Genomic DNA, 72,089 nt, shown 5'->3' on the forward strand with positions numbered 1-72,089 from the left:
TATATAGTACCAATCACTGCATGTAGACTATGAACAGAGCTGGGGGGGAAAAAACCACATGAACCCAAGTGTTAAATTTTTCTTGTAATCCATCATCTGGCTTTCTTTCTAAAACAAAGGGATGTATGTATGCATGGAGGAGGTTAAACCTGTATTAAATTCACACTGATCAGAGAGATTTCACATGATAGTGTGATATAAAATTTTATGGGCATGTGTTTAGAATGGCTGCATTTCACACAAGTGATGAAACCATGAGTCCCTTGTACAAGTCTTCCCAAATAGTACAAACAAAACCCAGAGACCCATCCATGTCATTGTTTTCTGTATAGTCCACATAAAGTTCAGAAGTATTTCAGAAATGTTTCACATCATTTTTCGAAATACTATTGGGACCATTTTTCAAATCTTTCTGCCTTAATGCCATGAGTCCATCTGTACTGGCCTCATACAGAGATGAGAATTTTAACTATTGAATTTTAAGCAACAAAGAATCCTGTGGCACCTTATAGACTAACAGACGTTTTGCAGCATGAGCTTTCGTGGGTGAATACCCACTTCTTCAATTGAATTTTAGAATCCACTATCAACAACCCAGATCTGAGTATTTCTCAGCTTCAGCCACAGCTCTCTGCGGAGAGAGAGGGAATATTCCATATTTAGGATCAGGGAAGGTGATAAAAAATAAACAGGTGTTTGAAGCTATCCAGGGTTTCAGAGCTGCAGTGAGGAAGGTCCTTCTTGGCTCATAGATGCTGAGTTGAGATTATTGGCATCATAGACGCCAATTCCATGGGTGCTCTGGAGCTGGAACATCCATGATAAAAATTAGTGGGTGCTTAACACCAACTGGTCGCCAACTCCCCCCTCTCCTCCCAGTGCCTCCCGCCTGCTGGCAGCCCCACTAATCAACTCCTCCCCCTCCCTCCCAGCGCCTCCTTCCTACCACGACCAGCTGTTCGGCAGCATGCAGGAGGCGCTGGGGGAGAGGGGGGGAGCAGGGATGGGGTGCACTTGGGGGAAGGGACAGCACTGGGCAGGAAGAGGCAGGGCAGGGAGGGAGCGGGGTGGGAAGAGGCAGGGTGGGAGTGGGGGTTTGGAGGAAGGAGTGGAATGGCGGAGGGTTGAGCACCCCAGGGGCAAGGAGAAAGTCGGCCCCTGTGATTGGCATCTCCTCCATTTCTGAGCCAGGGCAAGTCTTGCACACCTCCTCCTATCCATTGCTTGACTCAACATGTACTACCTTAGAATAGCTGACTATTGTGCTGTAGCCAATAGCTGGTGCAGCTCCCTCCCAGAAATCTGACTAATCTAATGCACCTACTCCTCCATCCTGAGCCTAACCCTAGCTCAAAACCCCCTTGAAAACTGCTTCCTGTGATGGGTTGGATCACAGAAACCCTCTTGGGAGCTGCCACCCGATGTGCCAAGACTACTTCTATCTCTGCCTTCCCTGCCAGCTCAGGACTCCAGCACCCTGTCTTGCTGAGCCAGACACTCCCGTCTGCTCCAACAAAGACCCAGGGTCTGAATTACTTGCCCCAAAGCTGCAGGTTTACCTGAACGCAGCTCACAGAAGTGTGCTTGTCTTTAACACTCAAATGCCCAACTCCCAATGGGATCTAAACCCAAATAAATCAATTTTACACTGTATAAAGCAGGGGTCCCCAACCTTTTCAGGACCAGGGACCGGCAGAGGGAGCACTCGTCCCGCGGCTCAGCTGGACCGCCCGCAGGCGTGCCTGCGGGAGGTCCACCGGCTCCGGTTGAGCTGCCGCAGGCATGACTGCGGACGGTTCGCTGGTCGCGCGGCTCAGCTGGACCGCCCGCAGGCACGCCTGCGGCAGCTCAACCGGAGCCGGTGGACCTCCCGCAGGCGTGCCTGCGGGCAGTCCAGCTGAGCCGCGCGACCAGCGAACCGTCCGCCGTCATGCCTGCGGGAGGTCCACCGGAGCCCCGGGAGCAGCGGACCTCCCGCAGGCATGACTGCGGAGGGAGCGCTCGTCCCGCGGCTCGGGTAGACCTCCCACAGGCACGCCTGCGGGAGGTCCACTGGGTCGGTTCGCAGCCCGGTTTGTAAGAGGCCGCGGCCCGGTACCGGGCCGCGGACCGGGGGTTGGGGACCCCTGGTATAAAGCATATGCAGAGTAAACTCATAAATTGTTCACCCTCTATAACACTGGTAGAGAGATATGCATGTCTGTTTACTTCCCCAGGTATTAATACATACTCTGGGTCAATTAATAAGTAAAAAGTGATTTTATTAACTACGGAAAGTAGGATTTAAGTGGTTCCAAGTAGTAACAGACAGAACAAAGTCACCAAGCAAAATAAAATAAAATCTGCAAATCTATGTCTAATCAAACCGAATACAGATAATCTCACCCTTAGAGATGCTTCAGTAAGTTTTTTCCTCAGACTGGACACCTTCTAGGCCTAGGCACAGTTCTTTCCCCTGGTACAGCTCTTGTTCCAGCTCAGGTGGTAGCTAGGGGATTCTTCATGATGGCTCCTCTCTCCTCTTTGTTCTCTTCCACCCCTTTATATATCTTTTGCATAAGGCGGGAATCCTTTGTCCCTCTCTGGGTTCCCACCCCCTCCTTCTCAATGGAAAGGCACCAGGTTAAAGATGGATTCCAGTTCAGGTGACATGATCACATGTCACTGCAAGACTTCATTGCCCACATGCTAGCACACACACATACAGGAAGACTTACAGGTAAAACAGAGCCATCTGCAGACAATTGTCCTGGTTAATGGGAATCATCAAGATTCCAAACCACCATTAATGGCCCACACTTTGCATAATTACAATAGGCCCTCAGAGTTATATTTGGTATTTTTAGTTTCAGATACAAGAGTGGTACATTTATACAAATAGGATGATCACACTCAGTAGATTATAAGCTTTGTAATGATACCTTACAAGAGACCTTTTGCATGAAGCATATTCCAGTTACATTATAGTCACTCATTGGCATATTTTTATAAAATTATATAAACTGCAACTTCTTTTCTCTATGAATGTCAAAATCTTGCTTTCACCTAAACACTCATAAATATTAGGAGGAATCAGTGTGAAGTGGGCTTCCAAGAGGAGTGGTTGTGAAGATCAAATGGCCTAGTCACACCCCTGCCAGGACTTGGCCAGCAGCATCACTGGCCAAGAGTGAGGAGGCTTCAGCTTGCATTTGCAAAATCCCAGTTGAGCGCCCAGACCTTAACCTGGTCCTGGACACATTGCCTTGAAGTGCTCAGCTTCAGACTTTGTTCTCAGGCTAAACTGAGAATGACTAAAAAACTGCTCTGACCTTCCTAAAATACACAGGGCCCCATTTGGAGCACGCAATAGACCACTTGCATCTGTGCAAGTTTCTGTAAATTCCTTCATTAACCTCTCTGTGCCTTATAGTGCAAATCTGTAAAATGGATGCAACAACAATTATCTGTAATAATGATTATCTGGTGATGTACAGCTGTTTGAGATCATCAGATGAATGGCACCAAATAAATAGAAAATTACTATGGAAGGCCAACATTAAGCAAAAGTACTTTTTTAAAAAAATGGATCAAATTAATATCCTAGTTTTACAGGCTGCAGAAATGCATTTTAATTTTAGGAAAACTGATACATGCATTTGGTAGTACCCTACAACATGTTTACTTTTTGCTACAAAAGTGACATTACAAAATGTTATGTATAGTACCACAAGTAAGTTAAACTGTTTTCTAATTGTCTAATTATTAAGTACATGAAAATTAAACCAAAAATGAAACAAAATACAATAAAAGTTATTTTAAGTACAGTGGCATTATTTATAATCTTTTCCACCAGTAGAAGAAGGATTAATTACATTTCATGTGCTCTGGTTTACAAGCCCTTTAGTGGCTTCTGCTTGCTGAAGAAAATCAATGGCTATTCTGGCATTTGTGAACATCTCACAGCAACCAGATGCATTAGTATACTAGCAGCATGCACACAGACCCACACAGTTTGATGGGCTTCAAGATTTGCCAGCAGTGGCTCAGGAATTGAGTGAACAAAGTGGATGATATTACTGAAGTAGAGAGGAGCAAGGGCAGAGCTGAGGGAGAAGTAATCTGGCATATTGCATGAGAAAATTACATTATTATCTGAAAGTAGATTGGTTTACTTGCCCTGTACTCACAAACCTTGTCCCTTGATAATCATCTTCACACTCAGCTGCACTTCATAGCTTGTTTACTATGTTGCAGTGATGTTTACCTCCCCCTAAGTTTATTTGATGTTGGCCATTTGAAAACATTATCATTTAAATTAGTTCCTGTAACTAATGAGCATATGTTTCATGTGTGTTTTACAAGAACAAATGAAAATGTTTCAGGTTGGCCTTTTTAAAAAAAGACACAATCTAAGCATCTTGAACAACAGAAAATTCACTTCTCGGATTTGTTCTGACACAAGGTAACAAGCCGAGAATCTTAAAGATGAGAACACCACTTTATAGGAATTTAAAAACCCATTTGGAAGTCATAGGCTCAAGATTTTCCCAGTAGAACTAAAACTTTAGAGATCTGAGTGCTCTTAGAAAAGCTAATCCCTTAAGACTGGCTGGAAGGAAAACATTTAAATGTTAGTTCACTCATAGCTCACATTGCAATGGGTAAACTACGTTACAGCATTGAAATAAAAGAGTAAAGAAAAAAAAACCTTTTACAATAATGGTCGTAAAAGAATGACAACGATAGAACAGCAATGGATTTACAGGCAGTGGTAGTGTTGGTCTAGAGGTAGTCCAGGTATAGTTCTGAGGTTAATGGATCGGGGTTTGGAGAAGAGAGCAGCTCATAGCACATTTTAAAGAGGATAGAAAGAGTAACTTGGAGGTTCATATCAGGATACAGAAGAAGGTTAGGTATGAGAAAGAAGTCTTATAGCAGAGAGAGGAGGTACTAAAAGTAGCTTTGCACTGAGTATAGGAGAGGAAACATCATAAGCTAGGAAACAAACGCAGAGCCTACAATGAGTGGACAAAATTGCAGCAGTCTTGACCTCCCTTGACTCTCACTGTTGTTCATGCTGCAGCATCTTGGAAGCATTTACATGGACTCTGGGCTTTTGAAAGTCTTGTTCATTAGAATAAATTGTCATTTAAAGAGCCATTAGCATGTACCCACAGTTACTACTATCTGAGCTACCACAGTTTCCCTGTAGTTAGAGAAGGAGACAGAGAAGTGCGTACTAACACTTAAGAAATGTCTAATGGTTTCTACTATTAGGAGTACTTTGTGAGGCTGACCATACACAGAGCATGTTAAAATGCATACAGACCCTGGCATTTTACACTTCAGAATACTGAGGAGCATGAAAACCCTGAAGCCATATAGTGGCTTTGAGGTCTAACCCCAAAAGTTCAGAAGACACCCATTAATGAATACCGTTTGCCACTAATAGCCTATATCTGGAAGCTTAGGCTCATTATATTGTTTCTAATTAAATGTATCAAGAATGTATAAACAATGTAATAATGTCAAACTTACTAAAGGTTTACTGAGACATGACATTTTAATTGATTTGTGACTAAAGGCCAAGTTCTGCCTTTGGATGCTGCTACACAGTACCCATCACAGTCAATGAGAGCTATACATCTGAGGATTTTAAAGGATCTTTGCCATTGTCATTGTTCAGCTGCCATTCAGTGCTTACTGTACCTGGGTATTACTACTAAAAAGAAAAATCTAATGGTCATTCTTTCCAGACTTTAGTATAGGATTAACTTCAAAACAGTCTCCCTATTTACTCAAGTGAGTATTCACAACGTATTTTTAAGAACAAATTTATTCTGTTTCGTTGCTTGCTTGAGAATCCTTGATTACCATTTCAAATTCTCTCATCTACCACACTTCCTGGCCAGCTCTACATCTAACCTAACCATGCACAGTTATCTCTGTCACTCTTTCATCATAAGACAGTCTCTTTCAGCCCCCTGCTCTTCTCTGAATGCCATCTAGTTTTTCCAATGTATTTCTGGTAATGTGGTATCCCAGACCTGAATGCAATATTCCAGGTGTGGTCACACCGTGGCTCTTTCGATTGGAAATATTACCATTCCATAACATGATGTTTCTGCTGATGCAGCCCTGAATCATACATGTCTAATTTGCTGTTCACCATCAACTCTAGATTGGTGTTCCTTCTTTCCAGGTTCATACCTCTCAATAGATATAGATCTGTGTTTTGCATTTCCCCTTTCAAGATAATAGATTGCATTTTTAAGATGAATTTCACCTTTAACATTTTCTGGCCTCTCTAAGAATTTCTTTACTCTTTTCCCCTGCCTTTATGATTTGGCTCATTAATGCTGATCATACATTCTAAATAAGAATATCCCACTAAATTATTTTTTCTGTCCCCAAAACAATTTTTTTTCTACCCCCAAAACAATTATTGGGTTTTCATTGGACTGAACAGAAATAAGTGTTTCACTGAAAAAAGTTACAGTTGACATTTCAGTTTTAAGTGACTCACTTTATTGTAGCTGATTATGAAATTAAAGCAGAAAACTGGGGAAAAATCAGAGAAATGAGTTCTCAGCACAAGATGAACAAAAGCTATTAAAATCTCCTCTCAATAATTTGCAAATTCTCATTCTCCCTCCTTTTGTTTGCCTTCACCTGATCACTATGGCACTTTAAAAAGCTTTTAGATATGAGTAGACAAGTTTCCCACCCTATGGTTGTCAATATTCTGTGCTTTCATACCAAAGCTTCAGTTCACCCCCAGTGTTTGCATATAGGTCAGAGCAGCACAGAGACTTAAGTAGCAATTAAAAACTCCACTGTTCAAAACGGGTTGCAGGTTCAGAAAAGAACTGGACAATTTAAAGCAAAAGAAGGAACCAAGAGCTGAGTTTAACTCTTCATGTTCTACAAATAGAGCCAGTCATAACAGATTCTTAAGAGGCATAATGGCCACCTCTGTGTTGTGCTTGCTTACCATCCCCGTTCTGTGGAGGACTGGGAAGCTGTGCCAGGTTTCCTGATGCAATTCAGTCACTTGGCAGATCATCATGCTGTCACACTACTAGAGACCAGTCATTTGCCCAGCTGAAAGATTAGAGTGGGACAATGACATTGTATCCTTCTAAGTAAATGAGAGCCAATGCACCTTGCTCTACAGTGTGTGCGGGGGTCGGGGGAACATCACTGCAAATAAAACTTGTTATAGAAAACATTTAATTTGGCTGAGTGTCTCTTAATCCGTTTCTAATTCTAGAAACAACATTCTCATAGTTGATTATAAGGACAAACAGTTCTTTAATCAATTTAATAAACATAATCTTATTAAACCAATTCTTGTATCGATTACAGTCCCTGTCCTCAATTAACCTGAGTGATAATACACTCTGCTGAATGAACAGAAATCAAAAAAGACTTGTGAATTCAAAGGTGCACTTCCATGTTCATGGGGAAAAGTATGCTTATGAGCAAAGGCGGTTTATTGATTTTGCTTTGAATACAAAAGGACAGCAACATTTCACAGAGAAAGCCATGGATGGAACATATGGCTTTGGAAACATTGAGATGCTATATTGTTTGGAGTTTCTGCTGAATTGTCTGTGTGCGCACCCATGTGTATTCTCTCTCTCATGGAACTGGCAAGAGGGTTGGTCCTTCAAACCCACAGATGACCTGAAATACAGGTCGTTCTCAAGACACATGCGGAGCTCAGGACCAGTGTCTCTGAACAGAATTCTAGGCCTCATCCCATGCAGTCCCCATTGGCAGATACCCTTGAACCTCCCTCAGGGGATAGTTTTACAGAGAAAAGGTGGGGAGAGGATAGCCATAAGATTGACCCTATCCACATTATTGACCATATACCATACATATATGAATGCCAGCTGGTTTGCAGGCACATCCTTGCCTCCCTCCAGCCAGTGGAGCCTTAACACCATAGTGTACCTAGGCAGGAGCTTCTGTAGGAATGTGAGAAAGGGAGTGCTGCAGAGCCTTTATACCCACCCCCATCTGACCTGGTTCCCTGACATGGTACCACCCATGGTAGCAGAAGGGACAGAGTGAGCCAGAATTCCTCCAAGGAAGCATTGCAGCTTTTCCACATGTTCTTAATCCCAAAGAAATTCTGTGGCCTCACACCACCATCTGGCCCTTAATTTGTATATTTCTAGAAGAACAATTCTTCAAAAACTTTTCCTTTTATCTACATACTCTTTCCTTATACAACATAAACACAATGATCTTTATTTCTATACAAAATGAAACACAGCTACCCATTTTTCAATGTGACCATTCCAGCCCATAAAGTTTGATGATAAACATATTATTTTGTGTATAAACTCTTGTCAGTTAGGCCTCTATCCTGCAAATTTATGGACATGCTTAAGCATATGAGTAGTCCCTTGATCTCAGGGGAACTGTTTCCATGTTTAAAGTTAAGCATATGTGCAAGTGTTCATAGGACTGGGGTCTTAGAGTTAATAATTATCATTTCTGCTTAACTGCCACATGATCACTTTAGCCTCACTTTCCTCTCTTCTTTGCCCAATGAAGTTTTATTTTTTTAAATTGATACTCCATGCAATTTAAGTCTTATAAACAAAGCTGCTTTGAAAGAGAACCACTACAGAAAGGTATTTAATATGACTAGCGGCACTGATATCATTATTCATTGTGGAGATGCTGAAAGAATTGTCCCTATCAAGGCAGTTGGAGGTACAGGTATAAATTATGCCTCTTACATCATAATTTCCTCCGCTATGCGCACAACAAACAACAGCCTTGGAGGTAGATTTACGTTTAACACACTAAGATTTGTTCATTTTTAATTCAAATTGGGTTTGCTAGATGCTTGGGGTGGGGGAGATAAACTGTTATAATTACAGTATCACGAAGGGAAACAAACACATTAAACTATGAAAGGATGATCATTATCAAGGCTGAAAGAGAAGATCAGGGTCTAAGTCAGGCATTTCTAACAAGAATATCGGTAAGGTTCATTAAGTGCCCTTACAGCTTCCAGAATATTTTAAATGTAGTAATTTACATAAAAATAGATTTAGCAACACCATCTTCTCATTACTGTCAGTTTGTGTTTAGGTTCATAAACTATCATTGTAAAGAAAACATACTCTGAATACATTTTCACAGGAATATTCTAGAGAATCACAGGGACAGTAATGATCTAAACCAGTGGGTTTTCAACTTTTTTTCCATTTGCGGACCCCTAAAAAATTTCAAATGGAGGTGCAGACCCCATTGGAAATCTTAGACAGTCTGCAGACCCCCAAGGGTCCACAGACTACAGGTTGAAAACCACTGATCTAAACTCTAACTGAATAATCTCTCTCTCTCTCACACACACACACCCCTACCTCCAGAAAGGCACACTTTGAATCTTAGGTCATTTCCTCTTTAGCTTCTTCTGTCTTTTTCCATATCAGCATTGTTAGTTTAGGTTTTTTCATTTTTTCCTGTGTATTTATTTTGACTCCCTTCGTTTATTTTCCTCCTGTTCCTTCTTTTTAGGGAGTTGCCTCAGTTTAATGTAAGGTGTTATTTAGAACCTATTTAGTTAAACCAGTGGAAAAGGTGGTGTGGACTGTCTGATTTCATTTTAAACTAGACCTGGGTCAGCTTATTTTACATTGATAAACAACAGGTTGACCTAAGCCAAAGTAAGCCACTTGGACTGAAATAAGAGTGCGTACACAAGGGTGTACACCAGTTTTAACTAAACTAATAGCCAACATACTGATTTCTCTAGCCTCCCACTCAAAAGAAAAAAAATGTAAAGATCTCCTCTCTCCTTCCCATTTCTACATCTGGTCTTCCTGTGCACACTTCCTTTCCCCAATCTCTATTTTTATCTACCTCAAACATTCAGTCACCCATACCTATTCTTCCCCTTCATCCAAGATCCCATCTCTCTCAGTGCTACATCCACATTGATGTTTTCCCTCTCCAGCCACTTCAGCCATTCTCATTTCCATCTCTTTTGTCCTTACAGTATCCCACAAGTCAGTAGTGGACAGGAATACAAGCTAAAATTTTTGACTCCTCATCCTTTTCTTTAACCACTGAACCATGGAAAATAAGAGCAGGTCTTTTCTTGTCCTTTCTACAGGATAATTCAGCCAAGAAAGTGTAGCTGTGGATACAGAATCAAACTATACCAAGAGCAGTATAATATATAAAATAAAATCATTTGTACAGATTTGTGAGTGGGTCTGTTTGTTGAGCAAGCCATAAAAGTGGGTGTAAATGAAACAACTTGGTCATGCACAAACCAGGAGGTGAACTCCAGTGTGAAAAATGTGTCTCCCAGACTAAAGCCCTTAATGTCCACTCTGTTACAGATTAATCATCAAATAGCAGAAAAGTGTAAACTTAGGCATCTTAAATAAGGAGGCAGATGAAGATTGTCGATAAAATTTTGAACCACGTAATCTCTAGCCTTTTATTAAAAGCATGCATAATTTAGATGTTACTTTGTACTTGTTAGAATGAAGCATCTTAAATGTTATTGCAACAAAGACTGAGGACTCAGTTGTGGCTGACCTCTGCTCAAACATGCAAACAGCAGAGAGGTCACAAGGTGCTTCCCCTCCAACCTGGAACTGTGTGCAGAGAAGCAAGGCCTCAGCTCTCTACTGGGACTCCCACAGACACTAGTTACCCAGCAAGGGCGAGAGAAGAGTAGATTGTTGGCTCCCCACCACTTCTCTGAGCTGCCCAGCAATGAAAGAGTGGTGCAGCTGCCATTGCCACATGGGTTTCTCTAAGAGCTCCCAGGAAGAATTTGGGCTGACTCCATGGGCATAGTTTGGGGGGGGGGGGGACAGGTGGGGGCATTAACCCCCCCCAAACAGAGGCAGAGCATGCGGGTCACATGCCACTGTCCTCTTCCCTAGCCTGATTTCTGCAAGCACCAACCTGCTCTGCTCAGCCTGATGGGGGATGGGGGGAAGGTGGGGAAAAGGCTCTGTCCTTCCCACACTGCCTCCCCTCCCCCCCGCATGTTTCCAGCTTGCTTGACCCCTCTCCCTGGCAGCTGGGCCTGAGCAGGGAGTTTAGGGGGTGGGACAGAGACACTTCTCCTGCCGAGGGTATCTGCTCTGGGGTCGTTGCCTCTGCAGTTGGATGCCACCTCCTGCCGGGTTCTAGGGCCAGTCATCTTTGCCTTCTGCGGGTATCCCACATGGTCACCATCCTGTTTCCTGTACAATGGTGAGTGCCTGGAGGGAGGTCGAGTGGTTGGAAAACAGGCAGTGGAGAAGGGAGATGGGATGGGGAGGGGACAGTGGAGAAAGGAAGGGGGATAGAATGGGGCCGTGGGAAGGGGAAAGGGATAGGGAAATCTGGGGGAAACAGGAGCCTGGCTTGTGGCATCCCCTCAGTGGCAGCAGCCGCCCCAACAGGAAGGCGCCCACAGCAGCACTGGGAGACACCAGAAAGGTGGCATTGCTGCAGCAGCTGGTACCGGAGTGGCCGCTGCTCCCATGCTCAGGTCACCACAATGGACAGCAGCAGGAGCAGCAGCTTAGGCTCCCCTCTTAAGCCAGCTCATCTCCTTCCCCCCAGCACTGGCAGCCCAGATACCACTCCAGGCAGGGGGAGAGAGCCAGTGAGTCAGGGGAACTGGCTTCAGGACGCACCCCCGCCCTCCCCCTCCGCAAATATAGCACCTATGGCTGACAAGCACAATTCTTTCTGGGTCTGGGCACTTCCACTGGGAGATCTCAGATGGCTCCTTTGTACACTTCCAGCCCAGGCCTTGTCTTAAAAATCAGAAACTCGCTCTAAATATCTTAATTTTAAAAGTGGCAATTTTTTCTGTGTGTGAAGATATCTGAAAAATAGCCTTGCTATGTATGGCTGAAAAAACCCTGTCATCCAGACTCAGGAAAACTCCCAGTGACTTGGGCTTCTCTTAATTCAATTTACCTTGTGCAGGTTATTGGGATAAAAAAGAGACTTGCATATTTGTACTGCGGATTCTACACATATGGATCTTATTCAAGGGTTGGTAGGTTGCAACTAAATAGTTAGCTGTGTGTGTATGTCAATCATCATCAGTCAATCGGGCAACTAATTCCTTTAGGGGTCATGGTTCCAACAGGGCAACTTGCACTCCTCAGACCTTCAAAAAAAACAGGGAGAGGGATGGGAAGAGGCCCTAATTTTCTCTCCCAGCCTTTAGTTTACATTGTTGTTGCCTTGATGACCATTGTTAAATTCCAATCTGCCTTATTCACATGGATAGTCTCATTGAACTAGAAGTTCTACTTTTCGAAAACAAAGTAGTATTTTGCCCAAAATGTGTTCAGATCGTTACATTTAATATGTCTGGAGCATGTTCAAATATTTTTCTTTGCAGTTTTATAACCATATGGAACATTTCTCTGACCTCCTACAGAAAATGTTATTTTTGGAAAGTTCTATTTATTAGAGAATTATGGGGAAAATATTTAGGCCCCTCCTCTCACCTTTCTCCCCCTATTATACTGATGCAAACCACAATGATTGTTTGGGTATAACTGATAAGTAGATGTTGCCCCTTAGAATTTTATTTTCACCACTTTAATTTGATTTCAAGACAGTTTCAAACAGCTTTTATTGGCTGGCGAGATTATTGATTCGAGTTACTTCTGAAATCACAATCTGTTTCATGTTTTGCAACTACTGGAGAAAAATGCTTTCAAAATTGACTTGGATTGTTCCTCAGATTTTAAGCATAGCTGGCAGATTAATCATAGCTATGAGTGCTGGGTTTTTAGGGGTTTTTTTTGCGCTTGATGCCAGCTAAAGATTAAAGGTAATATTATATTCATGGCTAGGTTGCCTTCAGAAAGCTATATTTTATGGTTGTGAAATATGACACCTTAAAAATATCAGAAGTGCTCAAGACAAGTTTTACATCACTTGAACCAATAGGACTGCAATATAAAATGAACTAAAGTCAATTGTATGATACAGTAATTGGCTGAATTATCTCTGATGTAGTGATCCTATCACTGAAAGAGCTCTTCATAACTGTCTTGAAATCAAGCTGTGACCTTAACACTTTATATTAGGATTCTATTTATAACTATTTTAAAGGGTTATCAAACAATTACTAGTTATAAGCATGTTGCAGACATGGCATTACAGATGGTTTTAAGCACATCAGTAGGTGTTTTAGGTGGTTATAAGCCATGGTTATAAGCAACTTGCTAATTTGCTGGACTCTAACAGTCAGAATCAGTTGAGGATTCATTTATTAAAACATGTTAAATATTTATTAACCCTTTAATTTATAAATGGAACCTTAATATAAGAATGACCATTTTAAAATATCTAAATATTTCTATTTTAATATATACATTTATTTAATGCTTTAAACACAACATAAAAGCAATAAAATGTAATCTTAGAGAAAACAGAAGAAAAATAAAACTTTGGAAAGTATAGGTTAAACACTAAGGAATAAATCATAACTACTAAAAATGAACTAGATATATCTTATGATAGTACAAGTTAGTCAATTATTTAATAATGCCTAAAGCCTGGCTATGTGCAGGGGACAGAACTGTTCCTCCAGGGTTGGGGGTGCTGGCTCATGTGTAATAAGAGAAGGAAAAGTAGATCTATTCACACATGCTATCCAAATCTTACCCCCAATCCCTGGAACCAGTAGTGTTAGAGCCTTTGGTGCTGTGGAGAAAGGGACAGATTTTTCTTCCTATGTCTGATTCTAATCCCATTGAAGTCAATGGCAAGACTTCTATAGGGAGCAGGATTTTTTCACAAAACTAAAGAAGGGTTCCCAAAGGGCTGCATTCAGACACGAAAGTGAAGTGGGTCATAGAAGGTCCTAGACAGACAGAAAGAAGAGTTGAAATCTCAACTGCTTAACATTAAGCATGCGCTTAAGTGCTTTCCTGAATAGGGAAGGGCTTAAGTATTTTTCTGACTTGGCATCAAACTGTGGTTACAACATCTGCATGCAATTTACACCTCTAACAAAGAGGTGGTGCACAGTTTCAAAGAGAGGCTAAATCTCGTTGGAAGATATGCTGTACCATATGTCAAATATTTTAAAGATCTAATTATTCTAATCACATGGACATCTCTATAGTCCCCTCTCAGTACCAGTCATTTCTTTCCTTTTAATATCTCCTTTTCCCTTCCAGTTCTACAATCACATATATTATGCTGGGCTTGGTCTTAGTGCTTACTCCACAGTTATCCTCCACAACAGATGGCATCCTTCCTGTAATCAACAAAGAAATGTTTTGCTAGGGCTATAACCACCGTGCTTTAGTATTAAGATGTGAATTTCACTGGTTTTTGCTATTTCTGCCCCTATGAATATGCATTTGAATGATAAAAGCCGTATGCCCAAATATCCATAAATACCCACTGTGGAAGTTGTCACATCAGTGAAGTTAGTGGCTCAGCAGAAAATGAAGAACGGCAGTAAAATAAAAGGGGCTTATGAAAGAAATTCTTCCCCCACAACCTCAAAGCCTCTGGATCTCTAACCCAAGCTTTTAGGGCTGAACCCTAATGGGTCCTGGCATAATCCCAATACAGTAGCTAGGAGACATCAATTTTGACAAACAGCAAAAGATGAATTTAATCTGTGCATTAGCCTGTTACTAATCTGCAGTTTTCATCTGTAGCCAAAAATTATGGCAAAATATGAGAGACTCTAGCTAATGTAAGTATGTGCCTGCCTATATAATCAAATACAGTGTACTTTGAAACACCAAAATCTTAATGCTTCTTTGAGAAAATGTTCATATCTATTTATGTCATGCAGAGTCTCATAACCAATCTCTGAAAACCTAAATGCTCAAGATGGCAGATTTAAACTAAAATGGATTCTAGAGGTTTGCTTTTCAGGAATACATGTTTGTAATGTTGGACAAGAACAAAGGCACAACAGTCAAAATTAAGCCATCCAAAACATTATTTTTCACCTTAAGCTCTTCAACACACTATTTCTTAATATGAAGTTTCTGGCATATATGCAGTAATAGTCTGCTTTTAAGTAAATGAATTTAGTGAATGTTCTGAAGTCACAGTCGGTGGGGCTTACATGTCAAAGGCAAAAATCATATAGGAGTGTATGCAGTATATTTCACAACACACAGTTAAACTACTACAAGGAGATGTTTGTAGTGGAAACCTAAAGCCAGCTTTCATAACCGTAAGAATTATATTTGCTAACCAGAATGGGACACGAGATCAAAAGAGAGAGAGAGAGAGAGAGAGAGAAGAAAAACAACTTCTTCTGGATTCATTTTGATACACTAACCTTGCCAATAAAAATGCCTAAACCTCAGTTACAACTCCCTGGGGAATGGCAGCTATTATCCCCTATTGAGTTGGTGCTTACCATACAGCGCCTGAACAATTCATACAGAAAAATAAACCATAACATTCCCGTTTATTATTACTTTAGCTGAGAGGTGCTGACATTAAACAGTTCTGCACTGCTGCTATAAATCAGCATGCTGTGGATGTTCTCAGCATGGGACTAGGGCTCCTTGGTAACAGCTCTCATCAAGGCAACCAGCTGTCAGAATTCTTCAAATTAAACTGTTATTACTGTAGTATTCATTAGTCAGTTACTGACTATTAAGATATTTTTATATCTGAGCCATTGACATCGGATATTGCTTTTTAATATGCAAGTTATATATAAACATGATTAAGTGATTCATGTAGGTTTGACAGCTTCTATTATAGCCTGATCTCCCCTTTTTAAGGGGCTACAGTATTGAAGATGATGTCCTGCTCTGTACTAAAATTAATTTTCCATTTAAAAGTCTTGGATTTCTGCTGTGATTGATAGGTTGCATCTTGAAACACCAGCATTTGCAAAGCAAAGAGGTAACTTGATGCAAAAAGGATGTGTAAGAGACAGATTGAACTGTTATGAAGGCAGTTTTGACTGCTGTACACATTGACAAGAGTTGAATGTTTTCGCTCAGTTTCTGCCAATGCTACATGCTAGTAGTTTTGTTCAGGTAGGATTCGTATGCTATTGTTCTAAAAGATGCAAGATTCAAATGCTTTAAAAATATATTCCAGTTGCCTAACTAGTAAATGAGGAGATAGTGCAGGTAAGAAAGAAGGGACATATATTCAAAACAATTTCATAAAAAAATCTATTCATTTTATTGAACTTTCAACAAAAATTCACTGAAGTTAATTTTGAAGACTGACTTACTTTATTTAAAGGTAATTTTTTCAGCTACATGTGCACAAAATGGCTGGAATTTTTGTGCATGTGTGCATGCATGTTGCCACTTAAACACCCCCTCCCTCCCGCTCTTCCTGTGAATGATTATTCCCCCACCCCACCTCTTTTATTCTCTTCCAGGACTGAAATTTACATGCACAAAATGGAAGCCCAGTTTTTTGAAAATATAGACCTTAAATGGTGTCACAGTTCAAGGCAAATGCACCTGTATGTCTCCTCCATGGTCCCTTAACAGCACCCACTCTGGGTTCCTGATTCCTCAGCCATCACCTCTCTTGGGTAGATATCTGCATCTTACTCTCTTCTGCCCAGGATTTTTTCCAGGCTGCATAGTTCCCTGTCTACACTGCAATGTGCCCAGCAGGCCAGTCTGCCTAAACAGGTCATTGTCGGTGCTTTCCTTTATCTTTGAAGGCCATAAACAGTCTAATTGCCAGCAGTTACAAGTTACCATACAGCTCTTTAAGCAAATAAGGTGAAATCATTCGAAAAAAAATGTTAGGAACCTATACATGCTATAAAGCTTTCCAGAGGTCACCCCAACTTCAATCTCAGACTCTGGTACATGTCAATCCTTCAAAAGCTACAAATGAGTTTTGCCCAGGGCTACAAGTTCTTAACTTTCAGATTCAGAACCAGAACCACCAGGAATAGTTCAGTCTTTTCCATTATACAGCTTGGGCCTTTGAGCTTGGTTTCTTGTAACAGCTGATCAGCAGACAATGGCTTACTCAAATGGCTGGGTTTTTGCATAACTGGAGGTGGGGAATTTTCATTTACCTGCCCTTAGATATTCCCCAGTAAAACCACTTAAAACTTTTTGTTCTAAGAGTGCATTCTTGTCTGGCACACAGTTCAACCTAGACCTTTGAAACGCCCCCCCGCCCCGCCCCCCATGTCTCATATCTTCACATCTCTCTTCTCTACATTCAATACCACTCCACAATAACCCCTACAATAACACATAAATCATTCATTTCATACAATGGATCCCAAATCTACTTAAACATAAGTCAATAATCTTCCAAGAATATTGCAGGAAAATGCCATCTGTCACAAATGGTACTTTTAAAAGATGAGTAATTTGCTTTAATAACCAGGTTTCTCTTCAAGTTAAAAAGAACGTTGTCTACAATATTTAATTCTGCTTCTACTCAAGGTTTTATTCTCTTGTTGATATGACCATTAATACAATTTCCTACAGTGTGAACATTTGTGAACACTTTTGAGTCTTATTCCATCACTTTGACATCAACCACATAGGTTAAAAATAAACTTTCTAAAGGCAACAACGACAACAAAATCTAAGAAAAATATATTTTCTTAATAGTATTTTACACTGAATGGGCAGAGCAAAAGCTTCAGCACTAGTATAGCTCAGGGTTATCCTTACAGTCTCTCTCTAGAATAGGAAGCCTTTGCTAAAATTTCCCACTGATTCAGCTCCAATGGTGATAGCAATGGGGAAACCATGAGTATAGACAAGCTGCCAGTGGCCTAAGGCATTTGAAGCACCCAGGTGTGTAAACCTGCTCTGAGCAGGTAGCAGGTATCTGGGTAGTTGATATCCTAGTGAACAGTGATCTGGGAGGCCTTTTATAAGGAAATATGGTTCTATCTTTCTCTCTCTCATTATTTCAAGGGTAAATTGCTCTTACCCATTTCATAGATTCCAAGGCCAGAAGGGACAACTGTGATCATCATGTATCTGTATAACACAAGGCATAGAACTTCCCAAAAAGTTCTTCTTCCTAGAGCAAGAAGAAAGGAGTAGACACATTTTGGCAGATTCTGTGGTAGATACAGCTCCAAGCTGTTTGCAGAAAGCAAATACTGCTTTAGGACAATTTACATACTGCAAAGTAGTTGCCAACCTCCCCCTCCCCCTCCAAAAAAAAACCTTTTCCTTTTCCACACAGTACATTTCGTGAGTTGAGAGATTAAATAAAGCACAGGTTGAGAAGATCCACTGTTCTCATTACAGATATTTGAGCATCAGAAAGCATACCATATTGCCAATGAAATGGAAAATAAGTTACATGAAAGAGCTGTTAATGCCAGCTCTGTTCTTGGCATGCTTAGTGAGAGTATTCCTCTCTTGGAAAATCAGCCATAATACTTTGACATTTGTGCTGTTTCTGCACAACAATAAAAACATTTTCTTGTCCTTGTGGAAGTAATAAAATCCTACAGCAAAAGCAACACTCAATATCTACTGTCTATGAGAACTATGCAGAAAGCTAATGAAGAATGATTTAAGCAGCAGAATGAATGGACAGATGGGACCTCAGTAAAGAGAAGAGACTGTGCATGTTATTAAAAAAAGTTCCCTTTGGTGTATACTTCTCAATACTTTGACCATTGTCTTGAGTTGGAGGTGGATGCACTTCTCAATGTTGCTGAAATCAGCCATTCGGAAGTCTTTGTGGGTTAGCTATACAGTGTTCTCAGTCAATGAGAGTACGAGCCAACTAAATGTGCATGAGACATTATCAAAATTCCAACAGACAGACAGGTCTAATGTTTTGATGAGTGCTAATGGCAGTAAAAACAAAAATTGCTTTTAGGTCATTCAAAATTTTGTAAGACGATTTCACATTTGCATCCAACAATATGGAAAGAGTATTTAATAAGTGATTAAAAATATCTAGGTCAAAAAAACATTTGGTAAATACAATATTTGTTGAATTTGGCTCACATTGAACTAAGACTCAAGAAAGCTGTCAGTCTCATTACAAACTGCAAAAATATGACTTTATTATCTATTATACCATGGCCCACAAAAAGGCAAATCACCCCGAAACTTTGATATGCTATGAAAATTGCAGGTGGTAACAGCCTCCGGGAAACTAAACAACAGCTTTGTAATAATGAAGTGTTTGAGGGAGTCATGTTGAGACAAACCATGTTTCAGAGAAATCAGCACCAGTTCTGTTGGTCAGCATTGGACAACCTGCCTACCAGATGTTCTGATAAGTTTTGGTACCAGCAAGGCTTTGGAGTAAGGGTTACCTATCTCAGGCTATGGCTACCCTAGACAGCTTACAGTAGTGCAGCACCAGCATCAATGTAGCTGTGCCACTGTAACCTCTCTGTGTAGGCGCTCTAAGCAGATGGGAGAGAGCCCTCCTGTTGACTTAATTACTCCAGTTCCCGAGAGCAGCGGCTGCTATGTTGGTGGGAGAGCTTCTCCTGCCAACATAAGCACTGGTGTGGACAGCACTAAGTCGGCATAAATTATGTCACTCCGGGGGGTGGCTAATTCACACCTCTGAGTGACATAACTTATGATGATTTAAGCTGTAGTGTAGCCATAGCCTCAGGAAAGTAAATTTAGTATGATGTGAAATAAGAAAAGCATCACCACTGGTAAAAGAATGCCCCGTCCCTGCAGACTCTGGGGCAGCAGGAGAAACAAAACCCTTGGCCCCTTTAAGGATTGCACCACTGCTGTTTTCCCTCCTCATGGGCAATTGTGGGCTCGAGGAAGGAAGGAAGAAGGGGATCTCTGTGGCTGACTGATTGGACAGAAGGGTGCAGCATAATCCTATTGGCTTCAGTGCACCAAAGGGGAAGGCTTATAAAAAAAGCTCCCTGCTGACCCCCTCCCCTGGGGATTAGAGTGGGACCATATTTTTGGGCTTTGTTGTGGCCAGTGGTGGATTAACAAATTTGGCACCCCTAGGCCCTCAAAAAATTGCGCCTCCCCAGCTCACCTCTGCTCCCCTGCGGTAAGCTTGGTGGGGGACAAGGAAGAAGGGGAGTTGTGGCGCACTGGGGGATGGCAGTGGTGGAGTGGAGATGAGCTGGGGGGGGCACTCCCTGCCCCCACCCCCAAGAGTTACTCCCCGCGCCCGCTGGCCCCAGCTCACCTTTGCCCCGCCTCCTCCGATCACGCCGCTACTCACTTCTCCTTCCCTCCCTCCCAGTGCTTTCGCGCAGCAAGCCTGGGAGGGAGTGGGGAGAAGGGGAGTTGCGGCATGCTCGGGGAATGGCAGCGGTGGAGCAGAGGTGAACTGGGGCAGGGAGCGGTTCCCGGCCCCCCCCCCGGGTTACTCCCCATGCCCGCGAGCCCCAGCTCACCTCTGCTCTTCCTCCTCCAAGCACACCGCTACTCACTTCTCCCTCCCTCCCAGAGCTTTCACACAGCAAGCCTGGGAGGGAGATGGAAGGAGGGAAGCGCGGTGTGCCTGGGGGAGGAAGTGGGCCGGGGATTTGGGGAAGGGACGGAGTTGGGGAGGGGTTGCGAGCGCCCCTGCAAATTTGCCACCCTAGGCCTAGGCCTTGTTGGCCTAGGCGATAACATGCTGCTGGCTGTGGCTATCATGCTAGTCACCTTTTTGGTGACAGGAAGGCATTTCCCCCTCACTGTCAGAGTATCCTGGGAAGTGTGGTGTTTTGTCAGCTTCCTCTCAGTAGGCCAAGGACCTGGCAAGTAGGTTGTAAAATTCATTTTGTTGCACTGTGATAGGCGCACAGCACAGTGTAGGTAACCATTTAGTAGGAAGTCCAGTTCTCTGATAAACCAGAACTGGAAGCAGATTAGGAGAGGGCATCTCCCAAAGAAGCTGGGGAATGGCCTTGGGGGCACCTAAGGTCTGGTATAGTGAAGAGAAACTTCTCTTCATTGCCCCATTAGTCCTTGTATTGTAGGAAGTTTTTTTCAGGGACACTGTCTCACTGTTTAATCCATAACAATATATGAAAGGAAGAACAATTTTTTAATAGTTTTACATTTTGAAGACTATTTTGCATGTCTAGGGTGAAATATTAGCCCAATTGAAGTAAATGGGAGTTTCACTGGTGGATTCAGAGAAGTCAGGTTTCTCCCACATCTGGTGTTTATGCTTGAAGCTTGTAGTTTCAGGCCATGATCCTACAAAAAAATTATATTGTGCTTAACTTTAAGCATGTGAAAATATACCATTTGACTTCAGTGCTTACATCTGAGGAAAAGTATATGTAGGACTGGGGTCTAAGTATGGTAAAGGTAGCTGAAAAAAGATAACCTCATCATTTGTTTTTAACTATAGACATACTTAGATGACCTTTTAGGACTACCTACTAGTTTACACAAAGTGCAATCTAGTTGAAACTGAATGATTCTCAATTGAATCAGTTTAATTTAAAGCCATTTGTTCAGTTCTGGATGACACAAGGTAACAGTCTTTCTAACTCATGTAACGTTCGAGCACCGAAAGGGAAAAAAAGAAAAAAGTCACAACCTCGGGAGTATTTTCAAAGTATGAACATACAAAACTATTTTCTTCAAACAGCTTGCATTTAAAATATTGGTTTGCAATCACAAGGAAAAAAAGGATCTTTGTAATCTCTGTGCTGTTTTCATAAAGATTGACTGTGACTTAAAATAGCCTGAGGTTAATACTGTAAATCTTTCTGAAAGAGATTTCAATACATGTTCTTCATGCACTCAGAAAATCAGCATATCATACATCTCACATAAGTGACACAATTTCAAGCTCTGTTGGGAAAAAAATTAAATCATTTATTATATCCAAGGTTAAAAATAAAAGGCACTTTTAAAAAAATTGGAATGATTTTTTAATTAAAACAAATGCTATCAATTCAAGTTGGTCAGCATCTAATCCAGCCCTCATAAACATGATAGCCTGATTTACCTATTGTAGTCAAGAAGATTATTGGGACATTTTTATTAATACACCAAAAAGTAGACCATTCTTGTCTGTAGAATTTTGTGGATTGAGACTGATTTACACCATTTGTACAATTTAACTGAATAATTACTCTTAATCTGCTTTTCAATTTTAACTAAACCCTTGAAATTGCAAACACTTAGGCTTGCTTAACTTTCCACATGTGAGTAGACCCGTTGTCAGTGTGAACATTCATGATTCTAAAATTAAGCGCATGGGTAAGTGTTGACAGGGTCAGAGCCTAACAGAGTATTTCATGACTACCCTATGCCAATATGCCAGTCAAATTAGACTAATAAAGTTCTGCATTTTTTTTATTGGCATTTAGGCTGCTTTGTTCATAATGGGCTTGATGCAGATGTTATCAGGTGAGGTTCTATGGCCTGTGTTATGTAGGAGGTCAGACTAGATGACCACGATCCCTTTTGGCATTAGAATCTATGACTCTGTTAATTATGTATTATATATTTTATGCATGTTATATTTCTGGTTCTTTGTCCACAATATTGGAGTTCCTTTGAAGAATGAAATGGCATATTCCCATTCAGTTCTTAAAAGCCAGACAACAATAGGGAAATATAAAAAAAGACAAACAGGAACAATGGGCCTGATTAGCCTCTGCTTTACTTCAGTTGGTCTGATATAAAACCAGAATAAGGCAGTGATGAATTAGTTCCAATATATCAAATACAATGATTTTTAAAAAACATTTTCATGTGCTTTTGGTACAGCATAGAAGTTGTGTAACCCATATGCAAAAGGATTTGTAGTTTATAGCTCATAAATTCTTACAAACGTGTAAAAAGACCGTAACCTTTCTGAAACATTAGCTGGACCAATAAAACATTCCATTTTATTTTCTGGATAATAATACTCAACATCTGTTTGGGGTTTATCCTTAAAGCAGACTCTGAAGGACAGGAAGCTTTCATGGTAAAATTATGTCAGTAAAAAGTTAAAATGTATACTATTTGCTACTCAAAATAGCATGGAATTTGTACCATAGAATATTTCACAATAAGGATTTAAGGATTTTTAAAAAAAGAGTTAGCATATAAATATACATGTTTATGTATTAAAGAAAACCACATTTCAGTAGGTTCTAGTCTAATTTTTGATACACATAGCATCTATTTTTGTGTGTATAAATGTTTCACTACATGCTTAGAATCAGAATTTCTAAAGAAAATTGATGCTGTGTGAATGTATAAGCGGGAATATGTTAATGTAAAAAAGGGGGTTGTAAAATCCCAACTGGATGAAGAGGCAATGCTTTACTATTTAGATCTTTGCAGGGAGGGGAAAGGACATAGAACAAGGTTAGAGATAAGGACATATTTTATACACCTCCATACTTTATAATCATGGTATTTTGAAAGGTGTTACATGACTTCATGAACTGCATACTAAGGAGTCATCAGTTTTGCAAATACTACCTTAACCTTCCTCTCCATCCCCTGTAACTGTTATGGTTTCATGTCTATTAATGAATAGGCTATTCCTATACACTTATTTTCCAAACAGGAAAGCAAAAAGATTTCAGAAACAGGGCTAAACATATCTGAATAGCGAGTTTCATATTATACAAATAATGCTAAGATTTCAGGACCATGAAAGCCTCCTTAGTTTACTTAATTGCTTATGAATTAATTTTGTTAGCTTCTGCATTGCTATGCTTCACTATGAAATTTAGCATCCACACAAAACAATGAAAACAATAAAAGGGGGGGGGCACAGAGGAAACCCATCTTGTCTCTCATTGGTTAATAGCCATAATCACAGAGAATCATCAGAGTCAATAACACTACAAAAATCAATAAGACAAAAATGTTACTCTTTAAGAGTCATATTACAATCACATGCGGAAAACTGTTGTCTGCATCCAATTTAAAAAGGCATCTGCTCATGTTTGCTTAAAACAAAAGGGTGGTTGACTTAATGAATTATTTACAGGCATGCAATATGGCAACAGTATCATTATGAACTCTCTTCTAAGATCTCCTCTGGCTACTCCTGGCAGGGTGTCAATTTGCTTGTTTTTATGGTAGGTGCATGAAATTATGGAGCTATTCTCTGAAATGAGAGTCTGCTGTTCTAACTCTCTAAATGTTAGTAAATTCAGTGAACAGAACTATAGCATCACTTGATCAGTGGAAAAGGCATATTTCCTAATAGCAGCATTGTTTTCAAACACAGTTTTAATCCAAAATTACCAAATAGATTTATGCAGTCTCTATTGTAAATTGCTTCAAGTTTTGTGAAACATACTTGACAAGAACTCGGCCTGTCAGAAACATTTTAAACAATTTTTTTTAAAGGTAAGGTTATTTCTTATTTTCCATAAAGCCATCTCTCTCTGAAGTAGCATATCATGCGCCAAAGCTGTGGTCAGATCCATGTAGGCAAACCCCTAGGATCAATGGGGCTCCATTGGATCTGCCTGCATGGATCTAACTTCAGGGTAGAGGCCTTACTTAGTAGCCATGGGCACAATTTTGAACAGCACTTAAATGGTTGAAAGACTGAGGCTACTAAGTCATTATGGCACTGATCCTGCAAACAAATGTATGGCAGTGTGTACCAAGGAATGGCACAGTAAACTAGAACTCTGGTGACCCAGATTCTATTCCCAGCTCTGCCATTAGCTTGCTGGGTGACCTTGGACAAATCACTTCTCTGTATGCCTTAGTTTCCCTGTCTGTAAAATTGTGGGCTAGAAATCTACTGATGATAGAGTGTATCATCATCTGTCTTATCATGACTAGTCTCATTGAAATTAATAGAAGTACTCGCAGTCATAGAGTTAAGAACAAGTGTTTGCACAATGGAGGCTGTAGGTGCTTCTGAAAATTAAACCCAATATCTCCATATGACGTAGCTATGCATGAACACAAAAATATCATACTACAAGTATAGTTCTTAACTGCATTCCAAACAATTCCATTATTCTCATTCCATAGTTCTATTGTACTGAAATGAAGAGGTGATAAACACATTTATTATTTCAACAGTTGCCAAATCAGCAGCCATTTGTTACCATTTTGACCGACAACCCATTCTAAAAATCTATGCATATATTTATAACTTCCTCAAGATGTCAAAATAAACAATCTATCATGATCACACAGCGTAATGTAAACAACTTCTTTGTAGTGTGTTCACCATGCATATATATGATATAAAGCAAAGAAAAAAAAATAACAGCCCTGACAATACCCAAAGAAACATTTGTAAAGCAAAATAAGGCTACAGCCAAATAGGGAAAGAAAACTTGCTAATCCCCTTTCATAATAAAAAAAGAAAAGAAATTGCTTCAAGCAGTATAGATCCTGTCACATATCAACAGATAGCAGGTTGAATAAGCTCATTCCTGTTCTACTCCAGATTTTTGTGGCTTTAGTAATAGCAGAAAGATATTCAAATCAGGAAGCCATTTTAGCAATACATTCATGAATTCCACGGCCCTGTTCACCTTTTTCCCATTCAGTGCAAAAAGGGGCAAAGCATCACCTTGCAGGTATATAGTGAGGTAAGCATTCAAATATTCATCTGAACCAGAGCAGACTATGACATTTATGTACAAAAGTGTGTTCTTAAAATGTAGGGCCCAAACCTTTAAGTTGTTTCTTTTAGCAGTAGTTCTTATTCGCATGAATAATCCCATTAGAGGTAATATGGGACTCAGTCATTCTTTTGAAAGAGTGTAATTTCTATGATTTCAGTGGAGTTGCTCCTGATTTATTCTGCTATGAAACAAGAATTAAGCTCAGTGTGTTAACTTCCACAACTAACAGTTGCTGGACTGAGCTATTAGGTACTAAACTGAGAAGAAAGCAGAATAGAGACTTTAACATTTAGTGTTTTTGTTATTCCCTCTCTATTTCACATAACTTGATAATTAGAATTGAAGGCTTTGATTTTCACAATAGATCATTCCTGATTATATGCTAGAGCTAGTATTTATCAGAAACAATGCATCAGTTATCAGTAAGGTACCTTGCTATGCTGATGTTGAAGCTGCTTGTGTGGAAACTTCTTATACTATACTGTGGCTAGTAGATACATGGGTAACATTGCCCACCCTTAGTATCTACCACAGAAAACACAAGGCAGAAACTCTTCCAAGAAGGTGCTTTTAAAGGTAGGAAGAGGCTTCAACCCTTGACCATAAGCCTCTGGTGTTATGGGAAATGTAGTTTAGGAGCCAGGTAGCCATATTGCTTTCAGATGTGTGTTTGTAATTGGTGTAATTCAGCACAGTGATTTTTAAAATTGCTTTTGCCCATTCATCTGGGGTGATGAATTACTCTGATGATCCACACTTATTTGTATCAGCTGTTCTGACCCAAACAAACATGTTAACATCTAAGTGGTTTAAATTCCTGCAGAAGCTCATGGCTGTAAGATGCCCAAAGCAGGGTCAAAGGTTTTGTAGAGGAAGTTACAGTGCAGTCAGCAAGCCATTTGGTGACTGTTTAACCTAGGCCAAGATTTAGGCAGACCCTGTGTTTTATCACTGTGCAGCACAAGCTGTGTTCTTCAGCCTATGGCCTAGACAGATAGGGAGAGCAAGTGTTTGTGTGACTACCATCTGAATAAACAATTCCCTCTGTCTTTACTACATCTGAGTTGTGCCTCTTCTCTTATGAGGGGAATTGCAAATGTTCTTTTCCCTTGGGGAAAACCAGTAGACTTGGCAAGTTAGTTGCTCAGTTTATATCCTGTGTGAGTAAATGGGTATTTTTCCAAGTTAAGAAGAAGCTTTATCTCTTCCAGGTGAGGTCAGAGTTTAGCAGCGAGGTAGTATAAGAGCCCAGGCACCGGGGGGAAGGATGCAGAGGAGTAGGCGAGAACTTTTCTCTCCCAGTGAGTTCTGGGAGATAAGCTTTAATGCTTACTTGTGTTAGGAATACCCTTAAGTTGTGCTGTGAGTTTGTTGTTTGGGTTTTCCAACCTAAATTTCTCATTTGAGTCTTTTTAAATAAGGAAAAAAATGAACATACAATTTCTTTGCTTCACAATTAGCTATCTCTCCCCTAACCCTGGTGATTTTAAAGCTGTTTAATGTGCCTTTTTATAAGTCACAACTAGAACTGGTAATGTTTTTTCTATATTTTGTGTTTTCAATCATTTATTTAAAAAATGTGGTTTTCAGTAAACTACTACCCAAAATCTTCATTAAATGTTTGCTTTTTTTCACCATGTCCGGTCACAACTATAACTATGAATGTCTGGCAGAAGGTGGGTGGTGGTGGCTTAGAATATTAATGTGGATTCCTACAGGCATGATTTTGCTCTCATAGTGGCATAAATCCACTGGACCAAATTTTGCTCATATATAAACCAGTTTAAATCTATAGGAACTCCAATGGCTTCAGTGGAATTTTTCTTGATTTACAACAGTGTGAATGAGATCAGAATGTGGCCCTTAAAGAAAAGATTACAGTAGCAATCAAAGTATCTGACTAGGATTCAGATACCTGTAATCCTGGGGTGCCCACCATTCTGTGTGAGATAGGATGGTTGTTAGTCTTTGGCAAGGCACACCCACAGTGACATAATGATGTTTTTCCTACAAATTAAGTCCTGGAAAGTGATGCTTCAAGAATATTTTAATGTCAGAAATACTGATTGGCTAAAGGTATGATTCCCAGAAGACAATTCTAAGAAGTGGCAAGATAAAATAATGCTGTACCTGCAGATATTTGGTAGCACTCTCAGAAGCCACTAGTAATAGACTATGGGTATTGCAGAGCTACTCATTTCAAGTACTAAAATGAATACAAAAAGTCTCATGGGCACTTTCTGAAAGTCTTTTATTTACCAAGGGTCATGGTGGATTCTACATCACTGACAAAGGTATGCTCTAGGAATAATACAGGAGGAGATCAGACAAGATGATCACAGTGGTCCCTTCTGGCCTTTGAATCTTGGTATGTTTGGATCCATTTTATAGACAATGAAGTCAAATACCTAGAAACCCAATGCTTTTTGTTTGTAAAAAATATATTACCTATGTGAACACAGTATTTTAAATGTTCTTTTAGACAACACTTGGTGCGTATATTCCTCTGGAGGCTTATTTGAATAATGAACAAACAATTCAGAAGTCTGTGAATAACTGACCAGATATTATGTGAAAAGTAGGTAAATTTTTATATCCTGATCCTGCAGGCACATATACAGGTGAGTAACTTTACATGCAAGTATTCCTGTTATGTTCAATGGAACTCCTTACATGCATGTTTGCACTGTGGGGATATAGAAGCTTTAGCTGGTAGTGGACAAAGAATATGTGAGTGTTTACATATCGCAACACGTGGAAGGAAATATTTCAAAACTCTTGAAAATGTGTTTGATGGTTTCATCAGATTTGCCTAAATGACAAAACCATTGAACAATTTAGCACTGTTGGCAGAGTCATTTCAGGAGAAAGCCAGGACTGTGATAGCTGGGATATTGCAGGTCAGGTTTGAAGTTAATTAACTAGTAGAGTTGTGTATGGAACCTTAAACAGTTCCTGATGCGCTCTGCCTAGCTCCAGGCAGTGTGATCAGTTCCTCACTTTCATGAGCATTAAAATTCAAATTTAAAAAAAATCACTGTATTTATGAAAATCAGGAGAGAGAGAGAGAGAGAGAGACTATATAAAGAGCATTAATTAAGGTTACCAAATTAATTTTCTTTTTATGGTTGTTAGTGTACAATCTTTCACTTATATCACTCCAATATCCCAATCTTAAAGACAGTCCTTGATCTAACTTCAGTGAGGAACTGTACTTCTCTAATAACTTGCTTCTCATCATCAGAAGGGTCCCAGAATGACCATCAAACATAGGCAATTTGAACATCTGGGAGTATCTGATAGTAGTAAACACAGATGTGTGTGACAAGACATTAACTGCTTAGCAGGCTGATATAACTGACTTCCCAGTGTTCAGCAAAGTTTTGTAGTCCCAGAGATGCCACTGCCTGGTTATAATGACTACTGTACTCCCCGTGCACACTTTGGCAGCCGTGCTTAAGAAGTGTTTTTAGTCGATGCCACTGCTCAAAGCTAATTAGGTAGGCTTTGCTAAAATGCTTTCAGTGTGCTTGTTCATTCAAGACTATGTTGCTGGTTGATTAATATTCTTACATAGTTAATTTTGAAAAAAAGCCCCACACTGAAGAACCCATTTCTTATGCTAGATTGACTCTAATACTCATAATGGAGATCATAATCTTTGCACTTACTTTTCCAATGCAACAAAGCAAGTCTGTCTTTGAGCTGACTGTTCAGTTTGGCAATCCACACTTCAAAGCAAATGTTTGACCTCCTAATAAAATTAAAGAGTTGGCCTGAAGATATTATTGGGAGCAAAGATCCAAACCAGCATTTTCCAAAGTGGTGACTAATTTTGGTTGCCTCCTTTTTTGGCTGCCTATTTTCGGATGTGCACAATGGGTCTATACTGAAAGGGGATGATTAAGCCAGAGTTAGTACCATCCAGATGGGCGGTTCTTTTTATGTCCTCACTCTAAATAGGCCATTGTGTTTTGAAGTTTGGGGAAATAGGTATGGGAAAAAGACATGGAATCCACAGCCATATAGAGCCCAGGAGAAGAACAGAGGAGGGATGGTCCAGAGGCTAGGGTGCTAATTGGGAGACGTGGGTTCAATTTCCTACTTTGCCATATACTTCCTGTGTGACCTTAAGCAAGTTGTTTAGTTTCTCTCTGACTCACTTCTTCGTCTGTAAAAAGGTACTTCCCTACCTCACAGGAGGGCTGTGATAATAATCCATTAAAGATTGCCAGACACTCAGATTCTATATGATAGATAGTCTATGTAAGGAGCATGGCTTAATAATGGCCTGAAGCAGGGCTCATTGAGTGGCTGAACTGCAACCCTGCTCCTGACTTGCCTTGCTCCCTATAACCCAGCTCTGACCCTCAGCTCCAATTTCTGATTCTGACTCCAACTCTGACAGTGGGCATCTATTCCTGGCCTACTAATTCCTGCTCTAACCACGACTTATTCCAGAGTCTTTGACAGCATGACTCTGGAATAAAACCTAAAGAGAGCACTTTTGGGTCTGGTGTTGGCTTGAGATGCTCTGGGGCTGTAAGTTAAGAACCTGTTTTTGTTTCCTCCTGCATTTGGAGGAACAGGACTTTATACATTGGTTGTAATAAAGAAGAATCCATCAAAGAAAATACCAAACTATCAGTTTCTACTAGCAAATGGCATACACCCATGGCCTAAGCTTTGACCAGCCATTTGGGTCAAAAAGGGGCAACAGTATTTATTCCCGAAATTAAAAATATATTTCTGATTTAACCATGGAAAGCTTGTGAGTATTTGACATCAATATTTAAACACTTGAGTTGCATTGCTTTAATTATGATTCTTCAGAGAAGTCATATGGTATTGTTTCTGTTTTCTGAGTGAATGAATATGCAACCATCTTTGGAGCAAGTTTTCAGATATGTAAATTGAACATTCTTTTCCCATAAATATTTCCAAATTCAAATCTGAAATTTGGTTTCTACAAATATTTGTACCAGTAAAATCTTTATTATATGAATATCTATGGAAAGTGAACACAGTTTTCTTTCATGCAGACACACTATTTACAAAGAAGATCAGGACTATGTTGTGCTGATTGAAAAGCCAGATGATATTATACTGAAGGAATAAATCAGTGTCTCAAACTTCAGAGATTTGAAATGGATCTGCAAATAATAAATCATATGAACATCAAAGACTCATAGATGCTATTAGAATGTTTTCTTTTCCATTGTTTTAATAAGAACTATTATTTTCTGTGAATTCAGGCAGTGAAAAAAGCAAAAAGGAAATGAAAGATGAGGAAAATGGATAAGGCTGCAGATTCCTTACACAATGGTAAAAAAGTTTCAGTTCAAGATTAAGGTATATGATGTCAGAGCTGCTACAGTTTCTTAATTATCTTAAAATAATTTTATTTCTAAAATATCCTGCCATTACCTTCTTCAAGGTGCTTCGTTCATTGATAATTGTACAAAATTAAATAGATTTAATCTTGATACAACTATTCCAATTTTCATGGTAGGAAGGGGAAAAAATCAAATAAAGAGGTTGTTTGTAATAACCCGGGATCAACATAGGTCATACACAGTAAATGCAAGATCCCTTTGCATTGCATTACAGTAATCAACTTCCTGGTTGCATCACGCCCTGCACGGCTGTTACAAGTTAATCAAATATCTCCTCAGTCGACTCCTTGAGTATTCTAGGATGTATTTCATCAGGCCCTCGTGACTTGTCTCAGTAATTTTTAACGTGTTGTTTAGCCTTTGATCCTACCTCATTTTCACTGACATTCATTAAGTTAGATGTCCAATTGTTACTAAGCTTTTTGGTGAAAACAAACAAAGAAACAAGTATGGTTTGATGTAAAACGAGGCCTTGCCTCTACTTCCAGGGTGAAAGGGGCATGATCAATAAACTCCATGTCAATGACTGATAGGAAACTTGAAATAGACCAGAAAATAGGATACAGGAAGTGATGGGGTGAGTCCTTTACCAGTATGAACTTCTCCTGTATTTGTGAAGAAACACTTCACTGGAAAGCAAATCCTGCCATCTCCTATACATCTGTGGGAACCCAGGCCATTGTGGAACTAACACAATTCCCCCGTACTTGCATAGGAGTGGTCAGGATATGAGGAGCCCATTCACACCCCGTTTACAGGTAAACTCAGCTTCCGGGTGGGGGTGTGGTGTGTTCCTGTGAGTGATGATTTGCCAGTGAGGCTGGCTGATCCACAAATGTACTCTACTTTTTTAAAGAAGGGGAATGCAAATTCCGAGGACACTACCAGGTTGAAAGTAGCAACTGTAAGGAACTCAGCAGCTGCTCCACAACTTGGGAAGGATTTTTGTCCCAACAGCCCCATAATAAATTAAGCTGTTTAGGCCTAGCATGTAGGGGTGGGAAAAGGAGAAAAAATGTCCCTTAATTCCATTGGGCCAGAAATATCATAAATGGCTGTTCCTTTGAGACCTCCAGGCCCATTTTGCAGATCTGGGAGGTTCAAAGAGTTCAGATAATGCATGGCTAAGCATCTCAACTTTTGTGTGTTTTCAGTGGAGAATCAGGACAGAGATCAGTCTCATCTCACGTCTTCTCTGAATCATACTGCTGAAGGTCTTTCTTTTACCAGAGGAGTAACATTATCAGATAGTTTATAATGTGCTAAAAAATTCTACTGCAAAAATGGAAACAAAACAGCTCACTTGGGTGTTCCTTTATCACATAGCTCTAGGCCAAATGCTGCTGTGCCATATGGAGGGGTGTACGTGACAATTAAGAGAAGAAAATAATGCAGTAAGTGCATAAAACAGTGCACATGCAGAGAAGACGTGTTATGGAAATGCTGTCACCTCCAACAGAGCATGCAGATTGGCAAGTACTGGCCATCTATGTAATGCTACAGGAAACCAACTGTGGGCGGAACACTACTGGACAAGAAGTGTGGTCTGTGTCAGCCAGACTTCTCCAGACCTTGTATACATTACAACTATAGCCTGTGCTACAGGGCTAATCCAAGCCATAAACTGATGTTAAGAACTGCAGGAATACCAGAGAGTCTGCAAAAGGGTTTGAGTGACATGAGAGTGGGATTTGTTAGGGAGAATGAACCATATTTCAGCACTGCCCACTACAGCTTTCATCTCCTTTTATCAGCTTTAGGATTTGATCCAAATACACTTTGTTCTTTTTCTTATTTGTGATTTTATTTTCCTATTCATTTTGTGTTGAATTTGTCAAGGCTTATGAATTACTGTTAAAGAAATAAACAAACATTGCCTGCTTCAGTTTAATTTAGTTTGGTTTTAATTTTGAATTAACCTTTTTCAATTCCAAGGTGTTCATAATGCACATTGTATTTAGGAGGAAAAAACCCCCAATCATTTTATATTTTCTGAAAGCCCTACTTACAATGGGTATTTGAAACTAAAGATATATGTTCTCCCTTTTCTTCTGGAAACTAAAACAGACGGTTATAGTATTAATAAATGTATTTGTGCTTCAAGTTCCCTTCATGGAATATAAGAATTTCTAACATAAAAAAATGCGTTGTTCCTTCAGATTAGGTCTGTGTCTTTGAAACACACTGTGTTAGAATGTTAATTGAGTTTGACATAAGCATGGATATAAAATGCATCATGCCACTCAACTTACCAGCAGTGAAACTGATTACCAATTATAATTGTTCTCTGCATGCTGACAGCATACCACGATGGAGATGTTGAATATTTCAGTTTGCAATATTATCTGGGTTGTTTAAAGTACTGACTACGTGTCCTGAAACCAATAGAGGTAATTGGTATGCATGTAAGAGCTGGCAGGCAGAGCACATCACTTATTTATAGACTCTTTTGATGTAACTCTGTGGAAAAAAAAACGTTAATAAAATATGGTTCAAAGGAAAATTTACACTCACCATTATAATATGACATAAAGTACAAATTATTGTACCTAAATAACTGTTTTCTAGTGAATAGTGTTCCTTTATCCTTTTATTGAACTAGTCCACTGAAACCTAATGGAATGGGAGAAGGGAAATACAAAGAAAATGAATATTAACTTTTTTATTTTGCAATGAAGCTAACTGAAAATTAAGATGCGTGTGACACAGTGGAAAATCACAATTTATGACATGGCTTTCATAACCTTTTTATTTGCTCCACTAATTGGTTTATGGTCCTCTCAGGGTATGTTCATCAACAAACTTCTTGTCAACAATTGATAGGAAGCTTGAATGGGACTAGAAAACAGGATACAGGAAGTGGCACAATGACCTTAGCCGAAAGCTTAGCAAGCTAGTTAAATTAGCCTTTGTGCAAGTCCTTCTGCTGCAAGGAAGGACTCTGGCATTCCTGGCTTCTCTTCAAACAGGAAGACAAATGTAAAATCTGAAGATAATATTTGCAGAATTCTTTGTTTTGGTCAGAGCTGGCATTAAACCTGATGTGATCCGAGTAGAAACAAAAATTATATCAGAGAAAAGAAAAACACTGGACTGTTGTCAGCCTGATAAGATGTCTAAGGAGATATAACAGAAGCTACAGCTAGTAAAAATAACTCTCAATGGACACAGAATTTATTCCCCGTAGACTGGAAGAATATGTTTAAACAGGAGATAAAAGGAAGGGGAAGTGGTGAGGCAGGTTAGGACATATACTAGGTCTAAATTTTATATCGTATTGTATTTTGTGAGAAATAGCATACGTTCTTGAAATTAAAGATAGTATTGTAAAGTATGTTCAGAAGGGGACCAAATTAAGTTTGACTGAGCAACTTTAACTTTGGTATTATCTGCCTTTTAAATACTTCACTACGCAACCTAAATGTTCTCTGAATGTGATTTTTGTGTGTGTGTGTGTGGCAGGGGAGTGGGGGGCAGTCATAATTAAGGAATAGTTAGTCTTCTGGTAAGCTCAGTAATAAATTAGTGATGCTTTACTTTCTTTAATCTTGCTTGAGCGGACCTGTTCTACCTGGCAGTTAGAGCCTCCTTAGTGTCAATGGGGAGCACCTCAAAGGAGCCATTGAGTGCCTCACAGCTTTGGGCCTACAGAGAGATGGTAGCTTGTAAAAATAATTGAGGGCTAAATTGTGAACAATATATTCACATTGATGAGTTCACAATGAGATTCTAGTGTGAAGAACTGTTCACCTGTTTGAGTAAGGGATTCACAATCTGGCCCTCAGTTTTCATGTTGAATGGGAAGCAACCACTGGACTTGCTCTGCAAGCTGGTGTATGTTGGTCACCCCCCCTGCACCTGTGTGGAGTCCCATGATTTCATTTAGGCTCCATGCCATGCCGGGGTTATTCACCTGAATCTACTCATAAGATTGATGTCTTTGTGACAAAACGGCAGAAATTTACCATTGTTTATTAAATCCCTGGAGATAATTTAATTGAAGTAACATTTAATTTATTATAAAATATTTGCATGTTCAGAATATGAAATAAGGCAGCGAAATATGAGTAATACCAAATTGTCTTGAGTTTTGCAACTAAATGCTACTGAGACTCAGCACCTGTAAATTCAAAGAAACTGTCACTGGCATAAGAGAGAATAAGGTATGAGAGAATAAGTCTACAAAAGGACAACATATATGGCCCCACCCCAATCAGAAGATTCATATATTTATGTGTTTATTATTTATTTTTTCCACTACATGAATTTTCACATTTGAATTTAAAGTACTTTTTCTGTCAAAGTTTTCTTTTTGATGTAAACACAGAGGGAAAAGGAACAAAAAGATATTTAATTGCCCCTGTGTACTCTAAGAGGCTTTTCAGAATTGTATTGCAGAATATGGTGGAAGTGCCTTACAATGAACATCATGTAAATGAAATGGTAGAGGTCTTTTGCTGACTCACCTGTAAACAGGTGCTGGAAATCTGCAAGGAAATGTTGATTGTACTTTAACCTCACCCTGCATTTAAAGGAGATGGGAGTGACTCTTTGGGCATAGGGAAGTGTGGGGTGCAGCACAGAAAGGTCCTATAGGAGCCCTAGGAACAGGCCTGCTTGGTTAGGAAAGCTTAAATTGTACTTTATGTTGTGTCAGTGTACTGCTGATTAAAAGACCCACCCCTGGAAGAGAATTAGGGCACTAACCCAAAGTATGTGTGGGCTGTATAAGGATAAGGACTCTGTCCATTCTCACACAGCTCTGAGGGGTTTTCAGCTCTAAAATAAACTATCTGCCCTAGTCTCAAAAACCCTTGTCTAGTATCCTTCTGGGCATGGAGTACTAATTTATGTGTGCTGTTGCAAAGGGTGCTTGGGGGTGGGGTGGGGTGGGGCGTGGACCTGTGTGCAGGGCGGGAAGTTCTGTATTTTATAGGGGGTTTCATTCTGTTGGCTATTGGTGGTAAAGTGGTGTTTAATTTTGGAGAAGAGACCCTTTTTATTATCGAAATCCAAATAACTAAGATAAGATAAATATATAGGTCCCTCCTCATTGAAGTCAATGGCTACCATGGGAACTGAATCAGGTGCATAGTGAAACTCTGCTTTAAGTGAAGTAAAATGAAAATCCCAGATAGTTTTAATGCACCACAATGTAAAAAATGCAGTTGTAGTTATAGGGCAGTATCCAATTCTCATTATAATCAATGAAAAGACTGGAATGGAAAATAGGAAAAAGATGCAAAGAGTTTGTTGCTTAATGTTTAAGCCCTGATGATTATGACTATTAAAAATTCATATGCAAATTCATATTACTCGCAAGACTGTAGGTTCTAAGAGAAAAAGCCTTGATATTATCTGACTATCTTAGTCCCAATTTCTGTTTGACACTTCTTTTTAAGTGGAGAGATTATGGATAAAACAGGAAATTCCAGTCCATACAACCTCAAAATCAAACAAGGCCAGGCACAGACTTTCTGCAACATCCACGTGCAGAGGGGGACCTTCTGCCACTTGAAATGGCAGCCCTTCATGGGACCTTGTAGAAGGCTTTCTCCAGGGTCCATATGTTGGGCAGGTGCATGGCAAATTCTATACTGTACAGAATTTATGCAAAATCTAGTGCAGCCCCAGGCTATGTTACCTTTTGTGTGACGCACCTCCATATAGGAGACTCCTTCCTTATAAGGTGTTCCAAAGGAAGCTGCCTGTATGGGATTACTGGGCAGCTGCCTCTGAATTATTACATCAGAGGAAACTTCACAAGAGAAATGCTGTGATTTTTTTCCCCACTAGACTATCCTCTGACCCATAATTCTGTGGTAGGGGGCAATCCCCCCACAAAGATTAAATATACATTCACCATCAACACTACTAGGTTGGATACTCTTTTAGGTTTATGTGTTTCTGGGTTGCTTCATGTCTGTTGGCTACACATATGTACATTTGCTTGCACTGGGCAGCTTCAACATGGGGGTGTTATAACATATCAGGTCAGCTCAGGCCATCTGTGCCAATGAGTAAGCAACTTAACCACATATAAGAGCAGAGAAGGATGAATTGAGTCTATCTCATTCCATAAAATGATGATGAAAATAATAACGAAGTGGTCACCAATAAAAAAGAAACAAATTAGAAATATTACACTATTGATTTCAAAAGGCTATCATTTAAGAGAGATGCTTTCAATTCTGTTGGTGTTATAAATCCTGAAAACCAATGGAGAACATTTCAGGATTAAAAACCCCACATCCTTACTAAAACACTACTTCTCATTATTTGCAATGTTTTGAATAAAATCTAAGGTAGCACAAATGTTTAAACAGATGGCTCAATGATATGCCTTTTTCTTTAGTAATCATAGTTATTAAAACAACCACTTTATTTTTATTGTGCTTTAAATGGGCATAGAAAATCTGAGTCTGATAATGACCTTTGTACATAATGCTGCAAATTGATTTTGATGACCTTTCACTCTCAGATAATTAGACTGGCTTCATGCACATTCATCTAGCTCCCACTTCACTGAGACTGTCTGTCCAATGTGCCCCATGTGCTACCCTCCTTCCCCTCCCCCCACCCCCATCTTGTCTCTGATTCTCTATTGCTGATTTCTTGTTGTAGGGCTTGGGTTTCTACTAGAGCTGACTGAAAATTAGACATTTCTGCCCTGTGGAAAATTCTGGTACTTCAAAATTTGCTTTAGTCCTGAAATGTGATGAAAAGTCAAAATATTGAAATATTTTGCAGAAGGGAGAGTTTTGAAAAACGGCAATTTGGAAATGTCAAAGCTGGTTCTTTTTGTATTACAACTTATGCTTCCAAGATGTGCATGTCCAGGCACTGAGAACACAGGACATTTTCAGAGAAGGTCTCTTGACTCTGGCATTTGCTTTCCTCTTGGTCTGTTGACCTTAAGCACATGCTGTAATGCCCATTTGGATTATGTTTGTTTGATTTTGGGGAGAGTCAGAATTTAGGGAGAGGAGTATTGATTGAAATTGCTATTTTAAATTTGCTGGTTTTAAAAAATTGCATAATAGACTCATGAGATGGAAAAGACTCACTAGAATCATGCAGTCCACTTCTGCTGATCATGAGTTCAAGCACAGACCGTTATAATAGATGCATTTATATACACTGAAAAATAAAAAATTTACTGCGTCAATATTATTAGATTTTTTTTTTAAACAGTGCAGTTGCTGGTAGCTAGAGATATTGTAATAAGGTTGTTCCTTAGTTTGTGGCTGTATTAGCAGATATTGGAAACTGATAGGAAATTAATTGACCATGCCTTCCCCCCTCTTAACTTGGGACATAAAGAAGAGATAGAGATGCCACTTCACACCCTTTGAAAAACACATTGGACCAGAATTTCAGCCAGTGCAAACTGGTTTAGTTCCAATGGCATCAATTTACACCTGATGAGGATCTGGCTTTCTATCCTCCTGCAGCATAACATCTGCCATAAAGCTACAAAAAGTGTGGATGAGGAAAATAACAATAATGAAAAAAAATCAACCATATTTCCCTCTCCCCCATCCCATGTTGTATTTTAATAGCTCTTAGATGTTGTGTTAACTTTGTAAGCCTTTGGGACAGGTGCTCTGTTTGTATTTGTTTTCAAGAAGGCCCTTACCACATTTTTTGTAGTTTGAAAACATAATAAATAAAATAACAGGCCAGATTCTGAGCTAGTGTATATTGGCATATCTCCAGGGAGATATGCTGATTTGTACCAGCTGAAGATGGTGAGTGATATTACTTCTGATTTATACCAGTGTAAATGAGATCAGAATAATCTCCTAAAGGATTCCTAGGGAATGAAGAAGGGTGTTACTCTTACACAGGTTTATTTTTTAATCAAAACTCAAAATCAAGCTAGCTTTGCCTATTTTGGGCTTTGATCTTAAAATTTCAGCCATCTCTAGACAAGTCTCTGCTATGCAAAATCATAAGCATTTCCCCAGCAAACACTATGATGTCCCAAGGGAGTATGACTTCCAGTAGGGAAAAAAGCATTGAAGGCAGATAAATCCTTAATAAACTAAGAATACCATTCTTATGGAAATATAATGAATGAATGAAGAAAAATACCGCAGTTGTATGGGACATAAACAGAGCTGCCTCTAATGGAATGTTTTTCCTGGAGGCATTAGCTGCTCCATAAGTAAAGATCTTTTAGGGAAATATACCTATTAAATACATTAAATGAATGATTCCCCTGGAGGGAAGGAGGAAGGTAAGAGCAGTGGAAACTTATCAGGAATAGAACAAAAGAGACCAGGTGACCAGGAGGCATGTAAGAACACATGGATAGGGGCCAGACATGAAAAGGAAGCATGGGGGTAGGAGAAAGCAAGGTATGAAGGCTGGGGGAGGGGCTTCAGCAGGAAAAGGTCACCCAGCATATCGCAGCCCCAAGGGGAATGGGAGCCCTGCCTGCTTTCCTGAACCCTAATGGCCCCCAGGACTCTGGCCAATTCAAGGGACTTGGACCCCAGCCCAAAGAATGCCCTGGAGCAGTGGTGGGCAACCTGCGGCCCCTCAAAGTAATCTGACTGTGGGCCGCAAGACATTTTGCTGACATTGACCGTCCGCAAGCACAGCACCCCAGCAGCTCCCAGTGGCCGCGGTTCGCCGTTCCCTGCCAATGGGAGCTGCAGGAAGTGGTCTGCAGGCACGCTCCCTCCCCTGTGGCTGCGATTCTGGCTCACAGCATGGAGAAACTTCTCAGACTCCAAATGAGCACATGGCAGCCAAATCACAAAGAAATGCCAGAGATGGCAAAAATCAAATGGCTGGAGATGATCTTTCAGTTCAAGGCCATGAGAGATGATCTGACGACCAAGCTTCTTGAAGTAAAGAAGGAAGATCCTGATTTGGAAGAGAGAGTCACAGTGCTAGAGAATGACCCAAGAGAAGCAAGTGAGAGAGGGCCGTGTGGCACTGATGGAGCAAAGAGAGAGAGAGAGATGCAGCTTAAATTGGATGATATAGAAAACAGATCATGGAGGAAAAACATCAGAATTAAGGGACTGCCTGAAAACATTGAAGGGGAAACCCAATCGGCATGTAAAAACTTTAATTGTGGAGTTGTTACATCTGATCTCCCTGGAAGAGGTAAAAGTGGAAAGAGCACACACAGTGCTGCTCCACTGACCTGGGCCTCATAATAAAAATAAACCAAGAGACCTAATTATGAAATTTCATGATTATCAGCAGAAAAATGTAATTATGAAGAAAGCCAGAGAGCATTCAGATCTCATGCTCAAAGGTCACATGCTGCACATTTTCCATGACCTCTCTGGACTTTAAAAAAAAAAAAAAAGAAGAGAGCTGGGGGAATTACAGCAGCACTCAGGAAGGCAGATATCCACTATAGATAGGGATTCCCATTTAAGCTCTCATTCAGCTTCCAAAATCAGTATTACACAATGAGACTGTAAACAGTCAGTTGGGATAAAAATCCAAATCTCAGACATACAAGACGACTTTCCAGAGGTAATGACTACCGATAAACTGCAGAAAAACTCTTGGCAAATGGTGAAACCCAGGAAAAACAGGAAAAGAAAAGACAAAAGACTTTAGAGACCATACTGGCAATGGCAGAAGTGAAGCTGAACAAGAGAATTCAGATGCCTGAGTAGTAATCCAAAAACTAATCAGAAAGGACTTCTTGGAGGTCACTTGGAATGAAAAGATGAACAGTAACTATGTTAATGTTATAAAGAAAATAGAATGAAGTTTACTTTAATTGGGTGATCTGTAATAGCTGTGTTCTGTATTTTAAAGTGCAGAGGAAATAAAGAACAATAAGAAGGGAGTGAGGGGGGGCAAGGGGATTTCAAGGTTGGAGGAGATTGGAGAAAATAGAGAGAGGACAGGAAGAGCCTTTAGGCGTTCTGTGTAAACTCTCCCCATAACTCAAATGATCAGATGGCAATCTGTCCTTTAGGGTGAGGGTCAAGATCCCAGAGGTGGAGAATGTACCTCCTTTGGACTGCAGGAGAAGCAGTCCAAGTGCTTGTGGGGAGAGTACAGGGGTTAAGGTTCAATGAAGCAGAGTAGTTTGTGGACTGTTTTACAGTTATGTTGGTATTTCATTTGTGGATTTAGAGCAGTGGTTGGCATCCTTTGACACTTGGCCCATCAGGGTAATCCACTGGTGAGCCGCGAAACATTTTGTTTACATTGACCATCCATAGGCATGGCCCCCCCGCAGCTCCCAGTGGCCACGGTTTGCCATTCCCGGCCAATGGGAGCTTTCCTGCTGCAGCCAGGGCATCCCTACGGCTCACTGTTTCCCACAGCTACCATTGGCTAGGAACGGCGAACTGTGGCCACTGGGAGCTGCGGGGGGCCATGCCTCTGGACAGTCAACGTAAACAAAATGTCTCGTGGCCCGCCAGTGGATTACCCTGGGCAGGGCCGGCTCCAGACCCCAGCGCGCCAAGCGCGCGCTTGGGGCGGCATTTTGCCGGGAGGGCGGCAGGCGGCTCCGGTGGACCTCCCGCAGGCATGCCTGCGGAGGGTCTGCTGGTCCTGTGGCTCCGGTGGACCTGCCGCAGACGTGCCTGCGGAGGGTCCGCTGGTCCCGCGGCTCCGGTGGACCTCCCGCAGGCACGTCTGCGGGAGGTCCCCCGGAGCCACGGGACCGGCGACCGCCAGCGCGTGCTTGGGGCGGCAGAATTCCTAGAGCCGCCCCTGACCCTGGGGGGCCGCGTGCCAAAGGTTGCCAACAGCTGATTTAGAGTAAGGAAAATGCAGAAGGAGGAGGGAAATAAAGAGGCCAGGAGAATTAATATAAGAAATAGATATGGAAGTTCACAAACAGAAACCAAGCCATTTTTAGGCACACAATAGTGAATGCAAAATAATTAGAAACAAGAGAGACAGTGGCAACACAATCAACACAACAAATCACACAGTAAAGAATCACAACAATTTCAGGTTTTCAATAGGATGAATAGTTACTCTCAATCTCTCTTCCTTTTACAACATTTTTGAATGTCAAAGGGCTAAATACTATCAGATTATTCTACTTCAAAATACTCATTTTCAGGAGGGGCAAATTATTGGCATGAAAAGTAATTGGTTTCAACAGACATATTTTGCTTCAGATAAAGAAAAGAAAAGAGGAGTGGGCATCACATTTGCTAAACGTACTTTTTCAGATTAAAGATCAATGCAAGGATAAAAGGGACAATTTATATTGTTGAAGGGCACAATTGCTGGATTATTAATAACAGGGGGGAGAGATAGCTCAGTGGTTTGAGCATTGGCCTGCTAAACCCACAGTTGTGAGTTCAATCCTTGAGGGGGCCACCTCGGGATCTGGAGCAAAATCAGTACTTGGTCCTGCTAGTGAAGGCAGGGGGCTGGACTCAATGACCTTTCAAGGTCCGTTCTAGAAGATTGGTATATCTCCAATTACCTAGGGGGTTCAGTGTATGCTCAAAAGCAAAAAAAATCCTTTTTAAAGGACTTCATTAAAAAATGCCACACTTTAGGGAAGAGAAAATTATACTTGGAGGGACTTCAGTTGCACATCAAGTTCTTATTGGGACAGATCTGATAGAAAAAAGACATGGGTGATAGGGAAGCAGGTACAGCATTGACTTCTCTGTGTCAAAGATTTAATCTTTCAGATTGCTGGAGAGAATTGCACCCAGGGGAAAGAGATTACATATCTTATTCACATCCTCATCTGTTATATACCAGGATTGATTTAATGTTAATCTCTAATAAATCCTTAATGAAGCAGACAAGATCTGCAGAAATTGGCAACATTACATGGTCAGATCATGCATCAGTGGAAGTAATATTTGATAACTGGGTTTGGTCCCAAAGATCACTTTATTAGCAAATAGCTGCTTGCTTCTCCAAGACAAAGATTGGGTTGCAGCAATTAAAGAGGACATTGTTCAATACTTGCAATTAAATGACTCAGATAATATAAAAAGAGGCCTTCTTTGGGAGGCAGGTAAAGCAGTATTTAGAGGTCAGTTGATTAGCAGAGTCTCTCAACTAAAAAAAAGAAAGATCTCAAGAAAAAACAGAATTAGAACTGGAGCTAAAAAGGTTACAAGACATTCATAAAAATGCAGCTTCAGAAAAAACACATAAAAAATTAACTAATATTAGAGGGAAGTTGAATATGTTGACAGACGACACTGAAAAAGCCCTTAGGTATACAAAGCAGATATTTTATTTAAAAAGAAATAAAAGTGATAGACTATTGGCTCGAAAGCTTAAAGAGATTCAAGAGCAACATATTATTCCACCAATTAAGAACAATCAGCAAAAGATAGTTGCACACTCTAATGAAATATGTGCTTCTTTAGATCCTCATTATAAAAAGCTCTATGCCTAAAATACTCCAAGCTCTGAAGTTATTCAAAAATATCTGGAAGTAGCAGGCTTGCCAAAGATATATAAACTTGGTAAAGAAACTTTACATTAAGAAATCCTAGAGGCAATAGCAAGTATGAAAAGTATAAACTGCAGGATCTAATGCAGAGGTGGGCAAACTATGGCCTGCAGGCCACATCCCGAGCTCTTGGCCCGGGAGTCTAGCCCCGGCCCCCTTCCCCTGCAGCCTCAGCTCACTGTGCCACCAGCACAATGCTCTGAGCGGCGGGGCTGCAAGGTCTTGCCGGATAGCGCAGCTGCAGAGCTGCAGCCTGACCCAGTGCTCTGTGCTGCACGGTAACATGGCTGGCTCCAGCTTGGCAGCACAGCTACCTGTCCTGGTGCTCTGGGCAGCGCGGCTGTAGTGCCGCCAGCCGCTGGTACTCCAGGCAGCGCGGTAAGGGTGCAGAGAGCAGGGTGGGTTGGATAGAGGGCAGGGGATTTCAGGTGGTCAGGAGGTGGGGGTGTGGATAGGGGACGGGGCGGGCGGTCAGGAATGAGAGGAGGAGTTGGATGGGGTGGCGGGGGCTGGGCCACACCGGGCTGTTGGGGAGGCCCTCCATAAAATTTCAGATACCCGTTGTGGCCCTTAGGCCAAAAAGTTTGCCCGCCCTGATCTAATGGCTTCCATGAATTTTACAAGATAATTAAGGAAGCATTAGCCTTTGAGAGGTATCATCAATGCCATTCTGTTAGGGAAGGAACTTCCACAACCTATGAAAAAAGCTACTGTGGTTATTCTCCCTGAAGATGGAAGAGAATTTACCTTATGCAGTTCCTCTAGGCCCATATCTCTGTTAAGTCATGACAAAGATTTTAGCAAAAATATTAGCTAGCCACTTGCAGTCTATGCTCTCAGCTTATATAAATCCATATAATTAAGGATAGACATACCTAGTCTGTTAATTATGTACATATAGAGATTTCACACCATGAAATAAAATCAATAGAAACGACATTGGTGTTATAATGTTACTCACCCTGTTAACTGGAAAGCTCTGAGGACTATATTCCTGTATAATGTCTCTTTAAAAAAAAAAAGCTAACTATTGTAATGATTGTTTTGTTTCTGATATTTACATGACAAGGATTTGTGGAAACTTCCTACATAAATAGTATAAAAAAAAGAAAATAAGAGAGTTTAAACTGTAAACCAGAATCTTCACACCTTTGGGGTGGAGTTCTGGGAGAGGCGGTTGTTTAAGTATTGGGGTGTCTGAAGGTTCAGCACTGTGCCCAGGGGATTAGGTGGCTGGACAGCAGGTTACAACACTCAGAGGCGGGGGTGCCAGACAGAAGGTCCACACCTGAGTGTGTGCCTAGGGACTCCAAGATTGGGCCAGTGGATGGACTCCATTCAGGCTCCAGAAACTTAGCACACTGCAGGAGATCCACAGCACAGAGGTTTAGATACCCCTAGTGGGAGGCAGGAAGGCAAATTCACTCAGGTCTGTGACAATGTGAGGGCAAGATGGGTTCTGTTAACTCCATTCCAGTGGCATAAAAGGATTGTGTATTTATCTGAGGCAGAAGGAACTAGAGCAGGGATGGAAAGTTCTGGCAGGTAAAAAAAACCCTAGAAACAACCAGACTTAAGTGAGAACCTAGGCTTCAATATTATTATTGAAGTTCTCAGTAAAGGCAAACTCAGGAGTGGAGAAAGTTTGGAACCCAACCATTGTGCATGTACCGTGAGCTGAGCAGGATGGGAATGGCACCTACTTTCAGTTTTGTATGTATCTTGCATTGTAGGGTCCCGACAGCAAGGACAGTATCCTCCTTTGTGCTTTGTACAGCACTGAGCATAATGTCAGTTCTTAAGAAATAATAAATACAATAATACATGGGGGGAAATATGAAGAGTTGGGGGGAGGAGAGATAATAAAATATTCATAAATGTTCCCAACAATGTCATTTTCCAATTAAAGTGTCATCCTATCCTCTGTGTGGGCGAGACAACAATCTTCATCTCACACAAATGTGACAGCATTATTAGCAAAAGGGATTTTATCATATATTAGTACATGATATAAAATTTAATGCAACTTTCCAGGGGCAGAAGTTTTCCAAAATCAACCTGCTTTTAGATACACCATTGAAATGCCAATGATCTCAGCCCACACAGAAAGGCTTTCTCTCTCCAAGCTATGTGAAACTTGTAGGAGTATGGGATAGTCCCTGGATGCTGCAGCGGGCTCTCTTTGGGGTGGTCCAAGATCTGTGCCTAGGAAGGGGAGGGCTAAGGAAAGGATGGAAGTGACATACATCTTTCCTCCCAACACCATGAGGAATCTATTCAGGAGTTAACTACAATCTTGGTCTCCTAGATCTCCAGAGTATTGCTAATGCTCATGATTTTATTGCAAGTCTCACAATATTTGGTATTTTTCTTAAAGCACACGCTCTGGGAGGCATGTGATTATGTGAATCTCAGTTTTCCTTAAAATAAAATGTAAGTTTCTAGCCCTTGTGTTCCTGGAGAAAAGTTTGAAATCATCAACCTTAAAAATCTCAAAACCCAGAAATCAGATTCTTAAACTAATCTCAATTTTTGTGGGCCAGACAGCCAGCTATGCTGAAAGCGGTCCAGCAGAGAGTATGGGGGCACAGGGTCTCTGTGCAGAGCATCCTAGCAGATTTGAAGGGATCTGCTGGTCCTAGAGGCTAGGACTTAATCTTGGTAAAAGAATATATGAAGCAAATGCTGCAAGGGGAAACTCATCCAGTTTTCCTACCTTTGGCCTTCTCTCTCACTTTTTTCCTTGGGAGGAGAGATCTTAACTATGACATTAAACCTTCCTGACTGTAATGCTGTTCTGATCATACTGCACTTCCCCAACATTATCAATAATGCTTTGAGTCTATTCAATCAGTTAATTATATTTGATAAACAAATACATATAGCTCCAGAGTAAAGTATCAGTCTGAGAATGACCATCTTCGATAATAGTTAACAACAGATTTCTGTGTCTATGTAAAATTTCAAAGAACCGGCTTTTTTATTTTACAATTGATGCTGAAAGTGAGATTTCAGCTAACTGCAAATGAATATAAAGCAACAAGGCAGGTGCAGCTAAGGAAAATATTCCACAGATCTTCTTTATTATTTACGGCTAGAGCTCTGTTCCACTAAACCTCTGAGCTCACTTTTTAGAGTACACTGCACAACGTCATTCACTTCCATGTCAACAAGCTTCGGCTTGATAAATTAAAACAGAAAAATGCTGGGTAAAGCACCTCAGACCTGCATGATTCATTTTGCAGCAATTTTCTGGCGGCTGCCCAAGAATGACCTGCTATCTTCCTGGTCTCCTTATCATTTTCCCATCTGAAAAAGGCTGAGCCATGCTGTACACTGGGGAGTAAGTGGCCTGAGCTGGCTGCATTCAAAGGCCATTAACAATCATAACTCTTCAAATCACCACCCTCCTGCAGACAAGGTTAATAGTAGTCTATAGAACAGGTAGGGAGGTCAGTAGTTACTTTTACTAAAATAAATATCAAGTGAATTGCTTGATTTCCTTTGTTACCTCTGACCATAAAACAAGAATTGCAATTTTTAAAGACTGTTACTGTTAAAAAATGGAACTTTAAACCTCTTGGATTCAATTCCTTAAAAATCCAATGGGAGCCACTCTTCATGTATATGTCTTCTGGACTAATTTATTCATTTTTCTACTAAAACTAAAGTACAACTATATTTTTATAGAGCCTTGGCAAGTATGATTAATTTAGCAATTATCGTGGTAATCTAACACAAGGTTTTGACGTCCAAAAAAATAGGAGATTGTTTAATTTTCAGTACAGAGAGACAGATAAATCTGAGAAAGCACTAATTGCTAACGTCAATTCTTTATCAATCAATGTAATGTTGAAAATGAAAAAAAATCAATGCTGGAATTAAAAATAACATCAAATTTTAGAGTCGAAAATCTCTACACTTTTATCACTAAGTAAAATTCTGAAAAGTCCTCTTGGGGTGTTATACTGTAGACATGAAGGAACAAAAGACACTGCTGTCAATGCAGAAATTTTGAAGACAATCTAGAATAAACAACACTAAACAGAAAACATAAAAAGAGAAATGTCAATACATGTCTAAGAGTGTATGAGAATCATCATACATAATAACATTGATGAAAATTGAGTTAATATTATTGATAAAGGCACAAACGATTATCAATAATAATTATTTGCAATATTAATAAAACTGCACATTTCCACCAGCGTACCCCCTCTCCCACCACTCACTCATACTTATGGTATTTCTATTTGAAGTCAAAAGGTAACATTTTAGTTGTCTAATATTCCAGATCTGTAATGAAATATATGTAGACCAAAAATATGCTTTTATTTTAAAATAAATTATTAAAAAGCTGCCTCCTATACTGAGAGTTGACGCCTAGATTTTGGGTGTTCAAGATGTTTTAAATCATTGGAATTCTTTGCTCAGGCCTGGAGAGTAAATGAAGGAAAGACTCATTTTAAAAATGATTTGCTTTAAAACACGTTTGTAATATCTACATTTGGAAAGAGTCAATTGTCTTATCTTCACCTATGAATCCCCTTCCCCCCCCCCCTTGAAGTCAATGGAGCTGAAAAGTAGAATGTGAGCTTTGCATGAATATCTCAGAATAATATTTGGTCTAGATTCTGTAAATTATTTGGGTTTGTTATCCCTTTTAAATGCTTTTTCTTTTTTCCTGAAGCCTAAATGGCTCAGTGAATTTCTAAGGGTTTATGGAGCTTTTGGCTCTGGGTCACTGGTTTGAATCAAGTGTAAGTCAGCAGTGAGCTGAGAGTCATTACCATCTGGTGGTGTTTCAGTGCTTTTTGTTAAATGAGTTGGTGGTCTGAGTCAAGTTCCTATTGGGCAGGTGATGGTTACCACATTCACATGTGCTGCCCCTGTGTGGCAGTCTCAGCAGAAAAGACTGAGGGCATATCTACACAAGCACTTACTGCGTGGTAGGCAGAGGAATAAATCCACAGCACTCCAGCATGCCACACCCTAACTGGCCGTGTGGACCATGCTGATGTGCACTAAAAGTCCCTAGCATGCTTTGACCTATGCTGTTTCAAATTTGAATGAGCGATCTATGTTCTGACCTGTGGAGGTGGCGCCTTCAGGTGAGGGTTGACAAACATTAGAAAGGGTCGTGTTGGCAACTTGCACTGCTGCTGCCTATGCTGCTATAATTTTGATGTGGAAAAAGGGAGGAAATTGTTTTGTATGGCTGGCATCTGTCCCATCTACTACTTTCATTAAAAGCAAACATTAAAAGAAGAATAAAAGCATTTCTGTTCATCTTTAAGACACCTATATTGAAATTTTCATTTAGAAAAATAATATATCAACTGGCCTGCTCTTTTCATGACTTTGTGGGATTAAATAATTTCTGATTAAGAAAGACGCCAAATTTATAATAAATTTAAAAGGGGTGGACAAGATAGCAAGGAGGCTTTGACTTTTCCATATCCTCTAAGCTGCCCACACTTTGGTGAAGAATCTTTGATTTTTATGGAACTTTTCCTCCAGATAATCTTTCTTGCTCTCTTCACAAGTAACCCCTAATAAGACAATATTCACATTGCCAGTGTTATCTATTAACAGAATAGTGGTCAAATGATAATGTGTTTCAAAATTCTTCAGGTTTCACTCTGCCTGATGATCAAAAAATCATAATTATTGATGGGGGAACCTATTTCTAGTGATGAACATTCTTAAGTGGACCTTCTACTTATTTTTATAACATGCTCCATGATGTGACATCAGAGCACCCATGGAAACTCTAGTCTTGATTCTGTTATCTACGGGTACACTTACACTAGGCCTTTAACCATGTTAGGGGTACCATTAAAAATTCAGTCTAACCTCTTCAAGTGCATTCCATTTAAACATGGTTTAGTTGACAAGCATAGGGTCACCACCAAATACAGAAACAGAATCTTAGGGCCAGTTCCTCAGTTGGTGTAAATGAACATACCTCCATTGGAGCGATGCTGATTTACACCTGGACCCTAGTTCTCAAAGGTAGTTAGGTGCTTAACTCCCACTGATTTCATCTCCCATTGACCTCGCTACCAGTCTATCAAATTAATATGACATCCTTGACCTTCTAGATTCTGCCTCCAGTTCCAACCTCCTTGAACATTTAATTCATTTCTCCATGTGAACTATTCTGTGCAAAGGATGCATTGGTACCCATTAGAATTCTTCATATTTCAAAACTAACTTGTGTTGTTCAGGAGATTAACTAGCCATGACAAGGGAGTAGCTACAGGCAGGTCCAACCAACCAGAGCCCTGATCCTTGTCCCATTGAAATCAGTGGCAAAACTCCCATTGACTTTAATAGTGCAGATCAAGGAGACTAAGCTGCTGATCCTGCAATCACATATACACACAAGTAACTTTACACACGTGAGTAGTCCCATTGTGTTCAAAATAACTTCCCATCAGCAAGACTGAGCTCTGCATTGAAATGATTGTTTAGCTCCAATTTTTTAAGCTCCAATTGCTTAGCTTTGAATTTCAATAACTGTTTGGATATGATGGGGAATGCACACAGTGCTTGCTACAGAACTGAAAGCTATAAAAAACAGTACATGTTAAACACTTGCACTTCATGGTAAACTAGATATTTGACGAAACTCACTATATTTTTCTCCTTGTAAGATTTACACAATGTGTGCTTTAATTGGAGAACAGAAGATACTGCAATAATATATTATTATATCAAATGTATTTTTAAATGATTCTTCCAGTGCATCAATCTTAGTGTACAGCTAAAGGGCTGGGGGGGTCACATGTGCAGAATGAGTTCTGCACTCTGGAGAAATCCTCTTGACTGCACACAGTTCAAAACCCATTATGGTTGCTCCACAACCAAACATTTGATGCACTGATCAATGTCGAGAGTAGAAGGAGGGGAAAGCCACAAAATTAGACTGAAAAGCCTTGATGCTGCCCGCTGCTCTTTAACCTTGACTCAGCTGCGTGAGTATTAAAAAAAAAGGGTGGGGGAGGGGGAGGGGGAAGAAAAGAAAGAAAAGAAACAAGAGGGACAGACCTGAAAATTTGCTCTTTCCACATAGCAGCTTTTCTCTTTCTGCTGCTGAAGTCTCATTTATTCCTTCTTAATAAATCAAAATACCAGCCATACGCTCCCTAGAGAAAATTGACGGTCTTTTAATTCTTTTAGGTGGTACAAACATTTCCTTATAATTATCATTGTGTGTGTGATTTTTCTATAAAGGAATATTGAAATACACAAGAAAACCCATCTCTTAATATAAACTCTCTTGGAAGATTAAATCATTCATTCATAGGAGACTTGTCACAATAAGAGAAAGAATCATAGTTTGAAGACTTCCAATAAAATAGAGGTATTGTCGTTTATTGCTTGTGCATCAGTGAGATTCATTGTTCTTGAAGTACGTAAGCAAAAATATTTGTGAAGCAGATACAGACAACTGAAAAAACCTGATGAAATGGCTAATGTTAACAGGAAAAAGACGGTTACTCACCGTTGTAACTGTTGTTCTTCGAGATGTGTTGCTCCTATCCATTCCATGTAGGTGTGCGCGCCGCGCGTGCACGGCTCTTCGGAACATTTTTAGCCTAGCAACACCGGCGGGCTGGCTGGGCGCCCCCTGGAGTGGCGCCGCTATAGCGCTAGTTATATACCCCAGCCGGCCCGTCCGCTCCTCAGTTCCTTCTTGCCGGCTACTCCAACAGTGGGGAAGGAGGGCGGGTCTGGAATGGATAGGAGCAACACATCTCGAAGAACAACAGTTACAACGGTGAGTAACCGTCTTTTCTTCTTCGAGTGATTGCTCCTATGCATTCCATGTAGGTGACTCCCAAGCCTTACCTAGGCGGTGGGGTCGGAGTGAGACGTGGCAGAGTGCAAGACTGCGGAGCCGAAGGCTGCATCGTCTCTGGATTGCTGCACCAACGCGTAGTGGGAAGCGAAGGTGTGGACAGAAGACCAGGTGGCCGCTCTACAGATGTCCTGAATGGGGATGTGGGCCAGGAAGGCTGCAGATGAGGCGTGCGCTCTCGTAGAGTGAGCGGTAAGACGGTCAGCTGGCACCCCAGCCAGCTCATAGCAAGTTTTGATGCATGCGGTGATCCATGAGGATATCCTCTGAGAGGAGACCGGCTTGCCTTTCATACGTTCCGCAACCGCTATGAACAGTTGTGGCGATTGCCGGAAGGATTTTGTCCGATGTATGTAGAACGCAAGGGCCCGTCGGACATCTAGGGTGTGCAGCTGTTGATCCCGACCCGAGGCATGAGGTTTCGGGAAAAAAACGGGAAGGAAAATGTCCTGATTTACATGGAAGGCTGACACCACCTTAGGGAGGAAGGCCGGGTGAGGCCGAAGCTGGACCTTGTCCGCATGAAAGACGGTGTACGGAGGACCGGCCGTTAGGGCCTGGAGCTCGGAAACTCGCCTTGCTGAGGTTATTGCAACGAGAAATGCCGTTTTCCACGACAGGTGGAGCAGGGAACACGTAGCCATGGGCTCGAAGGGGGGCCCCATGAGCCTGCCCAAGACCAGATTCAGGTCCCAGGGCGGAGTCGGGGCCCGCACTGGTGGGAACAAACGCTCAAGACCCTTGAGGAAGCGAGAGACCGTAGGATCAGAGAAGATGGATCGGTGACCGACGGGTGGCCTGAAGGCCGATATCGCTGCGAGGTGCACCCTTAACGATGAGAGCACAAGACCCTGCTCTTTAAGCGACCAGAGGTAGTCCAGTATCGTTGGGATAGGGACGACGAATGGATTCAGATCTCTCTGATCGCACCATATGGCGAATCGCTTCCATTTGGAGAGGTAGGTCGAGCGAGTGGAGGGCTTTCTGCTCTCCAGTAGGACCCGCTGAACCGCCGCCGAACAGGTCCGCTCCGCGTGGGTTAACCACTCAGGTACCAGGCTGTCAGATGGAGGGACTGCAGGTCCGGATGGCGGAGCCTGCCGAAGTCCTGTGTTATCAGGTCCGGCCATAAGGGCAGAGGGATGGGATCTCGTACCGATAGCTCGAGCAGCAGAGTGTACCAGTGCTGTCTCGGCCAGGCCGGAGCGACGAGTATGAGGCGGGCTCTGTCCCTCCGAAGCTTGAGAAGCACCCGATGTACGAGCGGGAACGGAGGGAAGGCATACATTAGGTGATCCGTCCAGGGGTAGAGGAAGGCGTCCAACAGGGAGCCCGTGGCGCGACCCTGGAACAAGCAGAACTGGTGGCATTTCCTGTTCTCCCTGGAGGCGAACAGGTCTATCCGGGGAAACCCCCACCTCCGGAAAAGCGTGTGAACCACATCTGGGCGGAGGGACCACTCGTGGGACAGGAACGACCTGCTCAGGCGGTCGGCCAGCGTGTTCTGCACCCCTGGAAGATAGGACGCCACCAGGTGAATGGAGTGGGCTATACAGAAGTCCCACAGTAGCATCGCCTCCGTGCACAGCGGGGAAGATCGGGCTCCACCCTGCTTGTTGACATAAAACATCGCCGTTGTGTTGTCTGTCAACACCGCGATGCAACGCCCCTGGAGAGTGGGGCAAAAAGCTTGACAGGCGAGGCGAATGGCTCGGAGCTCCCTGACATTGATATGGAGGGAGAGCTCTCGGGGCGACCAGAGGCCTTGGGTGTGCAGGTCGGCTAGGTGCGCTCCCCACCCCAGCTCTGACGCATCCGTGGTCAGAGTGGCGGATGGTTGAAGGGGGCGGAAAGAGACTCCGGCACACACGACTGCTGGGTCCAGCCACCAAGTGAGCAAAGCAAGTGCTGGCTTCGTGGGCGTGACCACCATATCGATGGAGTCGCGGTGGGGCCGGTACACTGACGCGAGCCAAATTTGAAATGGGCGAAGGTGCAACCTCGCGTACTGGGTGACGAACGTACACGACGCCATGTGGCCTAGAAGGCGGAGGCAGGAACGTACTGTTGTCCGTGGGAAAGCTTGTAGGTCTCGAACTAGAGAGACCAGAGACTGATGCCGAGGTTGGGGCAGGCAGGCCCTGGCCAAATTGGAATCCAGGACCGCTCCGATGAATTCCACTCTTTGTGAGGGGGTCAACATCGACTTCTCGGCATTGATCATGAGCCCTAGACGTTGAAACAGGGCTAGGACCGTGGCCATGTGGGACGCCACCAGTTGGCGGGATGGTCCTCGGATTAGCCAGTCGTCGAGATGGGGTAGACATGTATCCGACGACAGCGGATGGCCGCGGCCACCACTGCCATGCACTTGGTGAATACCCTCGGTGCTGTAGAGAGGCCGAAGGGCAGCACTGCGAACTGGTAGTGTGTATTGTTGACAACGAAGCGCAGGTAGCGCCGATGAGGAGGGTAAATGGCGACATGAAAATACGTGTCCTTCATGCCGAGGGCGGCAAACCAGTCTCCCGGATCCAGGGAGGGAATGATAGTCCCCAGGGTCACCATGCGAAACTTGAGCTTGACCAGGTATTTGTTGAGCTCTCGGAGGTCTAGTATGGGTCGTAGGCCTCCCTTCGCCTTGGGGATTAAGAAATATCGGGATTAAAATCCCCTGCCTCGCATGTCACTCGGCACCTCCTCTATAGCACCCAATCTCAGTAGAGACTCGACCACTTGTAGGAGGACTTGCTCGTGAGAGGGGTCCCTGAAGAGGGACGGGGTGGGTGGGTGGGAGGGAGGGGGCGAAACAAACTGGAGATGGTAACCAGACTCTACCGTGCGTAGCACCCAGTTGTCTGATGTAATCTGGGACCACGCCGGGAGGAAGTGGGAAAGACGATTGAAAAAGAACGGGGAAGGATCCGGAGGAGAGACTGATGGGCCGTCCTCGGGCGTCCCATCAAAACGCCTGCTTCGGGCCTTGGGGGGCCTTGGAAGGCGCCTGGGATTGGGTACGGCGATTGCCCGATGGGCGACGTCGATTCAGTCTGCCCTTGCATGTATTGTCCGGTCGAGACCTGGACTGGTTGAACGGCCGAAAAGGCTGCTGCCTGAAAGGCCTCCGTTGTGTTGCAGGCGTATGCATGCCTAGCGTACGGATGGCAATGCGCCCATCCTTAAGGGTCTGTATCCTGGAGTCCGTTTTCTCCGAGAATAAGCCCTTCGTATCAAAAGGCAAGTCTTGCAGAGTATACTGGACCTCTGGCAGCAAGGTGGACGATTGCAGCCAGGAGATCCTTCTCATTGTCACCCCTGATGCCAAGGTCCTGGCTCCGGAGTCTGCAGAGTCCAGTGACCCCTGAATAGAGGACCTGGTAGCTTTCTTGCCCTCTTCCAGCAAAGCTGAGAACTCTTGCCTGGAGGATGTTGGAACCAACTCTGTAAATTTAGAGAGGGCTACGAAGTTATCGTAAGCATAGCGGGCCAGAAGAACCAACTGGTTCGCTATGCGTAATTGGAGGCCGCCAGCCGAATATATCTTCCGGCCCAACAGGTCCATCCTGCGTGCGTCTTTAGATTTAGGAGCAGGCGCAGGTTGTCCATTCCGCTCCCTGTCATTCACAGACTGCACCACTAGGGAGTCCGGGGCCGGGTGAGTGTATAGGTACTCGTACCCAGTCGGGGGTACCGAGTACTTCCGCTCCACCCCACGGGCAGTGGGAGGGATGGACGCTGGGGACTGCCAGAGCGTGGTGGCATTTTTCTGGATGGTCCGAACAAATGGTAGGGCCACTCGCATGGGGGCCTCCGTTCCGACCACATTCGTGATCGGGTCCTCGTCCTCAACAACCTCCGCTACCGGGAGGTTAACAGCTTGTGCCACCCTACGCAGGAGGTCCTGATGGGCACGTAAGTCAATCGGTGGTGGATCGGATGACGAGGATCCTGCCACCGCCTCGTCTGGCGAGGAAGACGAGGAATGGGCCTGAGCAAAAGGAAGTGGCTGAGGTTCGTCCATGGGGTGCGCAGCCGCCGCCTCCCCGGGATGTTCCGTCTGCACCGGCGGTGGTGGAACCTCAACCGGAGGCGATGGAGGGGGCCTGCTGACAGTGGCTTCCGGCACCCCTTGGACCGAAGTCCCCTGTCGCGGGAGGAAGGGGGCACCCTGAGTCTCGTGGGCGGCCCAGGGGGTCCAGAAACCCCATTGCTGGGGACCCGGGTCTTGACCTTGCGGGTCCGCACGGTAATCTGTGCCGGCGTCGTCGTGTGAAGCGACCGACGGCTGACGGGAAGGCCACGGGGGGGCAGAGGCGCTCAGAGACTGCGCCGTCGATGCCACTAGTCTGTCCGTGGACGGTGCCGGGTACCGGTGCCGATCGTCTCGGTGCCGGGAGCGGGAGCGGGACCTGCGACCGCGAGAGTAGCGGGAGGTCGACCGCGATCTCGATCGCCGTCGATGGGAGCGGCTTCGAGAGCGGCGTCGGGAGTGGTGCCGGGAGCCGGATCTCCCTCGGTGCCGACGGTCCGGAGAGCGGGACCGGGACCTGGAACGCCTCCGGGAGTACGACCGGTACCGCGATGGAGAGCGGTACCGGGACTGCGACCGGCGCCGAGAAGGAGAGCGGTACCGGGATGGAGACCGGTGCCGTGACCTTGAACGGCAGGAAGGTGACCGTCTCCGGGATCGGGACCGGGATCGGGACCTGGATCGCCTTCTATCCCGTGAGTCAGGGGTGGCAGGTCGTACCATGGCCGGTTTGCCCACTGACAGAACGGCCTGCACCGGCGGTGCCGGGGGCCGGAGGCTCGGTGCCTCTGTGAGCTCTATGAGCTCCCTCGCCGTCGAGAACGTCTCGGGCGTGGACGGGAGAGGCAGCTCTACCACGGCGTGCACCGGGGAGCGCGGAGGTACCGGACTCGACGGCCCAGCCGGTGCCGGAGTCGACGGTACCGCGCACAGTCCGTGCGCTGTCTTGGACGGTGCCGAAGGCGCCGCTGCTGGCTGCTGGACCACTGGTCTCGCTGAAGTAGTCTCTACAGCCTTGGGCTTAGGCTTCCGTTTCCCCGATGGTGAATGGGAACGGTGCCGGGGCTTCGGTGCCGGCTGTTTCTTAACAGTCTCGGTACCGGACCGGCCGGGGACCGCTGGAGCACTCCTCACCGAGGACGACGCCGGAGCCGGAGGAGTCGGCACCGCAGGGGTAAGCGCCGACTCCATAAGGAGCTGCCGCAACCTAATGTCCCGCTCCTTTTTAGTTCGCGGCTTGAAGGACCTGCAAATGAGGCACTTGTCAGGTCGATGTCCCTCGCCGAGACAACGAAGGCAGGCGTCGTGGGGGTCCCCAATGGGCATATGCCGCTGGCAAGCCGCACAGGGCTTGAATCCCGGTGTCTCGGGCATACGCCCGCACCGGACGGGAAAAGAGAGGCTAAGCCCCCCTAATTCCCCTTAATCTAACTACTAACTACTCAATTAACTCAATTTAACAACTAACTATATACACTAAATACAAACTAGAACCAAGGTGAGCTAGGTACGTGGAGGACGACAAGCACTCCACAGTTCCAACTGCCGTCACGGGCGGGAAGAAGGAACTGAGGAGCGGACGGGCCGGCTGGGGTATATAACTAGCGCTATAGCGGTGCCACTCCAGGGGGCGCCCAGCCGGCCCGCCGGTGTTGCTAGGCTAAAAATGTTCCGAAGAGCCGTGCACGCGCGGCGCGCACACCTACATGGAATGCATAGGAGCAATCACTCGAAGAAGAAGAGAAATTTTCCACAAACACATGTTGTGGCTAATGATTTAACATACTACTTATCATTTAAGTGCAATATTTTCTAAAACCAAAGACAATTAATGGTGGCTGGTTTTTCTTTCAGAACCTCTTGTTAAACACTTGATGTCAAAGATTATAGAAACACCACAGTGAGCTGGATAAGATATCTTACTGAAGTAGTCCTCTTGAAATTATTAATCAATGTCCATGTTGATAATGGCTAGAATTTTGATTCATACTTTAGGGAAAGATATCACTGACCACAGGAAAACCAAATGTGGGTTAATGGAAGATAAAAGTTTTAAAATATCCATAAAAAGAGAGACAAACACACACAAAATATGACCAGATTCATATGTGAACTGTCTTTGCAAATGCTGCACAGTAGCTTATCTTTGATTTATAAGTTTGTTACGTATTTGCCCTTGCTTTTGATATGGTGAACTGTTGGTGTTTTCCTATTTAATGAAATAAAATCAAAAGTACTTATAAATGAAAGGAATATGTCTATATATTTATCATGGATGGAGAAAACAATACAAATAAAATAAACTATTTGAACCTTTATTTAAAACTAAACCTGAACCAAAACAGAATCTTTTTAAACAATCCACAATGGTCCAGTTCATTTTCTTTTGATTTCGTTTTCATTTTTATGCACCTCTGAACTTCCTGAGTTTGGCTGGAGTGGAAATACCACAGAGGTGAGCTGTTCTCACAGTGCTCCCAGCATGATTTCTTGGCCATCGAAAGCTTAAACATTTTTGGAGGCTTATTCCGAACCAACCCTTTTGCAATTTAACCATCTCTGATAATGACTCAAGACCAATGCAGTAGTACTTGATGTAACATTTCTGATTCAAAGTTGCCCTAGGCATGCCAGCTTGCTAACTTGTAGAGGAAAATTATCCAACTTGTAATAATGAAGAACACAATTAAAGTGTCCCTTTTACCAACATAGGACTTTGCTTCTCTTGTGCTGCCCAACCATTACAAAAGGAGCAGAGACTGGCCACATTTCCTTAGCTGATATTCCTCCCATATGCCGTATTCCCCAGAGGGCATAGAACCAGCAAAGCCAACTCCTATGCCACGCCACTCCCCTCCCTCTCCAGCTGCCTCGTCATAGAGAATGGGGAGGTGTATGGCTGCCCAGAGGATACTGCACTCCAGCTATTCTCAGATGGCTGGCAGTCTCTTGGGGACCGTTGCCAGCTACTGGACTTTAGAACAGTCCCTATAACTTCTGGGGTAAACCCTAGTAACAAATCTTTTGTTTAAGTGTTACTCCCAGTTTGACAATTGATTTGATACCATGTCTGGCCTTTAAGTCAGTCATCTTCCAGATAGGAGTATCTGGGCTGTTAGGTGCTGCCATGGCACCATGGAATTCATGTTCAGTGGATTGCTTTTCACGATGTTGTAGCCTCTCATCTTGAACTGACATTACACACCACTCATCACTATCTGTCAGAAGTTACATTGGCTTCTGTAGCAGCTGCTGCATATTCTGGATGAAAAGTTTCAGTGTTTACCTTTAAAATGTCAATCCTTAAGCATGCTCAATATTCATAGACTTACTCATTAGTTCTCAGCTGCCCTGAAAATGTGTTCAGATTACATGATGTAAGGAGGACGGCTTGAATACAGGACAGTAGCTGCAGTCAAAATAGTCTATAGTTTTCACTTCACAAATCAGTTCTCAGTGGAATTGTTCCCACACTAGTAGTGCTTCATTATGATTTACCATTTATGCTTGTGTAGAAGAGACTGGTGGTATTATGATAATGGACTTTTTCAGCTGCAGTTTCAAGATGACAGCATGTTTCCACTGCTAGACTTAGGTGAAAGAAGGGATTTAGGAGCTGGAGACCGATGGGTTTGTTTATCATAATCAACAACTGAACTTTATTCATGCATCAAAATGCAGGAACATTGGCACAACCAGGAGATTACCCTTACCTTCAAGGCAGCCCATTACCACCTCTGGCATCAGAACTCTTTTGGGGGAATGTATGGTTAGCCCATTGGTTGCAAATGCTTGGGTGATTGGGTGATCATTGGACAACTCTGTGCTATGTCCCACTGCTATGTTTTTCTTTCAAATTAATTTTCTGGTATTTCTGCCTCAGAGTACATTGCATGCTCCTGAAATTTCCAGGTTCCAGAAGCACACAGCGGTCTTTGTGGCCCAGATTTTAGGGCACCACTGGATGGCTTTAAACCAAAAGCCACAAAATTTGTAGTCTGTTAACGTCATCAGTAGTAGAAAACTCAGGAGCTTTCTGATATATCACTGGATGAGCTGCAACATTCACATACTCAAGTGTTTAGCCACTTGACACAATATTGTTTAGGGTGAATATGACTAATACTCTGAGCTGGATGCTTGACCCTCCATAAGTTCCCAGTGACTGAAAGGTGGTGGGCGGGCCAGGGGCATGAAAGTGTAGAATCAAAGCCTGAGGCATATCGGTGATACACACCCCTCTTCTCAAAGTGAGCCACTGTTTTAGTGCAGCTAATAAACTGGCTATCAATCTTGATGCAGTATTGTATGGATGTAGTGTTACAGGGACTAGAATATATGATTGAGCTGGTCTGTTAAACCCAGTGTCACAATGGCTGTGATTTGATCACCCAAGGATCTGTCAGGTAATCACAACAATAATTAGTTTTAGTGCCTCAAGTACTAATAATTTAGGGAACTAGCATCATGGTTCTAGTAAGACACCAGCCAAGCATCTTGGAATGAGAACTCTCTGTAACAACTCAGAGCACTGGCTTAACCCATCTCCAGTTATGGCCAGTCCCAGAGGCTTCAGAGGAAGGGAACCCCTTCTCCCCAAACAAACAAAACAGAATACATCTGGCTAATTGTGACTCAGAAGAAAAAATCCTTCCTGGACGCTGCTGGCGACTGACTGAAGCCCTGAAACATGAGATCTGATTATAGTAATTGTCCTAAAAAGAGATGCTCATGTTATGGGCAATTCAGAGCTTCCTGTCTCCCTGTGGGTCATTAAAGAAGGGAATGAACAGCAGCACTCATAGACTCTCAGATGCCAGAAGGTATCATGATGACCATCCAGCCTAACCCCCACTGCACACAAGCTGTAGAATTTCTCCCAGAAGTTGGATTAAAGCATATATATATTCTCATTTTAGAGACTCAAAGCAATGATGAGTCCACCACCTTCCCTGGCAATCACAGCTAGGATAGTCCCTCCAGGTCAGGACTGAGGCAGACTGGCAAAGGAAACTTGCACTTCTACTTTCTCTTTTGTACCCTTCCTGTAGATAGAGGAATTCAGTCTCTAGGACTGTCAATCTAGCACCTATCACAAGCACTACATGCACTTAAAAATGAAAAAGAAAGTACTCCTTTGATGTGCAATCCTTGCTCTGCCCTTCCTCCTCTCTGTCCCTGATGAGCAAGCCTCTGTTCATACATATGCACCACATAAAAGAAGCACATCCAGAACAAGATCCTTTCTGTTGTGCACATGTGTGAGCACAAGCTTGATCATCAGAGAGAGTGAGGGGGTGGGGCACAGCAAGGATCTCATTCATTAAAATCATACAGTTTTAGCAGCTCCATTGATCCACACACTTGGAACATTTTTGAAATCCCCAGTGATTTTGTAGCACCCTTACTGGAAGATTTTAAGGCTGTCTCTTCAATAAGAGCCTAACAGGTAAAGAGACTGATCTGACCCCAAGCCTGATCATGAAATGATGACGAACTTGCAAGTCTTCTGGGCTCTTCCAGCAGAGATTGAATCATTGGGGGAACATTCCTCATTGTAAATATTTTCATCGGTTATACCTGTGGCTGTATCATTCATCCTGAACCATGGATTTAGGATAAAGTATTATAATACAAATGGCAATTGAAATTTGATTGTATTGTTGCAAAAAGAGGGGGAAATAGAGTTTCTAGGGCAGGCTGTTAATTAAACTCAGGAGCACTGACAGGACAGCAGAATGCAATGGATAAGTAATTGCAATCCTGCAATTATATATATCAGGATATTAGAGATTTCAGAAATGGTTCAATATTCTACCAATGAAACCATCTGGATCATTACATTTAAAAAATCTAATTTCATTACGCATCTTGGGGGCTATTGTGCGATGTCTGCTCTTTGGCTCGGTGTTAACAGACTACCTCATTTTTACTCACTCTCCCCCTCTAAAAGGAGGTGTGGTGTCAAAGGAGCTGCTTTTTAACATTGTCCATATGCACACATCACTTCACAAGATATGCTTCAAAGCCTGTGATGTGCATGTTAGCTTGGGTGGTGCCCTGTGTACAATATGTCACGTATAAATTACTTTAAAAAAAACAAATACACTATTTAAAATTAGAACAGTTCTAGTGTTCTAGATTAATAGGTGAACTGTATTCATTTATTTATATTTCAATGATGGAAAGATATTAGTAAGTGAGAGTGTTGACTTAATTAACAATGCCAGCCTCCGAGAATAACAGAAATATCTTCACAAGACGCTGAGATATTCTTTTAAAAACCACTCATACACACATGTATGTCTCTTTCTATATGGAGAGAGAGAGAGAGAGAGAGAGCGAGCTGTAGCTATGTAGGTATAAATGTGTATGTATTTTGTACATCAGTCTCTTTCTCTCTCTCACACACACACACACACACAACATCTGATTTTGTTTCATACTAGTTAATGTCTGTGAACCGGTAACCTGATAACTGATGAAAAATCTCAGTTTAGCCATGCAAAAAGCAAAGGTTTTTTTGTTTTTAAACAATTCAGGGATAGAGAGAAAAACCAGTCTTATTTTTATAAATCTTGACACTTTAGCAGGCAAGAACTGAGAGTCTTTTGTAGTAAATTCCTAATTTGTTCGTTTTACACAGTCTGAGTAACTAGATCAAAAAACAGTGTCAAATGCCCAAAGCAGTGTTTGTCAGCAGTTCTTTTTTATTTCAAAGCATCTGAATAGAGAAAGGCTAGTACTGTATTTCCAAACAGGCATAGGCAGGCTCTTGTTGGCAGACCCTTGCTGCAGAATGAATACATGCTATGAGTACAGACCATTTGTCTGCTGATTACAGCAGACCCCAGGGAGCTGATGCTGGCTTTCATTTTCACCTCTTTCTCTCACAGCATCTCCTTGCTGTGACAGTCCCTCCCCCATCCCTCACAGCTTTGAGTAGATCTGACTTGCCTGTGGTATATTTAAGTCTGTTTTCCAAATTAAAATAAGACTAGAATGTTTGAAATGTGTTGACTTGTCTTGAAGGTTAACATGGGGGGAGAGGCAAAGGGGGAAGCTATTCTCATTTGGAATTCAGCACTGATCATAATGAATGTATTTGGTATTCATGTGAATCTCGCCTGTATTTCCATAAGAGTGTTACTGTAATTTAACACTGGTACTAAAAACACTGAGGGGAGAGGGACACTTAAAATAAAATGTCACTATATTAAAAAGGATAGACAGTGTGTCTTGGCAGCAATGCTACAGTTTGCCTGTTGTTTTAGTGCTTGATTTATAAGATTTTTCTCCCTCCCCCAACCCATTTCTGAAGAATTTTCTCAGTGAGAAGATGAGGAATATTCTTTTACTGTGCTAAATATATAGCTTTATGATTCAATACTCCCAGAGCAGCAGTGATGTATGTGCTATCAAATTACATGGGTTTTACACACCTATTTTCTCTGATACCAATAAGAGATGTGTACTTACTGCTGTAACCTTGCATTACTCATACTACACTTTGGAGAGACAAAGCACTTTGCACCATGCACAATCACCAGTAATGGTGTCTCATTTTTTTGTTACATTAAACAGTGTTTTACAGGGGTAAGTGCATTCTGCCTAGCAAATCACTTCATAATGTTTCTTATTCTTTTAAAAAAACAGGATTTGGAGTCAGATTCTCAACTGGTATAAATCAGACTAGCTGCAACTGGCTTCAAAGCCATGAAGCTTTACACTAGCTGTGGGTCTGGTCCTTCTTCCATAAATCTATTCATTCCTTCATCTCTTTTTTCTTTTTCACAGATCATGATTGCATTTGGCAGTTTTCTTCTTTTTCATTATGATGTTGTTGCTGGAGCAACGCAACAAAACAAAGGGTTCTAAAGTTTAATTGAATGAGGATCTATGTAAATTCCTGCTGTTGAGCTTATGATCAGCCTTTCTAGCAGTAAAAGGGTGTTTTCCCCCTATCCTCTTGTGTGTTTTATATTTATTACTTTGTTCACCTAAACCCTGCCCATATGTTAGCACCATGTTTCCCATAGTATGAGGTGCTCTTGTATCTCAGGGTGTACAGAACAAGCCACAGAAATGAGGGGAACATAGACAGGTCTCTCAATTGTTATACAGAGGTTCAGCTTTCATTTAAAAAGAGTTTTTCTAGCTGTTATGATTGCAAAGAAAAATATTGAGAATGTGGCTCTAATGAAGTAGCAATGTCTGTGGAAAGCCTGAAACAACAGCTCTTGTTGTTGTGAACCGCCCCATTCATTTCAAAGGGTGCACACTTAGCAACCAATGATAATACTTTAATGCCAGCATTGTTAATTATTTCACTGATCACCAAAGCATGTAAAACAGCAGAGCACATACCATATTATGAAAAACTACACAGTCTACTCTCAGGCCCTGTCTACTACACTGGCCAGTTTCTGTGCAATAAAGCAGATTTCTGCGCTGTAACTCCCGAGGTGTACACACTGCCAAGCCACTTAGTGCACAGAAACTGCACAGTTGTAGTGCTTTAAAAAAAAAACACTCCAACGAGAGGCATACAGCTTTCTGTGCTGGGGCTACAGCCAGGGCCGGTGCAAGGATGTTTTGCGCCCTAGGCGAAACTTCCACCTGGCGCCCTCCCCGCCCCCCGCACACCCTCCCTGAAGCGCGCCCCCCCGCGGCAGCTCCCCCCCTCCGCCCTGAGGCACCCCCCCGTCTCAGCTCATCCCAGCTCCATGCATGAGCACGAGCACTCTGAGCACGCCGTCGCTGCTTCACTTCTCCTGCCTCCCAGGCTTGCAGCGCCTAAGTTGATTGGCACAGCAAGCCTAGGAGGCGGGAGAAGTGAAGCGGCCATGGCGTGCTCGGGGAGGAGGTGGGGCAGGAGTGAGCTGGGGCGGGGAGTTCCCCTGCGTGCCGCCTCCACCCACTTGCTGCAGGTGGCCCTCCCCGCGCTCCCCTGCCCCAGCTCCCTCTGCCTAAATGCCGGTGGTGACTGGGGCGGCCAAAGATCCGGCTGCCACGGTCCCTGCCAAAGAAAATGGCGCCCCCCAAATCCTAGTACCCTAAGCGACCGCCTAGGTTGCCTAAATGGTTGCACCGGCTCTAGCTACAGCACTGCGGTGCCAGTGTTGACACCGGGGTCGATTACAGTGCTGCGATTGACCTCCGGGAGGTGTCCCATAATGCCTGTTCTCACCTCTCTTGTCACTGGTTTGAAATCTACTGTCCTGCCCTCAGGTGACCAATCGTCATCCCCACCCCGTAAATTCCTTTGGAATTTTGAAAGTCCCCTTCCTGTTTGCTCGGTGATGCATGCAGTGGTCTCAGCACATCTTTCCAGGTGGCCTTGCCTGTTTCACACACTAGGCGATCCCCTGTTTGGAGCAATGCCGAGCTGCCAGATCTCATCAGCATTTGGGGAGAGGAGGCTGTCCAATCCCATATGCACTACGGCCATAGGAATTATGATACCTACAGACAGATTTCATGATGCATGACAGAAAGGGGCCATGAACGGGACAGATTGCAGTGCAGGGTCAAAGTGAAGGAGCTGCGGAACGCCTACCACAAGGTGTGGGAGGCAAACCGCCACTCCAGTGCTGCTCCCACAAGCTTCCGGTTCTACAAAGAGCTGGACGCGATACTCGGCAGCAACCCCACTTCACTGCAAAGAACACTGTGGATACTCCGGTGGCTCGAGTGCCAGTCAAGAGTGGACTGAGCCAGGAGGAGGAAATCTTGGACGAGGATGTGGAGGGGGAGGGAGACCCAGAGGCAGAGGATGACTTGGAGGTCAGAGATTCATGCAGCCAGGAGCTCTTCTCTACCACAGAGGAGGCTAGCCAGTCACAGCTGTTGGATGTTGGTAAAGTGCAAACAGGAGAAGAGGCCCCTGGTAAGTGGATTTGATTTTGGGAATCACTGAAGTGAGTTGTTGGAGGTAGGAGGGCAGGAGGGTTGCAGAAAGCAGGCTTGTCTCCCACCACATGCCTAGTCTGAGCAGCAGAACAGGCTGTTGATTGACTCCCTCACTTCTCAGGAATCTCCCTCAGAGATCCCCAGGAAACTCTCATGGAGATACGGGGCAATCTGCTGCCACAGGTTCCTTGGCAGAGCTGCTTTGTTTCTTGCCCCATTAACGATAACTTTCCCGCATCACTGTGCCTTCACGGGGGGCAGGATGGGGGACCATTGCTGCACACCAGCGAGCTGCATAGGGGCCAGGGCAGAAGCCACAGGCTTGGAGAAGACCCTCCCTTGATTCTCTGCTCACCCTCAGCAGCGAGATATCTTCCATAAGGATCGCATCCTATGGAAAGTGTGGGGACAGGAATGATTATCAGGTCCCCCCTACAGTGCTGGCTCCCCCAAAGAGCCACATGCCCAGTGTATAGCAGGGTCCGGGAAGACTGATTTCCCTTGCCCCTGCATCTACTCACCATTTTGGGGGTCTTGTGGCTCGTGTGCTTGCCTGAGGTTAGCCAGTTAGTGACAAGTGTGTGAGTACTGGCTGTGTTTTAAATCACTGAATCAGTGTTGTCTGTGTTGCAAACAATACTGCTTCTGTAAAACATTGCATTTAAACTTCACAGAAATGACCTTGGGAGCCCAGCCTCCCTCTTTGTTATCAGTGGCTGAACAGCTGTGCAGAATTAGAAAGTGGCCAAGAAGAACTAAGGAGAACTTTCTGCGTGATGTTATGATGCACTCGGCCACCGAGAAACAGGAATTGAAGGAGTGGCGGAACAGCAAGAAGAGGGATCGAAAGGAGAATGCAGCATGCCAAAATGAAACCACGGAGTGGCTCTTAAAGGTTATGGAGCTCCAAGCAGGCATGCTCCAGGCGATACTAGCACTGCAAACTAAGCAATTCTGCACCTGCCCTCCCCTGTAGCCGTTGTCGCAAAATTCTTTCCCATGCTCCCCCCAGACACCGCCAACACAGTTATCAACCTTGTGGCTCCAGTCTGTACCCGTGGCATTCCACTCCTCCCCCCTCACAGTCCAGCACTGCAGACTCCCACTACCCACTGCACTCCACACCTATTCCTCTGCAGTTTGGCCCTGCCAAAATACAGTACCCACTGCACTGTACTCCAAAGGAGAAGGTTGGGTATGATCCCTGGACATACACAAATCTTTAGCTGTCCCAGGACTTCTCCTGAGACCTTCCCTTCTCACATCCCCCTCACTGCTGATGTGGTTTTTTTGTTTGACTCTCTCCTCCAGTTGTTGTCTTTTAATAAAAGAATTGTGTTGATTTGAAAGCAATCTTTATTCTATTAATTGAAAGCAAAATGAACCCTGCAAAGCAACGTACAATTATATTAAACCCACATATTGCATCATGTGCACCAATCACCTCCTAGCATTACAAGCATTGCAATCCCAAGCATAGCAACAAATATTACTGGCTTTCAGCTTCAAATTGCTGCCTCAAGGCATCCCTGATCCTTATGGCCCTGTGCTGTGCCCCTGTAATAGCCCTGGTCTCTGGCTGTTCAAACTCAGCCTCCAGGCACTGAACCTCTGCAGTCCAGCCCTGAGTGAAGCTTTCACCCTTCCCTTCACAAATATTATGGAGCATACAGCATGCAGCTATAAGCATAGGAATATTGTCATCGGCCAGGTCCAGCTTCCCATATAGGCAGCACCAGCATGATTTTAAATGGCCAAAAGCACACTCAACAGTCATTCTGCACTTGCTCAGCCTGTTGTTGAACCGCTCTTTGCTGCTGTCAGGTTGCCCCATATATGACTTCATAAACCATGGCATTAAGGGGTAGCCGGGGTCTCCCAGGATCACAATGGGCATTTCAACTTCCCCTATGGTGATCTTATGGTCCGTGAAGAAAGTCCCTGCTTGCAGCTTCCTGAACAGGCCAGTGTTCCGAAAGATGCATGCATCATGCTCCTTTCCAGACCAGCCTGCATTAATGTCTGTGAAACACCCACTGTGATGCACAAGCTCCTGGAGAACCATTGAGAAATACCCCTTGTGATTAACGTACTCCGTGGCTAGGTGGTCTGGTGCCAGAACTGGAATATGCGTGCCATCTATTGACCCGCAGTTAGGGAAGCCCATTTGTGCAAAGCCATCTACAATGTCACACACATTACCCAGAGTCACAGTCTTTCGGAGCAGGATGCGATTAATGGCCCTGCAGACTTCCGTCAACGTGAGTCCAACGGTTGACTTTCCTACTCCAAACTGATTAGTGACTGATCAGTAGCAGTCTGGAGTAGCCAACTTCCACAGTGCAATTGCCACGCTCTTCTCCAATGGCAGGGCAGCTCTCATTCTCGTGTCCTTGCACCGCAGGGCTGGGGCAAGCTCATCACACAGTCCCATGAATGTGGCTTTCCTCATCCGAAAGTTCTGCAGCCACTGCTCATCATCCCAGACCACCATTCAATGCTTGTTTCCTGAGCCCAAAAGTGGCGTTCCACTGTGGTCAGCACCTCCGTGAATGCCACAAGCAATTTTGTGTCAAAGCTACTACGTGAGGCAAGATCAATGTTGCACTCCTCCTGCCTTTGTAGATTAAGGAATAAATTCACTGCCACTCATGATGTGTTGGTCAGAGTGAGCAGCCTACTGGTCAGCAGTTCAGGATCCATTCCTGCAGCCCAAAAAGGCAGGGTGTGCAGTACACAAACCATTCAAAGATGGCGCCAAATGCAGACAGAAGCACAGGGATTGCTGGGATGTGAAGCAATGCATCACGGGGCATTGGGACAGGACCTAGAATGCCCCGCGACCCCCTCCGCCTTCCCTCAACTCTTAGCAGCAGAAAAGGAAGAGATGCTCTGTGGGATATCTGCCCAGAGTGCACCGCTCCGAATACCGCTGCAAGTTCCGCAAATGTGAACATGCTATTGTGCAGACAAGTAACAGTGTGAACACACAACAGCGGTTTCCCTTCAGTGCTCTCTGAGGGGTGCTGTAACTGTTGGCACTGTAACTCTGCCAGTGTAAACATGCCTTAAGTAGTCTCTCATTCTGGGTAGGCTTTTACACTGGAGGGATGAGTTGCAGGGGTGACTGAAAGGTTTTCTCCTTGGTCCACCCTGAAACACACCATGAATTGACCGATCACTACAACTCTGTCACTCTTAGGATTTAGATTATAACTTATTTGTGTGTATATGTTTGCTTGCCATAAATAACTCTTATTCCTTTTTTCTAGTTAATAAACCATTAGATAGTTTATTGTGGGATTGGCTACAGGCATTGTCTTTAGTGTAAGTTGTAGGGTAACAACTGATCTGGGGTAAGTGACTGGTCTCTTGGGACTGGAAGCAACCTGAATGAGGTGTGATTTTTGGTGTAAGTGGCCATTTATCAGTAAGTCCAGTTTGTCTGGGTGGCAAGATAGACTGGAGGGCCTAAGGGCACTGTCTGTGACTCCATGACTGTTATAGTGATCCAGGAGTTCACATTTGTTACTGGCTTGGTGAAATTTAATTATAGAACACACCACCAATTTCGTGTTTCTGACAGTCTGCCCTGAGGCAGACTGAGCTGCTCCAGACAGCATGACAGACTGAAAGGAAAGTTGCTCTCGGTTTATTTCACAAAACTGTAATATTAACTGCAACATATTCATCGACAGTATGTCTGCAAAGATTTTTTGGGACAGATGCTTATTTGGGGGTAATTCTAGGTATCTCATATTTTGTCAACATGGCCTTTAATTCTAAACAAAAACAACCATTTTCATTTCACCGGCCATTGGAGTTAATTAATGGCAGTTTTATTTATTTCTTCCAGTGGGCCACTAAGGGGGGGAAGGTGAAACATTTAAAATGAAATCAACCACTTCACCCTGAAAGCTGTGCTTAACTCTGTGTCAATAGCTGCAATTTCCTTTGGTTACAGGCCTATGAAATGACCTGATTTATTATGGAGAGAGCATCATATAAAGATTCTGTTCCAGCCCTATTCTTTATCAGCAAACATGACAAAAATATATATGCAAAACACAGCACTCATAGTGCAGAAGTAGCTGCCTGAAACCAAACTCATGCAAATACAAATGACCTGAATACATATTTTGTCATAGCTACAATCAACGCTTTCCATATACCTTCTTGACATGCTGAAATATATTTCTGTAACTATTAAATTAGAATAGTTCCTTACAAATTATTCTTGGACCACTAGTCTTTCAAATTATATATCACTAAGAGCTTTTTAACTGGAGCTTAAAATTTGCATTAGATATGGTCATATGCTAACTAATGTTTACCTAGGGCCTACTTCTGCCACCCTTACCAACACTGAGGAGTATATTATTCCACCTTGCTGCTTTTTGGGCAGACTGGAAAGCCCACTGTACTGTGGGAAGACTTAAAGAGTTGGGTCCATGCACTTATCCAGAATTAGTTAATTTTTAATAATAAATATGAACGTGATAACAGATTAAGCTAAAAAGTAGGTTTTTCACGATTACTTTAAAATTTCATATTGTTTAATAAAACTGAAAAAAAAATACACCCTGATTCTTATTTCAGTTTTAAATGGGACCACTTGGCTGAGTGTGGCTTTGTGGAGTCTTTCTCTCTGTTGCACCTACTGAATAGACATTCTTACCAGAGGCTGATGATGAGAAACCTGTGTAAATTCTTTGGGAGTGAGGACTGCTTCTCACTTTCTGGTTATACAGTGCCTCATTCAATGGGGCCCAAATCTCATTGGAGGCCTCTAGCTGCTACCAGAATATAAATAAATAAATGAGAATCATACTTTTTAGTTTAATCTGTTACCACTTCTACTATATTAAATTGGTCTTATTCTAAAGTCATGGAGATTGTCCTTTCTGTGTCCTTGTACTGGAGTTAATAATATTAGTCTACCTAAAAGGAACAGTCTGAAACAGAAAAATGTCCTTGGTGAATTGAATTTCCAGTCCAATAAATTTGGATTTGCAAAGAAACTCAGCTCTGAGTTGTTCCCACCTGCAAATAGCTTTGACATGGCTTTCGAATTTCTGGGAAAGAAGTCTGTAAGAGCGGGTCTTGAAAATGTGTAACATTTACTATCTAGTTTAATGATCCAAAAGTCTGTGCTGAATCAGAGGTAGAAATGTTAAAGTAATTACCCTGGAAAGTCAATTTAATGAATGCCCAATATGTGAAAGCATTTTTTCTGTAATCTTTTCTATTGCCCAATTTATCATTTTTATTGTTCATTTACTTATGCTATATACTTCTGGTATGAATTATATTCTCTAATATTCCTTTTTCTTCAAATATGACTTGTTAGATAGCTAGGGAAAAGATTATCTTTAAATAGGACCTTTGGATTTGGAGAAACTGAAATATATTTAAACATGAATCCATTTACTTCCTTTTTTAAAATAATTCCCTCATGCTCCTTTCTGTTGGTTATCAGATATACTTGTTTAAACAAGGTCTTTTATCTTCACTATTTATTTTCTCCTTCTACTTGGTTCAGTAATGTGGTCATAATACTGAATTTGTGGCTTTTGATGTCAATTTTTGGGTGGGCCTTGATCCTACAAACATTTTTGCACGTGTATAACTTTACCCACATGAGTGATTCCACTGACATCAGTGGGATTACTCACATGAGTCCAGTCAAATGGGGACATAAATATTGGTGAAATCAGAGCTTAAGGCAACAGATTTGGATGTAATCCATTTAAAATTCTGACGTAAATACAATTTTCTCTTTCAACCCATTTTATACCCATTCATTTAAGTAATAGTATAGCAGGGCAAGAAATCACAGGAAAAATCATTTATCAACATTCCATGAATTCTAAGTCACACTTTGCTTTGATTGTTTGCCACACCTTTTCAATGAATGGTCTTGCAAGTGACTTTTATTTTCATGAATGTTTAGGAAGGAGCATATATTTACATTCACTTTATGTGACAATGTTCTCATTATTATTAAATATTTGTAACATAGGCCACCCAGAAGTCCCAAGCAAGATTGGTGCACCAGTGTTCTAGGTACCATTCCCATTCAGACGGTGACGTGTTTCATTCACATTGCAAGTGTTTGCCCAGCTGGCCTTTACTTAGTGTCTTTGGGAAGAGGATGGTAAGAAGCAGGGAGAGAGTGACAGACAGCAAATTGTTTGAAAAACAAAGTAAATAAATAAAATTGAGCATTATGAGCACTGGTGAAGAGGAGAGGGGAAGAGAAGGGGCTAGGAAGATGGGAGCTCCACAAATAGAAAGGTCCCTTTGCTGGAGATACTTTGCTCATGTTCCATTTCCAGATCACAGAACAAGGTGTCTGGAGAGTGGCCAGATATTGGGGAGGGAGGAGTGGCTAGAACATGGTACAGGGACAAATATGAGGCTACATTATCTCCCACTATGTAGCACTAAGGACTGGGAGGACCATCAGCATCTGTGAGAAGAGGAGGGGGGGGGGAAGCAATGTTAGTCAGGGAGTAAAGTGGGCTGCTGCAGTAGCATGGAGGCGGTGAAGTCACTACTGTTGCTGCAGTTAAGCAACAGGTGACGCAAACAAAGGATTGGCTCAGTGTTGAGCAATCTCTCTCACTGAGTAGAAGTGCAATCCAGGAGGGAGGGAGACGGAACTTGGGGAACTAGGCAAATTGCTTCTGAAGAAAGAACAGGAGTACTTGTGGCACCTTAGAGACTAACAAATTTATTTGAGCATAAGCTTCCATGGGCTACAACCCACTTCATAGGATGCATGCAGTGGAAAATACAGTAGGAAGATATATATATATATACACACAGAGAACATGAAACAATGGGTGTTACCATATACACTATAAAGAGAGAGATCAGTTAAGGTGAGCTATTATCAGCAGGAGAGAAAAAGAACTGTTTGTAGTGGTAATGAAAATGGCCCATTTCCAGCA

At 42.5% G+C, this 72,089-nt stretch overlaps 1 long non-coding RNA gene across 3 annotated transcripts; it reads left to right on the forward strand.

The window, feature by feature from the left end:
- The first annotated feature begins 26,778 nt into the window (after nt 1–26,778).
- On the forward strand, nt 26,779–32,587 carry LOC123372116. Of its 3 annotated transcripts, none has more exons than XR_006580106.1 (4): nt 26,779–26,796; nt 27,978–28,116; nt 30,751–30,847; nt 32,218–32,587. It is a non-coding gene; the product is annotated as an uncharacterized LOC123372116 (long non-coding RNA). The 3 variants fall into 3 exon arrangements; XR_006580104.1 differs by lacking the exon at nt 26,779–26,796 and adding an exon at nt 27,757–27,863; XR_006580105.1 differs by lacking the exon at nt 26,779–26,796 and adding an exon at nt 27,758–27,789.
- Nucleotides 32,588–72,089: the final 39,502 nt, after the last annotated feature.

Source organism: Mauremys mutica, chromosome 6 (assembly GCF_020497125.1).
Source record: "Mauremys mutica isolate MM-2020 ecotype Southern chromosome 6, ASM2049712v1, whole genome shotgun sequence".
Taxonomy (NCBI): domain Eukaryota; kingdom Metazoa; phylum Chordata; order Testudines; family Geoemydidae; genus Mauremys; species Mauremys mutica.